The sequence below is a fragment of the Chenopodium album genome, chromosome 20, assembly GCF_948465745.1.
Source record: "Chenopodium album chromosome 20, dcCheAlbu1.1, whole genome shotgun sequence".
Taxonomy (NCBI): Eukaryota; Viridiplantae; Streptophyta; class Magnoliopsida; order Caryophyllales; family Amaranthaceae; genus Chenopodium; species Chenopodium album.
The window spans coordinates 26,720,637-26,792,725 of record NC_137853.1 but is presented as its reverse complement, the minus strand read 5'-3'; the positions used below and the strand labels follow the sequence as shown (position 1 = coordinate 26,792,725).

General features: G+C 36.1%; 2 protein-coding genes across 4 annotated transcripts; both read left to right on the top strand.

The window, feature by feature from the left end:
• Positions 1 to 34,828: 34,828 nt before the first annotated feature.
• Positions 34,829 to 36,117, top strand: LOC145596940 (uncharacterized). Its single transcript, XM_081653132.1, has 3 exons — positions 34,829 to 35,101; positions 35,190 to 35,413; positions 35,598 to 36,117. Exons 1-3 carry the CDS (start codon positions 34,829 to 34,831, stop codon positions 36,115 to 36,117), a joined length of 1,017 nt encoding a protein of 338 aa, XP_081509258.1.
• Positions 36,118 to 45,035: 8,918 nt separating this feature from the next.
• Positions 45,036 to 55,262, top strand: LOC145599247 (uncharacterized). Of its 3 annotated transcripts, XR_014103715.1 has the most exons (5): positions 45,036 to 45,253; positions 47,451 to 47,657; positions 47,756 to 47,880; positions 53,857 to 54,182; positions 54,730 to 55,262. XR_014103715.1 is itself a non-coding variant. In XM_081655647.1 (4 exons), exons 1-3 carry the CDS (start codon positions 45,157 to 45,159, stop codon positions 54,146 to 54,148), a joined length of 819 nt encoding a protein of 272 aa, XP_081511773.1. In that variant the 5' UTR covers positions 45,036 to 45,156; the 3' UTR covers positions 54,149 to 54,182; positions 54,730 to 55,262. The 3 variants fall into 3 exon arrangements, 2 of the variants coding, with proteins under 2 accessions (XP_081511773.1, XP_081511774.1); XM_081655647.1 differs by having other exon boundaries at positions 47,451 to 47,880; XM_081655648.1 differs by lacking the exons at positions 53,857 to 54,182; positions 54,730 to 55,262 and having other exon boundaries at positions 47,756 to 48,238.
• The last annotated feature ends 16,827 nt before the right edge of the window (positions 55,263 to 72,089 follow it).

Genomic DNA, 72,089 nt, shown 5'->3' with positions numbered 1-72,089 from the left:
TGCCGAGGTTCATTTTCCTTGTCGATAAGAACCTGCGACTAAACAAGAAGTGTGTATTCTTATATAGGTCGTGTTGGAAGCAAGAGAATTATTACGTGAAGCCATGGAGGTTATAAAAGACCGCAACAAGTTACTCAAGAATAGACCTCCACCAAGGGAGAAGAAACCCTTCTCCTTCCAAGTGATTGACACCCCCAAAAGGAGCAATAGGCCATACACTCCAATTGGGAGATCTTATGCAAACATGTTCAAAATGCTCTCCGAGAATGGTAAAATCCAACCTATCAAACCGAGACCATTTGAGTCACTTAAAAGGACAGATAGGTTTTACTGTTCATATCATCAATCAGGGGGACATACAGTTGAAAATTGTTTTAAGTTCAAGAATTGGTCCAACGACTGATTGATGACAAGAAGCTAATCCAACTCCCGCGAGAGGCTACATTTAATGGAGTGTGGGACAGTGATGATGAGGATGTCTACCTCAAAGATGTCGAAGAAACTCCACTTTCAATGATAAATCTAGTAGGTGACATTTAGGACGAAGAAGATTCTCACAAGGTTCGGGAGAATGCAACGTCCCATCACAACACAACCTATACCTACTATTCATCAAGTTCCCATACCTATTATAGAGGACAACAATGTCGTCAAGCAGTTAAAAAAAAGACTAAGGTCGAAATGAATATATAATGGAAACTTCTAGCTACATCCCGAGAGCATAGAGTTGCGGTCATGGATGCTTTAGCTAATGTAGGGATAGATTCGGACACCACTCCTGAGGGGTTGGCTAACTTCCTTACGAGTGATCTCCCAAGTCCCATCAATTTGATCACTTTTTCCGACAAAGATCTACCGCCGGAAGGTGACAAACATAACAAGGCTCTTAACCTCACAGTAATCTGGAAGAGGATGAACGTCCGTAGATAACGAATCGGCAATTAATGTTTACCCACTTAGAACTGCGAGGATGTTATGAATAAGAGATGAGGATTTATCCCCATTAACACAAGGAATAAGAGCCTACGATAACTCATGTCGCCAAGCATTAGGTACGATTACCATGAATATAACGGCAGGAGCAATCGAACATGCTACTTCCAAATGGTAGACATCAAGGCATCATTCAATTTACTATTGGGACGCCCTTGGCTTCATGACCTAAAGGCCGTCCTTTCATCTCTCCATCAATAAGTAAAAGCCATAGTTGGAGGAATACCGATTACGATTGACGCTTCACCTATGAGAATCAAAACAGTTTAAAATCCACTAATTAATTTGGAACATGATGAGAACGATGAAGATTTATGGGGCTTTAATGAAGAGGTCTCCTTGATAGAGGAAGACGAAAGGACCCCTCTTCACTATGACCTCCACTTAAACATGGTGACCAACGCTATTTTAAGAAAACAAGGACACTTCCCTACTGGAATGACTCTAGGAAAGAAGAAAGAGATAGCCAAGCATATGGGACTACCTGGCCTCCCTAAGTTAGACACTTTCGGACTTGGTTTTGAACCAACTCTCAAAGATCTTAAGCGAGCCCAGGAAAAATTAAAGGCACGTAGGAACGCTCGCACACAAAAGAAAGTGATACCAATGGATCAATATCCTCTTACCTTAAATGGACAGTTCATAAGAGAGGGAGAGGATTATCCATGTTATGAATTTCCTGAACTCTTCGTTGTAAATGGCATAAGACAACCTGTGTTTGAAATATTTTTGGATTGTTACTTTCTAGATGAGATCCCAACTCCTAGCTATAAGGAGAAGGCACCCTCTTGCTTTGACTTTAATGTCATGGGTCTCCTCTTTGGGCGAGAAAAGAATGAGCCAAGATATGTAGAAGATAATTATTCACTCATTCAAACGGTCCTAAAAAGTGAGAACTTTGACCCTTCAAAGCTCATTACTTCAGTAGAAGATTTGGTGCGAGGATGGCGCAGACAGTAAAGGTGACTAATGCGAATGGAAAGAAGATCTCTATAACCACAGGACAAGGCCAATGTTCGAAGAATCGTATGAGTCAGAGTCCGAGTTAGAGTCTTCCCCTATCGAGTCCTCTAAGTCTTTAGTTGTAGGACGTCCATCTAATTCTTCTATTTCTGCATCTACTCCTAGGATAGTTAGTAATCAAGTCCCAACGGACATCTCTTTATTTGATGTAATGATTTCATAATTCAATAGTAGGTCAATAGTTCGATCATGCATCATTCATGCATATCCAAGTGATTGACCGAGCATCACAATGCCCCTATAGCCCATGAAACTGCGCTATCCAATCAATCTTACATGCTAGTCCATTTATTGAAATCATTTATGTCCACTTTAATGATTTCGAACTAGGAACTTAAATAATATATGAATTTTGTTCACCTGTGGGGTTTCAATTCACTAGGTCATCAACTTGATGAGCCCATCAATTCATAATTATTTTGGAAATTTTATTTAATTTCGAAAACCATAATTAAATAAGAGAAAAAATAAGTTCTGTTTTAAACATAATTCTGTAAATTGATGTATTTCTCATGTAATATGTTTTTTCAAACATACACAACTTAAAATACATAATTTGCTTCAATCTAGAGCTTTAGTATGACTCTCATACCATAGTCTATGGAAGGGGTTTAGTGAGTTCTCACTCATAATGAAACTTTGTATAATGTGACCTCCCGCTGGTCAATGATCTCATAACTTAGGCGATATCTCATATCTATTTATTTGGATTTGTGACGTGACCCTGGCTCATTTGTTCATGGGCAAAGGTCGCCCTTTAGTCGCATGACATTTTAATTCGAACTTCCTTTAAAACTATCTGATTATAGCTTAATACACATATTCTAACATTGAGTATGCAACAGTGTTCTGCTTTAAAATCTTCAAGGTCACTGTACTTCTCCATACTGACACAAATATGCATCAAGATCAACTTCTAGAATCATCTTGCCTGTTTGGAAAAACTTGCATCCGTAAAACCTTTTTACAACTTGTTTAGCTTTGACACCATAATCTAGAAAAATTCTTTTAGTTCTTCACAAGTACTCAAGGATTTATTCTTTGTAACTTTCAGCGTGCTTATTCTGAATTTTCTTGAAACCTGTTACATATGCACAAGTCATTTGTAGCATCTTTCTTTGTACATTTCATGGCACATGTAATGGACCCTTTTGCAAAAGCATAAGGTACATTACCTTTATAACTCAACTCTACTAGCTTTTGAAGGCACTGAGTTTTACTGAGTGTGATACCATGAGATTTGGGAAGAGATCCTCTCTTAGAATCTTGCATCTTGAACTTGTCAAGAACCTTATCAACATAAGTCTCTTGATTAGGTCCAGTCATCCTTCAAGATTCACTTTGTGGATTTTGATTCCCAATATGCAAGAGACTAACTGATACCACTGTAGGAATTTATAGGTACTACGCAGCGAAAATAACATGAATCATATTCATAAAGCACCTAATCCCAAGAATCACATGCATAACACAAAAGACACATAATCATACCTTTGAAGCGTGAATTCCACGAACCTATTCGACAGGAAAATTAGGGAGAGAATAGAGCCCCAAGTGTTTCTCCTCTACTTAGTCCACGAGAGACGAACTAGTCGTCCACCAATACTAGATTGGTCGAGTGATTGAGGAAAACCGCGATCACCACCTTTTCGGAAAACCGACGACCGCACGAACCACCACCACCACGAGACACCACCGGCGCCAAGAAGGAGCAGAGAGCCGTGAGAGAGAGAGGACTTTGAGATAGGTTGGGTTTCGTGTTTGCTAATTCGGGTTTGATCAAAAGATTAGTAAACTGGTAACTGAAAACCTAGGCACCTAGTCTGTTTATAGTCCCATTATAATTAGACTAGGGCACGAAGCTCAAAAGCCTCTTAAAGCCCCTACATGGCCGACCACCTAGAGTGATGAGGCCCATGATGGGCCTTGTTCTCTAATGTTCGATCTAGCCCCTTTGTGTGACCTTATAGGATTTGTCCAATTAAGCTTTGGCCTATTTTACTAGTCCAAAGATCGTAAGTACCTCTAGCTATGACAAAACGATGACCCAAATGTCCGGACTTAATTATTTCCATAATTAGATCCATTTATATATCTAATAATTACACACGACAAAGACATAACTCCTTCAGTTACTCCCATAAATTTTTTCCCGCCTAAATGCAAGAATGTTTTTTTTATAAACCTTTTTTTTTCTTTTGTGTATGTGGAGCTACCATATTTAACAATTTAAAAATTTGAATATTAAAAGCTTCTACAATACAAGTATAACATATCAATTTATCTGTAAAAAATAAAATTATTGTAAATAGCACACTAATAAATGGACACCTATAATAAAATACTTCATCCGTTCTATTAATTTAATATTGCAACAATGAACTTTTTGCACTATTCATCACTCTTGTTTGACCCTATAATATCATGTGGGATCTTGTTGGATTCGTCTCATAAAATACTTTCACAATATCAAATTTTTATAATATTTACTCTTACACAATTATAGATATTTAGCATATAAATGTGCTTTGGGATGCGTAATTTCATCCTTGTTGCAATATCAAAAGAACGGAGGAAGTATATATTAAGCGATGTTTTTCTTCTTCACTTATTTCTTTGAGATTTATGATGGTATAATGATTCCCAAAGGCTTGGATGAAAATTTTGACATTATGATTGTACAAATTGCATAATTCTTATTTATATATATCCATTTTTTTAAATGTAAAAATTATAGAAATAGATTTTATATAAACAGTGCATTTAATAATTATCAATCTTTTTCAAAAAGTATAATATTCTAATATATTTTTCTCTTTTTGAAATTTATTTTCATAAAAATTCATTCTAGATTCATTTTTTAAAGTTCAAAATTCAAGTTTAAAATTTGCCCCCAAGCTTATCTTTTGCTCGTCCTTAAGCAAAACAAACCCAATGGGATAGAAAATGATAAGCTTATTGAAACAAACAAAAGAACAGAGGAGACTAGAATATACACTAACTCACTTTTGTAGGAATCACGGTCAATTTTAGTAACTAAAGACAAGCCATTTAAACCCCTTGATTGTCCTAAAGGACGAGTGATGCTCTTGTAAAGGTTTCTTAAGAGATTAACCCATAACTCTCATAATAATACAAACAAGGGAAAAACATAAAACAAAAACCAAAATACAAGAACAGAAAATAAATGTTCATGAAAGGACTTTTTCAAATGTACAAGCACAAATGAATGCAATTCTTTCTATGCAAATAAGGGAGTGCATGTTCAAAGATATCCGAGGTTGATTGAAACATAAATATGCTAAGCATAGAGAACTAGTAAACGCAATTCACCTTCATCCCAAATGATCTTACCGCGTTCTCCCTACTAGTCTCAAATCTTCCCCTAGTGAGAATCTCAATGTTCCTCGAAGGAACCGGAAAAGAAAATATTTTAAGCTACTCGACGTCTTGACTATGCATTTCCTCTCTATAGGCTATGAACTCATAATTCTCTCCCTCGATATATGACTCAACCTCTAGGTCAAAAGGGCTTTCTTAGGTTGTAACGTTAGGGTAAAATGGGTGAGGGTAGGCTACAATATAAATTTGGTGGTTTCCCAGAGTGAAGCAAAAATTGGCCAAATCTTAACACCAAAACCAAGTAATCACCAAACAAAAACACCAACACCCTCAAGCTTATTCAAAGCCAAGAATCACAAACATATACAAAAAAAGCGTAAGAACTCTTCCCCCACGCTTAAATGGAGCATTGTCCTCAATGCTATAAGTAGGGAGAAGTAACTTACATCAAAATATTTTTGCATTTTTCATTTTTCACTTTTTTTTTTCTTTTTTTTAATTAGTGCTTTGTCCTCGCCTCTTTTAACTTTGGACGACTTTCAACTTTGCACTTGCTTTGTCCTTGCCTTTTTTTAACTTTGGACAGCTTTTGAACATATTCACTTGCCATTATTCACACAAATATCACAACACAAACTTGTTTTCATCATGAGAACCAAATATCCAAACTCATCCACCACAAACTCCAACAATAATGATCAATTGCTTCACAAAAACCAAGAATGGAAACAAAAGGCTCAAGATCTAAAGATGTGGCTTGAAAAGAAGGTTTATGGCTCAAATGGTTTACAAGTAGGCGAATGTAAACACAAAAATCAAAAGATGAAACTATCCTAGCAAAAGAAAAATCACTATTCCGAAAAGATGCCTTTGTCCTCCATAAATTGTTTGGTCTCGGTCTTGGGAATTATGAGTCAAGATTCTAGATAAGGTCCGTAATAGTCAAGGATCCATGCCGCTCATGCAATTATATGTTGAAGGCTTGAAAAATAATGAATCGCACATGTATATAGCAAAAACTCACTATTAGTGTCAAATCGACTACAAAAAGTGACTACCAACATGCCACAAACAAGTAGAATCTGGTTTCACGGTCCCACTAGTTCTAGAGACGCTACCTTAGCATGATTTATCCTAGAATCAACCAAACATACTCCCAAACAGTGCAAACCGTTACCATTTAAGAAGAATAGCATTCAATTATACATGCCCAAATGTTATAATGTCCAAAGCAAGAACAAAACAAAATAACTTGCAAATTTGTCTTGAGAGCAACGAAAATCTTTTTGGAGTATTTTTTCAAAATATAAGAACATGGAAAAGCATATACAAATGTGCATGCATATATTAGTAGATTCCTTTGACATGAGTTGAACATTGATCTCATTCAATGGATGTTATGGCTGTGGTGCACTCAAACGTCTACCTGTAACTAGAGATTATAAAGGTGTTTCCCGGTTATTTCTGAAGTTGAGTGGGAGCTTTGGTTGCCACAAGATTGGATAGAGTCTACCTATATAATTAGGAATGTGTCTTGGCCCCTTGAAGAGGGATAATTTAGGAAATGCATGGCAGTGCTCAAATGGATTACATAGTGACCATTTGTTTTGTAATTCTAACTCAGTTTTTCAAGAATAGATTTGTAGATTAATATGATCACGACATGAGCTGCAATCATATCATCAAATCGACATAAATTGACTTAAGGAATTTGAATGTTGCGCACTTGTCTTAGATAAGTGGGAGATTGAAGGAGTTGTGTCTTCGATAAGTGCAATTACTAGATATATCAAGGATCACTATTATGAAGATAATAAGTTCATTGTCTTGGGGCGTCATCATCTGTTCCTAGACTATAAGAGATGATCTTTGAACTAGTCAAATAGTCCAAAGCCCGCTAGAATGGATCCTATGAGGTCACACACAAGGGTATTGGGTTAAGCAAGTTAGAGGCCCATTAATGGGCTTCATGAGCAATTAACTAATCATGAAATTGATTAGGCTAACATAGTTAGATTGGAATTAGGTTTTGGCTGTTGACATGGGCTCTTATTTAGAGATGAGATCTATAAATAAGATCCATGCCTAAGGTTACATGCAAGCAGTCACAATCAACTTACAGTAGATTTTGACATCAAGGCAACCAATCCCAAAACCCTAATCCTCTCTCTAACTCACGGCTCTCTCTCCCCCTTTCATTCGTATGGCCGTCCATCCTTAGGTGGCGCGTGTGGTGGTTCATGGTGGTTCATGATTGGTTCATTGTTCATTCTTCTCCGTAGAAGGTCAATTGAAGGGTTAAATTACAACTAACTAGCATTAGTGGAGGTCTTAATTTGTGCCCGTGAACTAATGAATTATATGTTATTTATGTGTTATGCAATGATCCTTGGTTTAGGTACTTGATTGAATATGATTCATGTTATTTCCGATGCGTAGTACATAACAAACTCCTACATTAACATCCCTCCAAACATGATAGAATACCCTCCCTCAAGCTTGAATGAGACAATACACTCAAACATAAATCAAATAATCCATGGGAGAGGAAAATAAGGAGATCAATCCAACAAACAAACACATGTCCAACAAGTCATTATCCACTAGAAAAAGAGCAAGGAAGGATATTACCGGATTTTAGGTGGGTGTAAATACCAGCAAATGACCCAATTAAACCTTTCAAAGCCACTTCCCTCTAAAATTGAATCTTGTTTTTCATATGCTAGCAAAAATAGGTATCAAACTTCCTTGATTCTTGATCCAAATCGAAGCACCACTACTACTAAAAACCCATATTGAGTCGCATGTAAATGACCTAACGAGTCACTTTAAAGGCTACTCCACAGCCACCGACACAATAGCTTCCAACTTTAGGAGTCGCCTCTGAGGCGACTCGATAGCTTTTATATAAGTCGCCTATTAGTTGTTAGGCGACTCTATTTGTTAAGCTATTTTGTCGCTTGTGTTGAAAGAGGCGACTCCATAGGTTCATCATATCAACATTTTTTTCCAAATATTTTTATTAGCTCATATAATGTCAGTGTTTATGACACTCAGCATGCTTGATCTCTGGTTCTTTGCTTGGAAGGTTAAAGTTCTTGCCATTATGCCAAACTCACCTATTGAGTCGCCTAATATGTATAAGGCGGCTCAACAGGTTTTCGAGTTGCACTTTATGTGTAGGTGACTTTGAAAATCTAATTTTAACCAGCAAATAAGTCGGATTATAGAGTCGCATGCATATATGGGGCAACTTGTTAACTTATCGAGGCACCTCATATATATTAGGCGACTCTTTAGGTGCTTTGTTAATTTTATCCCCAACTTAACAAGTCACCTAATAAGTATGAGGCGACTCGATAGGTTTATAAGTCGCACCCTATGTACAGGTGACTGTAAAAGTCTGACTTATTAGGGGTTTTTTGTAGTACTGCACCAAGGTAAATCAATTCATGTACCTAGCAAAGAGGCATACTAACATTTCCATGAGAGAAAATCTATTCTAAAAACAAAAGAAAATCTAATCTAAAGCACGGGTTACTTCCCGAGAAAGGCTTGCTTAAGGTCCAAGCTTGACCACTTTAAGAAAATCGTATTGCAACGAACGTAAGAGCTTGTCAAATGCACTACTAATCATTTCATAAGATAAACGATAGGCAAATGATGGGATAAGAACTTGCAACAAGATTGTTGCACGAAAGTGAGAAGGGAGATGCCAAAAGAAAGAACAAGTGGGATAAAAAGGAAATACAAGAAAATAGGAAGATGAAAAAGAGGGAAAATAAGAAGGGAAAGGAAAGGAAAAAGACAAATCCTCCTCACATAATTTTTGGTTGGCATATTTCCTCTCTTCCTCAACAATGATGGAATGAGGGACATGAAAATCATCCATAGAAAGCGGCTCCCCAATAGGCTCTTTAAGGTAGGAAGGGAGAAAAATAGGGCAAGAAAGGATGTGGGCAAACCTTTGAGAAAAAGGGGTATGAGAAACAGGGAAAGGGGTAGCTACTCCCTCACCACATGGTCTCACATCACTAAAGAGGGCATGAAAATCAATCATAGAGTCCTCAAATGAAGAACTCTCACAATTTATACCTCCCTCAAGCTTAAAAACTCCATTAGAATCAACCTCAACCTCCTTTCCACTACAATAAACACCCTTTCATCTCAAAAACCAAGTCCTCAAAACCGTGCATGAATGGAGGTAGAGTCATCTCAAACTCATATAAGTCCCAAGAAGCGTTCTCGATGAACTCATCCAAAAATCAATAAGTCCTCATATGACTCTCAAAAATCAAATGGGACATAACCTCAAAAAACTTTATATGCTCATAGATAGAAGGGTCACAAACATACACCTGAGACTCATCAAGATGGGAAGGAGGGTTAGGATATTCAAATTCAACACTCTCTTGGTTCTCAACTCCATCACCATCACTGAAATGCTCATCAATGGGATCCTCACACTCTCTTGGTTGCTCAAAATTATCATCACCATCCTCAACACACACATTGGATTTGAAATTTTCACACACAAGAATCAAATATGACAATTGGCTATCTAGCACTCCACATCTCCTTCTTCTCTCCTCAAGACACTCCTCATTCTTTTTCATCATCTCCAAATGATCTATCATAGAATTAAGAATCGACTCCTTATTAGGCCCAAGATCATCACTAAGATCAATATGCTTTATTTGAGTTTCTAAAGTAGCAATAAGAGATTCACAAGGTGTAGAAGGTTGAGGCTCAACAAGAGAAGAAGAATTACAACCAAGAGTGGAAGAATTAACATTAAGATCATGAGCATATACATCACATTGGGGAGTGGGGGCACAATCAAGCATATGAGATTCGTCATTGAGGGAATGAAGTACATCACAAGAAGACATGGTGAATAATGCAGAAAATTGAAACACACCATTAGAATCAACTTAAGCATGCACCTCATCATCATGACCAGTACAATAGGGAAAATAGAATTGAAAGCATTTGTTCTAGGTTCAGTAATGATATCATCTGGCAAATCATGGAAAATCACGCTAACATTAGAAGAATCTAGACACAGCACATCAACATTAGAAATCCCAAGCATCTTCAATTGACAATGCTCTAAATTCACCATTTTACATGCTTTCAACTACATTCCTAGTTTGCTCATTCAAACCAAAATAACAAATCACACAAGCCTCCCAAATATTACAACAATTATGGTTCAAAAACCCTATAAGTTTATGGAAGTAGGCATTAAAGGACTCACCATCATATTGAGGAAAATAAAAACGTGCCATTTTTTACAAAGCAAACAAAAATCAAATAAAAGAAAAGTATATACAAAGACCTAGACTCAAGCAATCAAAAACACTCAAACATAGACACTATTCTCTAGCAACAGCGCCATTTTGACGAGGAGAATGACTAGGTCGTTGACTAATCCCCCTAGGCCAAACAAAATTTAAAATCACTTAACAAACCTAAATACAAGTATAGAGGTAAGTCAAGGGTCGAACCACTAGGAACAGTTATGTTCAAGTGCTCTCAATCAATGCCTAAGCTAGGTCGAAATTTAGGGTAAAGAAGGCAACACTAACCAACTAACAAAATGAAGAATCAAACAAAAAAAGCACTAGGGAATAAGGATCAACAAGTAATCAGGACAATTGTAGCAACTCGGGAACCCATGTAAATCAATGGTTGCGAATACTAATGGTAAGAACAATCAAAAGAGCTCGACAAGCTATCTCCTAGAGGTCTAGCTAGCGTCAACTACGAGAGACTCTAACTAGGAACGTCACTAACCAAGCTCAACCGACAATCGCAAATGCTAAATCAATGGTCCGTATTATTAGAAACTACAATACAATCTAGCATAATTCTCAAGGCCTATCGAATTACACACATGCACAATTTCCATTAATCACTTTAATCTCAACAATTAATCAACATAATCCCCAAATTAAGCACAATCAATCAATCATACAAGTTTCACCCAATCCCTAGCCAAGCAATTACTCTAACATCATTATCTAATCAACTAACAACTAAGGAAATCAAGAATCAACAATATATGAAAAACAATTACACTAACCAAACATCAACATCAAAACAAACAAACATGAATATTAAACAAAGCAATAAAATGAGATAGATTTAGAAATGCTCATTGATAATAGAGAAGATCTTCAACACAATTGTCACCATTGAATCTTCAATCTCTCAATCACCATTGAAATTCCTCACTTTCTCTCTCTAAATATACTCCTAAACTAACCCTAAACTAGAGAGAGAAACTCTCAACTAAGCTAAAATTATGATAAAAAAATATAAATTAAACTTCTTCTAATTACTTTCAAAAATCAGGTACAAGTAGATTTATATATAGTAGGCGCGAAACAAAGCAAATCAAAGTTGGGACCCAAAGGGGCGTGCTCGCACTGGCTGGTAGCGCGCCCGCGCGGAGGGGTTGCGTACTCGCGCGGAGGGGCTGCGTGCCCGCGCGGCTGGGCAGCGCGCCCGTGGGTTGTGCGCCCACACTTTTCTAGGTTTCTTTAGCTCTTCTCGAGGCTTCGTGCGTTCGCTAAGGGGCTTCGAATGAGCGCACTAAATGATGATGATGGACACTAAGATGGCTAATTCAAAGGAACTTGATGGTAGGTTCAACACTACATCTTCATGAGAGCACGGCTTGAGAGCGCAAGAGCTAGAACTTGGAGAATCCACTTCCTTGTACCTTGAGCTTCCCTAATGCTATAAGCTTGCTCCAAATGCATCTTCCACCTTAGTAAACCACCAATATCAAGACCAAAACCTCGTACAATACCTACAACCATGAAAAGAGAGCAAATAAAAGAGAAAATACTAGAAAAACCATTAAAATGCACAAAACCACAAAATAAGAGAGAAAAGGTAAAACAAAGAGGAAAAGCATAAAACTAAACATTTATTAAGAAGGAAAGCTATCACTACTAAAATTCGGTCAAATTGCGACCGATTTTTTACGACCGCCACAAAAACGGTCGCAAAATATAAAATCTGCGACCGGTTATCAGACGGTCGCAGATTTGCGACCGTTTTTTGGATATAAAACGGTCGCAAGAGTAATTAATCAATTTTTTAAATAAAATTTATATGAAAAATAATTCAAAATTAAATTAATTGCGACCGTTTCAGAAACGGTCGCAATTTGCAACTAATTGCGACTGGTAAAACGGTCGCAAATGTGTTATTATTTTTTATTAAAAAAATAGATGTATATAAGTGTGCATCCTAACCCTAATTACTGAACAGCCGCTCCTCTCCTCTTTTCCTCTCTTTCTCTCTCTTCTCATGCTTCGTTCTCCTATTCTCCTCTCTTCTCTTTCCTTTCTCTCTCCTCTTCTCACGCCACAATTTTCACCTCTCATGTCCAAACTTTAACCTCTTCGATCTCCTTCTATTTCCTCTATTGGCGAGTCAACTTCTTCCTCAGGGTCCGTTAACTCTTGCTTGGTTCGATTCGTAGAAGGTGGTATAACAAGTTAATGGTTTTAAGGTGGAATTCGACTATGAAAACTCTAGATCTAGAGTTTTCATGGTCGAATTTGGCCTTATGAAACCAAATTTGAGGCGAATTTTGAAGTCAAATCGGGGTTTGAGGTACTTTTTCTTGTTTATAAGGTATTTGTTCGAATTTAATTTGATTTTTTTTGTCGAATTCTGTTTGGGTTTATGTTCGAATTTTCTTGTTCAAGCATGATTTTTTATGTTTGATTTTTGTTTAATTTAGATTTGACTGTCGTTATTTTTTTTTTTGTTAATTTTGTTCTGGGTTTGATTTTTTGTTACATTTTTTCTGATCTTTTTGTTATTGTTTTTGTTTTTTTTTTAATTTCGTTTTTCTTGTTTCTGTTTTTTTTTCTTTTTTTTTTTTTGTTAATTTTTTCTGGTTATAAATTTTTTTTTAGATTTGATTTTTTGTTAATTTTTTTATCTGGTATCTTTTTGTTTTCTATTAATGGTTTTTTAATTGGTTTAATATTCGGTTGATATATTTTTTGATTTTGTGCGTTTTTGTTTTTGATCTTTGTTCAATGTGGGTTTTGTTTGATTTTTGTTTTGGATTTTTGTTGTCAGACTTTGTGGGTTAATTTAGTGTGGTGGTGGGGGATTAAGGTTGTTAAGGGTGAGATGCCGGCGGTGGTAAAAGTTTCTGGTGGGGTGTATAGCAGTGGGATGGGCTGGGTAGGGTAGTACATTCAGTTTTTTTTTTTTTTTTAATAATTTTTACGAACGCCAAGACAGTCGCAATCTGATTTTCTGCGACCGCCAAGACAGTCGCAATCTGTTTTTTTTGCGACCGACCAGAAAACAGTCGCAATAAATAAAAATTGCGACCGTTTTTCAACCGGTCGTTGAAAATAAGGAAAACGGTCGCTAAAAAATTTGCGACCGTCAACCAGTCGCAATTTTTAATTTTTGCGACCATGAAAATTACGACCGTCTTGTTGCGACCGTCAACGGTCGCAAATACTGTTAGCGACCGTTTTTCCTATATTTTGCGACCGTTTGAGACGGTTGCAAAAACCTTCATTTTTAGTAGTGTATGAAAATAAGGTTCAAACAAACAACATACTCATCGAATGGGTGCCATTTATGACACCCATCAAAATTTCAGTTATTAAAATATATTATTTCATTTTAAAAAAAATTCTCTACAAAAAGTCGTTCGTGTTATAAAATAGATGAAAGAAGAATAAAATAAAGGAAGATGTAGAAAGTAATTTTAGTTATCTTTTTTAGGAAATATTTATTGGTGAATCTAGAAAATAAAATAGTAAGTTATTTTCATGTAAAAAGTAATCTTAGTTAAACCCTATGAAAATATTCATTAGTTCATGTTATATAACCTCATGAAAATAACTTACTGTGAAAAACCCTATAGAATAAAAATCTAGTGAAGGAGAAAGAGTACATCGTTCTTCATAATACGATTGAGATGGTACCTCATTAAAAACCTTACTAGGTAAAGGTAGTCGAACAAAACCATAGTTAAGGAAAAAGAGTGTAGCGCGTATTTTCTCACCCCGAAATTCCTGAATTTTACATAACTTTAGAATTTTGCAATAAGTTGAATATTAACACAAACAATATCTTCTGTATGACAGCAAAATCTTTATGGACAATTGATTTTCCAAAATTTAACTTGAATTTTCAAATCATCACTTGAATTGTTAATATGTCTTCATCGCATCTAACTTATGAGAATAATATATGTAGAATAATGTAACGATGTATATATCTCTTTCTTAAGAGCTAATGTTTTTTTCCAAATGTGAAATACGTAACCTCATTTTAAATTAGCATATTCTCTCATATAAAAGATAGATTATGGTTTTGATCTATATAGATTTGATTTAATTTGTACCTTCTTCTGGAGGTTAATAATTAAAATTCATCAAAATTTGTTGAGACTCTTAAATCATATAAATATTATCATTAATTTCATTGTCGTCAGATCAAAATCAATAATATATAGCATCTTATTGCATCGCTATTGGTTCTACGGGGCCATGATGTAACTATTCATACAAATAAGTATGTGTAGGGAATATTTCAAGCATTATGATAACCCCAAACTTGAAACCCACTATGATCATACACTAAAGTACGGTGGCGTTCCAAAGGGAAAGACAAAGAGCAAAAAGAGTCGCCAACAAGTTTTAGGAACTTGTAAACCCAAAAGACAATCCAAAAGGACCATCAACTACTCCATAAGGTCTTGAACCAAACAGGGTCCGGGGATGAGGGTACGAATCCAATCTACAAAAGAAAGGACCCTCCCTATAAAATAGGCCTCTACTTTGTTCTGCTCGTATTCATGTGCGCTTTTCGAATAACATACAAACATTATGTTAATCCTACCCTATTTATCTATGTTGGTTGAATATTAATGCACAAATAAAACTATTATTGGCGATCACTTGAGTTAAAATCACATTAGCCTAAACCAAATTATTAATTATCTTATTAAGCGTGATTTCAAATACAAATTCCCTTTAAACCTGCATAAAAGACGTGATCAAGCAATAACAAAATATATCAAGCAACATAATAACAACCAACAAATAATAACGATAATAGCATAATAAGGCGTAATAAAGCTTGATAATAATAGCAAGATCCTAGGCATGATACTAATAAGATTAATAACAAATCCCTAGCATGTCACTAAGCAATAAAGATCAAAGCTTTAAACCTAACATGGTACCAACATGATACTAGGAGTAATAAAAGCATCCTAAACATAATACTAGAAAGCATTAAATAACATCCTAACATGATACTAGAAAGCATTAAAAGCATCCTAACATGATACTAGGAATTAAACATTAATAACCATGCTTTCTACATTGAAAGAGAGTAATAAGATTACATACTTTGAAGCCTCGTACCTCTTTCTAATAACAAAATACACAAGTTAGTAAACTTCAATGAAAATAATAAAGAATTAAAGGAATTAAATTAAATCAAATTAAATAAAGTTTTGACTAGTTTTGGACCAAACCCTCAGAAATTATCAAACCTTGCACATGTAGGGCGAAGGCAACTTCGAACTTGGCTAAGTGTTTCTAAATCTTGTGAATGCGGAATATTGTGTGTAAAAAAGCTTGCTTAGAAAGAGAGGGAGAAAGAAAGCATATATTGCTCAAGAGAGAAAAGAGAGAATTAAAGAAGAGTTAATGAGAATTGATGATCCTGAAAACAAGGATTCGGACCCTATTTATAATGAAAATAGTCTGGAAAAATCATAGAATTTAATAAGGAATAAAACTACACGTTGTCGCCAGGAATCAACTCTGTTGCGACGCGACAATGTCTGTCGCGACGCGACAATGTCTGTCGCGAGGCGACAGGGTCTGTCGCGCGGCGACAGACTTGTCGTTTGGCGACAACCTGTATTAGCGCGTTTTCTTCACGTGGAATCCGATCTTTAATCAACTTGATCTACGGAATCCGTACAGAAGATAAAATATGTATTTTTAAGATAATAAAACGATATTTTACTCCAAATAAAAGTCTATTTTTAAAATAATTAATTATTAAATCTAATAATATTAGAATTAAAAAGAACTTTCTAGAAACTTCTAGAAAACTATAATTAATCCTAATTATTATAGGAATAATAATTAATATTGTGCCCTCCTCTAGATCATTCGGCCGTACTTAAATAATTAACCAGGCCCAGTTTAGTATTTTGGCCATAACTTCCTCAATATTCATCGGAATTGGGCTTATAATATATCCGTTGGAAAGGTCTTTTCGAGCCCCATCCAACTACACTATTATTGGACCTGGGCCAAACTAAACTGGTTCGGCTATTTAAACTGGTTCAAAAACAGAGAGAAGAGATCTTTAATTAAAACTAAACAGCAACACTTGACTTTCAACCACTTTCACCTAATTCGATAACAGTACAACGTGAAAGGCATTCATCACTGGGTTTGGTTTTGGGGAGACACAAATGGGTGTCTACAGTATGCCATTGCAATTATGTACACATTTTGTATTGAATATAAAATTGGTCTTGCAAATTAAAATAATAAGACTTTTCACGCCAACTTAGCTATGCTCATAATTCAGGCTGAGACGTCATTTATTTAGTTAAAAATAATCCAAAAGCACTACAAGGAAACATCGAAATTGCGACAGAAAATCTCCGTTGCAAACTATGCAAAATTCGTCGGAAAACAAATTTCTGACAAAATTCCGTCAAAAACTGTTGTCATAATACCAATTGTCAAAAATTAGGAAACTTCCGATGAAAATTTCGTTGGAATTTCATATTACGACGGACATTACGACGGAAACAGTTTTGACAGAATTCAGTTTGACCCAAACTGAAGTTTTGTCGCAATTTTCCAACGAACAGATTCCGTCGAAAATTAATTATTACAACGGGAAAATTCTGTCGGAACAAGTAATGTACGAAGGATTTATCCGTCAAAATTATAAAATTTCGATTTTTTTATAGAAAGTTCCGTCGGAAAATACCAAAAAAAATCTGACCAAAAATTTTTTTCTCGTGATTTTGCGAGGGGTTATTCCATCGCTATTGTGTGACAAATTTATTTTCCGTCGGAACTGTATACATATTGCGACGGATTATTTCCGTCGGAAGCGGGTGTTAATCTGTCGGAAATAGTTGTTTAATACAATATCAGATTTTTTTTTTTTAATAAATTGATGTAGCACCTGAACACCTGCAGCTTTATTTTGTTAAAAATAAATTGATATAATTAACGACCTAATAAATTGATATATATATATATATATATATATATATATATATATATATATATATATATATATATATATATATATATATATATATATATATATATATATATATATATATATATCTGTGTGTGTGTGTGCATATATATATGATATATATACATACATATATACATATACTCCCTTCGTATTTTTTTAAGTGATACATTTCCTTTTTTGGCAAAACAATACATTAAAATATTATTATCTCTCTCCACCCAAACCCACTACTACTTTTTTATTATATCTTTCCTCTCACATATATTACTTTTCAATAAACTATTAACCCCACTATCTTTCTTTAACAATTTTTTAATACTCCACTACCCCACTTACCTCTTATTTTATTTAAGTCAATCAAATTGCCTTAAACTATGTGCCGGTCAACATGTATCACTTAAAAAAAAACACGGAGGGAGTATATCGATACTAAACAAAAGCTATGCTAGAGTGAAGCTACGCTAAACAATTGTCGGGGTACCCTGGCCTGCTTCGCCATTACCCGGGTCATCACTAGGGTCTCGATGCTGAGGACGAATGGTGGAACATGTGTCGTTGTTAGTGAAACGACTAATCATCTCATCCATACTCTCCTAGAATCTCTTCTCCATTTCGGTCGTTTTGGCTTCAATTTGGCTATGCATCTCAACTTCCATTTGAGTTTGGAGAGCTTACACCCTATGCTCCATCTGATCTTGCATCTGAGAAACGATGGACAGCATATATTTCTGATAAGAACTGGAAAGTCGACCAATCCGCTTGCAATAGTACAGCTCTGTACTTTGGCCAAGTCCCTTCACAAGACCCTTGTTATTGCGGCCACCCACCGTATCCTAGTACAACTCATTCGTACTGTTCCGAATCCCTTGACTCCTTGCTTCTCCGAGCTTCTTCTGGTAGGTCTCCTACAAAATATACATGATAAAACAAATTGTTACAATAAACTACCAACAACGACGTAAGGTAATGGTTCTTATTCTTGAACATTCAAGCAAATATAGCCAACAATGTTTCTACCTTTCCCATTTTCTTTGTTTTTAATCAACTGACATTATTCTTTCTTCTAATATGCCAATAATACATAGTTTTAAGTTTCTATGGCTTGAAATCAAATGAAATGAGCACTTAACACTTTTTAGGAACCATAGACATCCAAATTCAACCAATTATGGCCTATATGGCTTCTACCTTGCCCATTTTCTATGTTTTTTTTAATCAAATTACCTTATTCTTTCTTCTAACATGCCAATAATACATAATTTTAAATGCCTATGGCTTGAAATCAAATGAAATGAGCACTTAAAACATTTTAGGAACCTTAGTCATCAAAATTCAACCAATTTTCGCATATATGGTTTCTACCTTGCCCATTATATATATTTTTAATCAAATGACCTCATTCTTTCTTCTAAAATGCCAATAATACATAATTTTAGGAAATTTTAGGCGTAACCATCATGAAACGGCAGCTATTTAACCCACTCACACAAAACCTTTCTCTAAGCCTTGTCAAGAGCGAACGGAGCCTTTGGCATTAATTCTTTTCCTCTATCATCCTCTTGAAGATGAAGCTGCGGCCGTTTAAAATATTTGGTAATGTCATTCCGAGCTAATGGCGTGTCACAAGACAGCTTTTTCACATCCATTATAGTGTGAATCAACTGAGCAAAGAAGTTCTTTTCAACATGCATGAAATCTAAGTTGTGATGAATGACCAAATGTTTCCAATATGGAAAGCTCCCAGATAGTGCTTTGCTTGAACCACCCTTTTTTGGCCTTTTTGAGACGTTTAAGCACCTCAGGGCCATATGTTTCCTTCGGAAGGTCTTTCACAAAAAAAAAAAATAAAAAAAAAAAATCATCTCCTGACATGATGTGAGGTGGTTAACCTTTTTCAACTTTGTTTATACAAAATGAAATTTTACTATTTCGAAAAGGGTGATTTGTCAAAAGGAATTTGGCGATGGCAATCAAACCAAAAAGACTTTACCACCGTGTTTGAGCCAAAATGCTTTGCATTTCTCCATGCAATATAAACAAGCCTTCTTACCATCTGTGGTCCAACCAGACAACATACCATAAGCCGAGAAGTCACTAACTGTCCATATAATGGCTGCTCAAAGATCAAAATTTTGTATTCTCGAAATATCGTAAGTATTTGCACCAACTTCCCACAACTGTTTCAACTCGTCTATGAGATGTTTCATGTAAAAATCCAAGTTGCCCTTAGGGTATTTAGGACCAGGAACGAGCAACGAAAGGAACATGAATTGTATTTTCATACACATTGAGGGGGGAAGTTCTAAGGGGTCAAAATAACAAGTCAACAAGAATATTGTCCCCCAAACTGACCATGTGGAGCAAAGCCATATGTACATAGTGTCTGGTTTTGATGAGTTCGACTCACCGCGGAAATAAAACCCAAGCCAAGAACAAACTAACAATAAATATAATCAAAAAGACATAATTAACAAGAATAAGGAAAGACAGAATTACCCTTGTAGCGTGCTTCGCTCGTCCACCGAGCTCTTACTTGAGAAAGCTTAAGTCTCGCAACGGGCGATAACCTCCGACGGTATTCACCCGCACACGACTTCGACTAGGTCTACTACTTGGAGGTTAGCCAAATCAGACCAATAAGACTTCCCGAGTAATTAAGAGTTTAAAGGTTTTCTCTCAAGTGGAGATGCCTTTTCTAACTCTTACTCAAGTGAGTTTTCCCATACCCCAAGTTGGGTATTTATGGGGAAACTTATTAGTGAAATCCTCTCTCCCATCAATTTGGGAGAGTTGGTAAAATCTATATTTCTCCTTTATTTTTAAATAAAAAACAAAAGAAAATAGCCAAAAACTAATTAATCAATAAGTGGCACACTAATAGGGGGGCTTAGATAAGGACCACAAGGGAAGGGGGGGGACCAAAACTTGATCCCCAAGGCTTCCCCATAAACTAGCCATATACTCCCACTTGCCCCTATCAACTGATGCCAAGTAGCAGGCCAAGCCAAGCCACCCAAGCAGCCCAGCTGGCGCTTGGTGTGCTGCTGGCCTCCTCCTATGCATGCTAGGCATAGCACCATACGCGCTACGCTGCTGCTGCTTGCGGTTGGCGATAGAGCCATGCGTGCTGGCCTGCTGCTAGTATGTTGCGGCATGTGATGCTGGCTGGCGCACCATGCGAATATTGCTTCTAGCTTGCTGCGGCTGCCACGCACATGCTAGCATGGCTTGCTAGCCATGTGTTAACAGCCTTGCTAGCGATGGTGCACTCACGCTCCAGCCAGCCTTGGCTCGGCTTGGTGCGCATGCTAGCTAGCCACCTTGCTGGACCATATGCCCTTAAAACTTGGTTTGCTTGGGTTATTTCGATACTAGGGGTATTTTGGTAATCTTGTTGATTAATTATTGATTTTACCGTCGCGTCTTTTGTTATTTCAAATCAACTTCCGACGCTCGGTTTCGAAGCTCCTAGCTAGCTCAATTTCCGATGTCAAAATATTTATTACTCGAGCAATCTCATTAATTCCTTCCGAATTAATTTGTTGTGTAATTAGTTTCTTGGTTGTGACCAGAGGGTTCAGTCAAGATTAATATTTAATATTATTGTTCGGAAGCGGCCTCTACCTAGGAATTCCGATCACTTGACCTCATTGAATAATTAGTTTTCTAATAATTCCGGACCCTCTATCAGAATAATACACTTGTTCGAAAGACATCATTTCTTTCACATAGGCCAAGACGAACATTATGAGGTTCGGAGGCAAACTTAGGAAAGCAACTGTCAAGGTGTTTTCAAGCTTCACTATTGCTAGGGTGTACCATAATGCCTTGAACTCGAGGATTTTTCACATGCCATGTCATTTCCTCTGAAATGTTTTCAGTTGCAAAAAGCCTTTGCAACCAGGGTGTGATAGGTAAATAAAATAGAACATTCAAAGGCACTAAGCTACCTTTAGAAGTCTTCTTGTATAGGATGCTTCCACACACACTACATGTAGATAATTGAGCATTATCCTTCCAAAACAACATACATCCTTTCGTGCATGCATGAATCTTTTCATGGGGCAGCTCTAACCCCTTAATAATTTTTTTCACCTCATAGAATGTCTCGGCCATATGGTTGTTGAATTGTTAGGAATCGTTTCATTAACCGAAGTAGCAAACCTATGAACACATCTATGCGACAAATTATACTCGCACTTTAAGCTAGTAATTCTAGAACCCATTTCTAACACAGACAATGAACTCCTTTTGCATAATGGTTGTTCAGAAGCCCTAAACAAATTAAGAAAATGCTTAGCTTGTGAATTAGGCTCCTCCTCTAATGAAACACTAGCCTTTTCGGAATGCCCATGATCTTAAGACTAACTAAATGCATCGAAAACCATCTCACGATATTCATTTGATTTCCCTTTAAGAGTTTTTGGAAACCCTTCCCCATGACACATCCACTCTTAGTAATTAGGTACAAAACCCTTGCGATACAAATGAAGTTTAACCGTTTTTTCATCCCAAAGCTGTTTGTTCTTACATTTAAAACATGTACACCTAACTTCATTTGAGTTGCTACTTTTGGGATGGTCTTTGACATATTTAAGGAATTCTTTTACCCCATTCACAAACTATAGATTAATAGAAGTCCCAAACTTACTTACATACATCAAGCTACGTTCTCTTTGTTTCATGAGTACAAACTCTGCACAACTCACGCATATGTATAATGATAGTATACACAAAGCACACTATATATTAGTTATATATCAATATGTTATGAAAATGCAAATCAGATTTAAAATGATTTCCAAGGGTCCTCAAATTATCACTCCAACCTAACCCATCCTTGGACGTTTAATCTCACTATTCAATTCTATGGATAATCCGGCAGCATTTCCTTACCGTTCTCCAAGTACACGATGAAGGCGATTAGATACACCTATATATGTACCTAGAGAACATTGTATAGAAACAAAAAGGAAGGATATTCCTTAGAATCAAAAAAAGGGAATAAAATCACCACCTAATTGAGAATAAACGTACAAGGACCGTCCCAACCGGGGACTATTCAAGACATACTCCTAATGTGTATGCCTTGAACGGATATCTAGTCATATGATTATGCAAATCATTTATTTAAATATATATAAACTAATTAAACTAACATATGTAATATTAAACAAATATATCATAATTAAACTAAACAAAAGTAACATATCATAACACCATAATATTAATATAAACCAAATCTAACCAAACCAAAGTAAACTAACATATCATATTAAACTAAACCAAACCAAACTAATGTTTCATTATATTAAACTAAACTAACATACTTATAAAAAAAAACTAAACTAAATTAAACTACATTATATTAAAATAAACTAAACTAAAACGCATTATATTAAGATTAACTAAACTAAATTACATTATGTTAAACAAAACCAAACCAAACTAACATACATACATTATATAAGGGTTTGTAATGTGACTAACCTTTACATCTGCACTTCTTTTTGACAATTAAACCACCTAATTGTACAAATCCTATAAAAAATTTTAAAAATAAAATGAATAAGGGTTTATTATTAGACAAAAATAAATTGAAAAAAGGGGGGGGGGGGGAATAGGACGACTTACCTGAATTTTCATCCGGTTGCAATGGAGGTGCTTCAGTCACGGCGAAGGAAGGAAGGAGGCTAGAGGCTGCGTTGTGGTGGTTAGGGGTTCGTCGGTCAGATTTGAAATTTTTTTTTTAAAACAAAAAAATGGTTGTGCAACATTGACCTAGACGCGGCAGGTGCGTCGCCGGCAACAACCGCTACTGTCAAGGGAGGCTTGAAGGTGGCACCCGCGAAATCTTTCTTTTCCTCCTTCTCTTTCTCCTTCTCTATCTTTCTTTCACCTTTCTTTCTCTCTTTCGTTCTCACCGGCAGGTGTGCGTCGCCAGCGTCAGGGGAGGCTCGACGACGGTGGTCGGGGTTTCTTTCTCTTTCTCCTTCTCTTCCTGTTTCGCTCTCTCCCTTTCTTTCTCCCCTCTTTCTCTCTTTCTTTCCCGGTGACGTCGGGGGAGATTGTCGGCAGCGGCTTCTTTCTCTCTCTCCTTCTCTTTCTCTTTGTTGGTGGTTGTTCAACAATTCATTGTTCATTTATCATATGAGCAAACCATTCTTTGTTCATTCATCAAATGAGCAAACAATTCTTTGTTCATTCATCAAATTAGAAACAATTCTTTATTTGTTCATTTTGTCAAAAGGAGCAAATAATTCTTTGTTCATTTATCAAACGAGCAAACAATTCTTTTTTCATTTATCAAATGAGCAAACAATATTTTGCTCATTTGATTAATGAGCAACAATTCTTTAATTTGTTTATTTTGTCAAATGAGTAAAAATTCATTGTCCACATACAAATTGAGCAAACAATTCTTAGTGAATTTACCAGACGAGCAAATAAGTAAACAATTCTTTGTTCATTTTATCAAATGAGCAAACAATTCTTTGTTAATTTATCAAATAAGCTGATTAAAAATTTATAACTTAGAAAATAATTTAAAACATATTATAAAACCTATTAGCTCAATTGGTAGAGCACTATGCAAATGCATATGCAAATGCATAAGGGATGTAGGTTCAATTTCTACATAGGTCTCTATAAACAAAATTAATTAAAAAAAAAAAACAAATTCGTACTAAATTATATGAGCAAAAAATGGTTTGAAATGATTTGTAACTATATAAACTTTGTAACAATTAAACTCTCATACAAAATTGTGTCTGCACATTACATAATTGAACCTACGTGGGATTCAAACCCACATCTATTGTGCATTTGCACAATGCTCTAACCTTGAGCTAGTAGACTAATGTATTTAAAACATTCAAACACACTCACTAATGAGCATTAATTTTTGACAAAATGAGCAAGAATCATTTGCCCATTTGACAAATGAGCATTAAATAGTTTGCTCATTTTATAAAGGAGCATTGAATTATTTTGCTCATTTGTCAAATGAGCAAAAACTTAGTTGCTCATTTGTCAAATGAGCAAAAACTTAGTTGCTCATTTGTCAAATGAGCAAAAACATAGTTGCTAATTTAACAAATGAGCAAATAGTTAATTGCTCATTTGTCAAATGAGCTAACATTTATTTAGTCATTCATTAAATCAACAAGTATTCCTTTGCTCATTTGTGAAATAAGGAACCTTTAATTTTCTCATTTTTCAAATAAGCAAATAAATAGTTACTCATTTGTAAAATAAGCTAACATTTTTTAATCATTTGGAAAATGAACAATCAATTTTTTTTTTCATCATTTGTCAAATGAACAAATACTTAGTTGCTCATCATTTGTCAAATAAGCAAATACTTAGTTGCTCATTTGTCAAAAGAGCAAATTGTTACTTGCTCATTTTTTAAATGCGAAAACATTTCATTAATTATTAACTAAATCAACAAGTATTTCTTTGCTCATTTGTGAAATGAGCAATCAATTATTTGCTCACTTGACAAATGAGCAAATATTTCTTTACTCATTTGTCAAATGAGCAAATAGTTCGTTGCTCATTTTATATTTCAAAAATAAAAGGAAGATATAAAAAAATAAATTAAAAAAAAAGTCACCATAGTATAGCCACCACAAAAGTCACTATAATCAAAGTCACCACAAAAGATCCAATTTCGATTCAAATATAACCACCATTTTTACATCGTTTAAAGACTAACAAAGATCTAATTTCATTTCAAACTAAGTATCTTATTTTGATTCAAATCAACACTGTTAAATTACTTATAGGTTGATAAAATCATTCTTTCTTTATTTCCCTAAACCAAGAAAGCCAAATCAACAACACCAAGTATCTAAATCAACACCAACAAGATTCAAATCAACACTATCAATTTTTTGCTCATTTAGCAATTGAGCAAATAGTTAGTTGCTCATTTGTCTAATGAGAAAATACTTAGTTGCTAATTTAACAAATGAGCAAAAACTTAGATGCTCATTTGACAAATGAGCAACTAACTGTCAGATGAGCAAACATTTCTTTAATCATTCATTAAATCATCAAATACTTCTATGCATTGATGGTAATCTCTTATTATTAGTGATATAGCCGAAAATGATTCTTGATACAGAGGTCTCCTTATAAGGCAAACTATGCAATATGAAGTTGCTATTTGACAAAACAAAAATTTGAATGAAAGTTATTGTTAGCCAATATTCTAAAGAACAAAACAGTGCTTCGAATTTAAGTGTCATTTGAGCATATAAGCATGTAACCTTTCAATCCATCATCACTTAATATCTTTGTTTTCAATTAGAATAAGTTTACTACTCTATATACATGAGTTTGAGGCAATTACAAGCATAAATCAATATGACACAATTCTTAGTAAACTCAAATGAGGCTGATCGATGGTGAAATGGTAGGTCGTTGGACTACCCTCCCCAACCGGTCAAACAAAATTTATAACACTTAACCAACCCTTATACAAGTATAGTGGTAAGTCAAGGGTCGAACCCAAAGGAATGGTGAGTAATGGTCTATTGTTTATGGTTAAGCTATCCCGAAATCAATACCTAGGGTTGTAATGCTAGGACTAGAATGAACACAACAAATAAACTTGAAGAAATCAAATATGATAAACACTAGGGCTAGGATCCACATGCATTCATAATGAAATCAATCAATTTCGGAAGTCAACCAATTAAGTCAAGCAATGTGAGGGAAAATCGAAATTGCAACCAATAGAGCATATCAAGCTATTCTCCTAGAGGTCTAACTAGCGCCAACTACGATAAACTCTAGCTAGGAAACGTTACAAGACACCTTAATCGTGTAAATGCAAGCCACAAATCAATGGTCCTCATCAATGTGAACTTACAATGCAATCTAGTGCGAATAACTAGGGTGATCAAGCCTAAATCAAACACACACATGCACAAAATTGATCAACCAATTTAATCACATCATCAACTCAATCAATTTCCCCAAATTAACTTCAATTCATTACTAACACATGCTTCACCATTACCCTAGCAATCAAACTACTCACAATCCATTAAGAAAATCAAAATCAAAGCTAAACTAATCAACAAATTTATATTCATCAATTGAAATCAAACTAAATCAACCAAACTATCAACAATATTAATCAATCAACAAAACAATTGAAATCAAACAAAAGATTGAATTAAAGAGTAAAGAATTCTTACAACCTTGATAGAAATAAAACCAAATGTAGCAATCTTCAATCATCAAACCCAAAGTTTCTCTCTCTAAAAATCTAAGAACAAGTGTTTTCTCTCTCTACCCAAAAATTCAATCTAAAACTAATTCTCATCTATTCTAATTCTTCTCCCTCTAAAACTAAAAGGAAAAGCTATATATAGTAAAACTAACTAGAGAGAAGTTAGTTAGATCGTCCAAAAAGAGACCCAGGAAGGTGCGGCCGCACAAGGGAGAAGAGAGGGCGCACGGAGAAGGGTACGGGCAGAGACCCAGGTGGGTGCGCCCGCACACGCACCTGGTGCGCGGCCGCACTTGCCCTGGGCGCGCCCGCACCATGCTGAAGAAGCCTCCCCTTCTTTGTCCATGCTCATCCTCGTGCGCTCATCTATGTGATGGTGCTGAACATCAAAGTATTCAGTCTTGAAATGAATATTTTGGTGGGTTTGTGGCAAAGATGATGCCCCCACCGCATACGTGCACCGGTCTCCAGACTTGCCCCTTGAGTTCCTCCAAGCTTGAAGCTACAAAAGCTAACACAAGGCATCCAACTTGATGAGAGATGTAAGAGAAAGGCTCGGGAATCCTTAGAAACTTGACCATAACCTAGAAACAAACAAAAACAAACAAATAAAAGGGAAAAAGAACGAATAAACAAAGAAATGTACAAAACAAAGATACTTGATGTGTGTCATAAATGGCACACATTTGATGAGCATTTAGGTCCTTTCTATTCTCTTTTCATGGCTTTCATGCTTAATAAATGCTTAGTTTTATGCTTTGTTGCTTAGTTTCACCTTTCCTCTCTTATTTTGTAGCTTTTGTGCATTTCGTTGGTTTTCTAGCCTTTTCTTCTTTATTTGCTCTATTTTCGTGGTTGTAGGTAGTGAACGAGGTTCGGGTCTTGATTTTTGTGATCCACTATGGTGGAGGAAGCTTTTGGATCAAGTTCATGGCATTCGGGAAGCTAAATATGCAAAGAAGTGGAAGTTCCAAGTCTTGGCTCTTCTATTGTGCTCGCTTGCGGTGCTCCCTTGAAAGGGAGTGTGTGCCTACCAATATTAATCCTTAGCTAATGCCACTCCTAGTGTTCATCACCATCATAAATCATGTGTGCACCCCTTGTGCTTGAAGAGTTGAAGAATCGAAGAAACCCAGCTAGGTAATTAGGCCGCACGCGCGGATGGTGCGGCCACACAAGAGGGATGTGCGGCCGCACACCATGGTGGTGCGGGCGCACATCTCTTGTTGTGCGGCCACACCGGCGTGGGTATTTTTCGATCGGATTTTGACGATTTTCTCTCTCTTTATATACCTTTTGGAACCTAATTTTTGTAAGCAAGTTTCATATTAGAATTAGATCATATTCTTAGCTTAGTTGAGAGCTTCTATCTCTAGATCTAGGGGTTAATTTTAGGAGTAGATTTTAGAGAGAGAAAGTGAAGAATTTCAATGATGATTGAGAGATTGAAGATTCAATGGTGACAATTGTATTGGAGATCTACTCTATTATCAATGAGCATTTCTAAACTCTATCTCATTTATTGTTTTGTTTAGTATTCATGTTTGGATTGTTTGATTTTGATTGGATTTTGATGATTTGATGATTGATGTTTGATTAGAGTAATTGTTCTTCTTTGATTGTTGATTCTTTAATTGTTGATTTTTGATTACTTTAGTTGTTTGTTGAATTGATGATGTTGCTAGAGTAGTTGTTTGGTTAGGGATTTGGTAAGTATTATGTAATGGATTGATGTAGATTGGGGATTTTGATGGAGTTGATGATGTGATTAAATTGGTTAATTGATTATGTGCATGTGTGTGTTTGATTTAGGCTTGATCACCCTAGTTATTCACACTAGATTGCATTGTATGTTCACATTGATACGAACCATTGATTTGTGGCTTACATTTACGCGATTGAGGTGTCTTGTGATGTTTCCTAGCTAGAGTTTATCGTAGTTGACTCTAGTTACACCTCTAGGAGAATAGCTTGATATGCTCTTTTGGTTGCATAATTGATCTTCCCTCACATTGCTTGACTTAGTCAATTTCCTAAACCAATTTGCATTATTCATTGCTATTATAAGTGAATCCTAATCCCTAGCATTTTATTTGTTTGGTTTCTTTGTCTTAGTAGTTGTTAGTGTCCTCTTTTACCCTTCGTCTTCGACCTAGCTTAGGCACATAATTGGAAGCACTTAGACATTACTGTTCCTTTGGGTTCGACCCTTGACTTACCTCTATACTTGTATTTAGGTTAGTTGAGTGATTACAAATTTTGTTTTGCTTAGGAAGATTAGTCCAACGACCTAATTTTCCCACGTCAAAATGGCGCCGTTGCCGGGGAACGGTGTCTATGTTTAAGTGTTTTTGATTGCTTGAGTCTAGGTCTTTGTTTATACTTTTCTTTTATTTAATTTCTTTTGTTTGCTTTATATAAAATGGCATGTCTATCTTTTCCTCAATATGGTAATGAGCCTTTTTGTGAATACTTTTATAGACTAGCGAGATTTCTAGACTATCATTGTTGTAGTCTTCGGGAGGCTTGTGAGATTTGTTATTTCGGTTTGAATGAACAAACTAGGAATGAAATAGAATGCATGCATAATGGTAGATTTAGAGCATTGTCAATTAATGATGCTTGGGATTTCTATGTTTGGTTTTCTATTTCCCCTACTGTTCATGATAATAAGGTGCATGCTCAAGTTGACAAATCTCATATGTTTGATTGTGCCCCCACCCCCCAATGTGATGTACATGCTCATGATTTCAATGTTGATTCTTCCAACCTTGGTTGTACTTCTTCTTCTTTTGTTGAGCCTCAATCTTCTACACCTTTTGAATCTCTTATTGCTACCTTGGAAACTCAAATTAGGCATGTTGAGCTTAGTGATGATCTTGGGCCTAAAATGGAGTCTACTCTTAATTATTTGAGAAATCAATTGGAGATGATGAAATAGAGTGAGGAACGTCTTGAGGAGGGAAGAAGGAGAAATGAAGAGCTAGAAACCCGATTGTCATCTTTGATGGTTGTGTGTGAAAATAACAAATCTAATGTGTGTGTTGAGGATGATGATGGTGATTTCGAGCAACCAAGAGAGTGTGAGGATACCATTGGTGAGCATATAGGTGATGGTGAAGGAGTTGAGAGCGAAGAGAGTGTTGAATTTGAAAATCCCAACCTACCCACCCATTGTAATGAGTCTCAAGTGTATGAATGTGACTCTTCTATCCATGAGTATTTGGACTCGTTTGAGGTTATGTCAAATGTGTTTATTGAGTGCATAAGGAATAGCCATACCCTTTTAAGCAAGTTCATTGCTGATGCTTCGTGGGAGAGAGATGATTTTGAGTTGTATTTGCATCCATTCATGCACGGTTTTGAGGACTTAGGTTTTGAGTTAGTGGAAGGAAAGGTTGTTTATTGTGGTGCAAAGGAGGATTAGGTTGATTCTTTTGGAGTTTTTGAGCTTGAGGGAGATGTAGATTGTGAGAGAACTTCATTTGAGGACTCTATGATTGATTTTCATGCCCTCATTGGCAATGTGAGACCTTGTGTTGAGGGAGTCGCGAACCCTTTGCCTATTTCTCATACCCCTTTTTCTCAAAAGTTTGACCACATCCCTTATTGCCCTATTTTTCTCCTTTCCTATCTCAAAGAGCCTATTGGGGACCTTCTAGTCTATGATGATTTGTATGAGGCTAATTTGTCTCCAAGTGGGGAAGAGGGTGATGTAGCCACCCAAAAATATTCTAGTGAGGAGGATTTGCCTTTTCTTTTTCTTTTCCCCCTTCTTCCTCTTATTTTCTTGTTTTTCCTTTTGATCCTTCTTCTTCTTTCTTTTGGCACCTCCCTTCTCACTTGCGTGCAATGATCTTGTTGCACGTTTTTCTTCCGTCATTTGCCTACATTCTCTCTTATGAAATGTGTAGTAGTGCATTTGACAAGCTCTTGCGATCGTTGGAATATTAGTTTACTAGAGCGGTCAAGCTTGGACCTTAAGCAAGTCTTTCTCGAGAAGTAACCCGTGTTTTAGATTAGATTTTCTTTTGTTTTTAGAATTGATTTTCTCTCATGGAAATGTTTGTGTGCCTTTTGTTAGATGCATGACTTGATATACTTCGGTGCTTCAATTTGGATCAAGAATCAAGGAAGGTTGACTCCCATTTTTGCTAGCACATGGAAATAAGGTTCAACTCTTGGGAAATTAGCTATGAAAGGTTTAATTGGGTCATTTGTGGGTATTTACACCCACCTAATGTCCGGTTATATCCTTCCTTGCTCTTTCTCTAGTGGATGATGACTTGTTGGACATATGTTGGTTTGTTGGATTAATCCCCTTGTTTCCCCTCCCATGGATTATATGATTTATTTTTGAGTGTATTGTCTCATTCAAGCTTGGGGGAGGGTATTCTATCATGTTTGGTGGGATGTTTATCCTTATGTGTTATGCACCTTTGTATATGTTTTTCCATGTTTCTTACGTTTTGAAAAACTCCAAAAAGATTTTTGTTTCTAACAAGGCAAATTTGCAATGTGTTTTGTTTTGTTCTTGCTTTGGACATAATAACATTTGGACTTGTATAATTGAATGCTTTTCTACTTAAATGGTAATGGTGTGCACGGTTTGAGAGTATGCTTGGTTGATTCTAGGATAAAGCATGCTAAGGTAGTTGGTTAGAACTAGTGGGAGAATGAAGTCGGATTCTACTTGTTTGTGGCATGTTTGGTAGTTGCTTCCTATAGTCGATTTGACGCCAACAGTGAGTTTTTGCTACATCCGTGTGAGTTCTTTGTTTTTCAAGCCTTCTACCTTATTTGTATGAGCGGCATGGATCCTTGACTTCTTACAATCCTAATCTTGAAAATTGACTCATAGATCTTGAATTCGAGACTGAACCATTTAGGGAGGACAAAGGCATATTTTCGGGGTGGTATTTTTCATTTTTAGGACAGTTTGTTTCATCTTTATTTTTCGGTTTACATTTGCCTTCTTGCAACCATTTGAGCCTTATACCTTCGTTTCAAGCCACATCTTTAGATCTTTGGCCTTTTGTTTCATTTTCTTTCTTTTCTTGGTTTTTGTGAAGCAATTGATCATACTTGATGGAGTTTGTGGTGGAGAATTTGAAATGTTCGGTTCTTATGAAAGCAAGATTGTGTTATATCTTCTTTGTGAATATTGGCAAATGAGTATGAGTAAAAGCCGTCCTACATTATAAAAGGCATGGACAAATAAGTGCAAAATCGAAAAAGTCGTCCAAAGTTAAAAGAGGCGAGGACAAAGCATTATTGAAAATAAAAAAAAAATATAGAAAAGGTGAAAAATGAAAAAATTCAAAAAAAATTTTGATGTGAGTTTTCTCCCTTTTTGAGCATTGAGGACAATGCTCCATTTAAGCTTGGGGGGAAGCGTTCTCACGCTTTTTGTGTATATGTTTGTGATTTATAGCTTTAAATAAGCTTGGGGGTGTTAGTTTGTTTTTGTTTGGTGACTTCTTGATTGTGATTCTAAGAAAGGGCCCGTTCTTTGCTTCACTATTAGGAAAATCACCAAATTTTAAATTTTAGCCTACCTTCACCCTTTTGCCTTAAACGTTACAACCTTGGGGAAAGACCTTTTGACCTAAGTGGTTGAGTCATTCATCGGAGGAGAGGAATGTGAGTTTTAGAAATAGGGAGAGGGGATGCAAAAGTCAAGATGTCGAGTAGCCTAAAAATTCTCTTTTTCCGGTTCCTTCGTGGAATCATTGGGATGCAGATTTGAGGTCGATTTGAAGCTATTAGGAAGAACGCGGTAAGATCGTTTGGGATGAAAGCGGATTGTGAAAGCTAGTTCCTATGCTTAGCATATTTATGTTTCAATCAACCTTGGGTATCTTGGAACGTGCACTCCCTTACTTGTTTAGAAGAATTTGCATCCACTTGTGCTTCTACATTTGCAAAAGTCCTTTCATGAACATTTGTTTGCTTTTCTTGTATTTTGTTTTCTTTTTCATGCTTTGCCTTGTTGTATTATTATGAGAGTTATGGGTAAACTCTTAGGACACCCTTACGAGAGCATCACTCGTCCTCTAGGGCGATCTAGGGGTTTAAATGGCTTGTCATTAGTTGCTAAAATTGACCGTGATTCTTACGAAAGTGAGTTAGTGTATATTCTCATCTCGTCTCTTGTTTAGTTTGTTTTAATAAGCTCGTCATTTCCACTCCCTTGGTTTTGTTTTACTCGAGGACGAGCAAAAGGTAAGCTTGGGAGTATTTGAAGTGTGTTATAAATGGCACACATTTGATGAGCATTTAGGTCCTTTCTATTCTCTTTTCTTGTCTTTCATGCTTAACAAATGCTTAGATTTATGCTTTATTGCTTAGTTTCACCTTTCCTCTCTTATTTTGTAGCTTCTGTGCATTTCGTTGGTTTTTTAGCCTCTTCTTCTTTATTTGCTCTATTTTCGTGGTTGTAGGTAGTGAACGAGGTTCGGGTCTTGATTTTGGTGATCCACTATGGTTGAGGAAGCTTTTGGATCAAGTTCATGGCATTTGGGAAGCTAAAGATGCAAAGAAGTGGAAGTTTCAAGTCTTGGCTCTTCTCTTGTACTCGCTTACGGTGCTCCCTTCAAAGGCCGTGTGTGCCCAATAATATTAAGCCTTAGCTGCTGCCACTCCTAGTGCTCATCACCATCATAAATCATGTGTGCACCCCTTGTGCTTGAAGAGTTGAAGAATCGAAGAAACCCAGCTAGGTGCGGCCGCACGCGCGGATGGTGCGGCCGCACAAGAGGGTTGTGCGGCCGCACACCATGCGTGTGCGGGCGCACACCATGGTGGTGCGGGCGCACATCTCTTGTTGTGCGGCCGCACCAGCGTGGGTCTTTTCCGATCGGATTTTGAGGATTTTCTCTCTCTTTATATACCTTTTGGAACCCAATTTTTGTAAGCAAGTTTCATATTAGAATTAGATCATATTCTTAGCTTAGTTGAGAGCTTCTCTCTCTAGATCTAGGGGTTAGTTTTAGGAGTAGATTTTAGAGAGAGAAAGTGAAGAATTTCAATGATGATTGAGAGATTGAAGATTCAATGGTGACAATTGTATTGGAGATCTACTCTATTATCAATGAGCATTTCTAAACTCTATCTCATTTATTGTTTTGTTTAGTATTCATGTTTGGATTGTTTGATTTTGATTGGATTTTGATGATTTGATGATTTTGTTTAGTATGATTGTTTGGATTGTATTGGAGATCAAATGAGCTAAGTGCCATAAATGACACTCATCAGAGACAATACTAGGAATAAATGGATGATAATTCAGATTAATAGCAACTAGTTTATCTATATTTGGCCATCACTATGAAGATGTTACATGTTCTGTGTCTGTATCACTCATACAATTGAAAGATCAACTAGTGATGTGGAAACACTGAGAAAAGCTTTGAGGCAGCATGCAATTGAAAATATTGCAGAAGGATATGCAAGTGTGTGTACAACAAGAAAACTTGTTGGTTAGTGCAGTGTACATGTGCTAAAGGTGTTAGGTGTAGGTTCAAGTTTTATGCAACTAGGCTTGAGAAATGAGATGCTTGGCAAATTAAGACACTAAGGCTGAAGCATAGGTGTATTAGGACTAAAATGAACAACAAAGTGAGAGTAGAGTTCCCGGCTGACAGATACTTGGAGGAGTTTAGGAGCAACCCCAGCTGGAAGATCAGAAAGATTTAGGACAAGGCCTTGAATGACTTGGGGATCAAAATTACATACTCCAAGGCTTGGTTGACTAGAAGCAGGGAAAAGCTAATAATATATAGGTCTTCACCAGAACAGTGTTCAGGGGTATGAGATTATGGGAAGGCCATTCTGAAATGGAACTGAAGGAGTGAGTGTAATGTGGTGGTAGATGATATTGGTTAAATTGAGAGGCCAATTTTTATGAGGATGTTTGTATGCTTAGCTGGACTTAGGGATGGGTTCATTTCTGGTTGTAGACAAATCATTAGTGTGGATGGGTGCCATCTAAAAGGGGCATACCCTGGGCAGATCTTGGTTGTAGTTGGAACATATGGCAATAATGTCATTTTCCTAATTGCTTGGGCTACTGTAGAGATTTTAAACAAAGACTCATGGTGCTGGTTTCTAGAGAGTTTTCTGAAGGCACTTTGTGTGTTTAAGCAAGGATTTGGCTTGACTTTTATGTGTGACAGACAAAAAGTAAGTGAACAATATTAAAGTTTTTCTCACTTTGCTTTATTTTCAACTTTGAGGACACTAACTTGTAGCTTTTATGCCTTGTGTGTAGGATCTGTTAGAAGCATTTGAAGTTGTGGCCCCCAAATCTAAGCTCATATTTTGCGTGAGACATATTTGGTCAAATTTCAAATTAAAATTTCATGGTGCCACTTTCAATGAACTGTTATGGGCTGCAGCTAGCGCAAGCACTCTGGTGAGCTTCTATTCTGATTCAGCTTGTCTGTTTTATAGTGAGATGGAATGTATTTTAGGTGATCTTGTGTTTGGTTGGATGTAGTTGTTTGGTTTTTGACCAAATAGTTGTGAATTTGGCCATTTGTCTCGATTTTGTGCTGATGAATGTCATGTGTTTCTACTTTGATTTAAATGATAAGCATGTATTTCTATTTAGTGTTTAATGTATGCCATGTGTTTATATGTTGTGTTGAATGAGTGTCATGTGTGTGGCTTGTATTAGTTTGAGTTTGAGGTTGCTATGGAAAGCATCAATTTCTAGGATGAAGAAGCATATTAGTGGCTGTCTAACATTGCACCCCCAGCACTGGTTAAGGCATGCATTCTCTACAAACTGCAAGTCTAACATGTTGTTAAACAACATGTGTGAGAAATTTAATGCAGTGATAAGAGATGCCAAGGACAAGCCTATTCTAACTCAAATGGAATGGCTAAGAAGATATATGATGAAGAGGAGTAATGACAAGTGGGAGGCAACAAAGTCTTGGGAAGGTTTACTAACCCCATTTGTCAACAAGGTTTTTGATGGATTGGAAAAGTATGCCAGAGCATGTGAGGTTCAAGCTTCAAGGGATGAGACATATGAAGTGAAATACAAGAATGATCAGTGCATTGTGGATCTGCTGGAGAGAACATGCACTTGTTTTAGATGGGAATTGACAGGAATACCCAATGTCCATGCATTTGCATGCATATTGGACAAAAGGGATGATCTTGATATGTATGTGCACACATTACTATAGGGTGACATACTGGGCTGCTATTGAAAACCCCATCCAGTCAATGCCTAGCCCTAGGCATTGGGAAAAGGTCAGGGTAAAACAGCCTTTGCCACCTGTGCTGAAAGTGCAATCTAGAAGACCTAAGGCCAAAAAAAGAAAGTCTAGCCTTACTTGACCCAGCCTCTGCTACATTGACTCTTCCTGTCTGAACTAAGAGCTTTGCATTTCATCTTCAAGCTGTCAACCTCATTGAGCAAGCACCTCCTCCGTCCACTAACATCATCAACTTCCCTCTTCATGTCATTAATCTCACCCTTTATTAGTTTCTTGTCCAGCAGTAAGTTGTTAAACACCTTTGTTTGCCAAGGTGTTCCATCTGATTGATCAACCCACTCAAAAGCTTTACACCCCCTTGTCTCTGTCACGAGACCATAGAATTTGCAGGACCTAAACTTGCGTCCAAGATTCTCCCTAGTCCAAGCTGTGAGACTAGCCATTGGAAATCAACATTGGCATTTTTTCTCCTTCGAAGCTGATATGCTAAAAGAAGACATTCCCTTCTAAAATTCTATTACAAAAGGAATGAAATTAATTGTATTTGAACACAATCACCATAATCTAACCCTAATTTTACTACCCAATTGAAATATCAAAAACCCCCAAAACAATTAAAACTTACCTGAACCATAATTATATTAAATGAAATTGGGGTTGAATTGATAGCACAAAAATTGCAATTTGAATTACTCTTATCAATTGCAACATAATCAAGCAAAGAATTGCAAAAAAATTCCAACAGAATTCACGAAAATTGCTTACCTTTTTTTATGTTTGTTGTCGAACAGTTCAACTGATTCAAGGCCAAGTTCAAACTTCAATTATTTGATAATTTGAGGATTTGGGATTCTTTAGGATCACCCAAATTAAGGTTTTGTGAAGAAAATCGCAAAAAAAAAAAAAAAAAAAAAATAAATAAATAAATAAAACTTCAATCTTCAAGAATTAGGTGTAGAAATGAAGAACTAGGTTTAGATAGAAGGGAAATCGAGAGAAATTAGGGATAATTTCAAAAACTAGTCGTTATGGTTGGCCCCACAAGCGTTTTCCATCACCGGAGTTCAGATTAGTTGGTAAAACTGATGTTTAATTTTTTTATGAGGTGGTAAAGTAAATATTTTTTTTTTTTTTTTTTTTGGGAGGTTGTAAATTCGACAAAGTCGTTATTTGAAAGTGGTAAAAATCAAAATTTCCTATATATAATGTATGAATTTCAATATACTTATCCTACACCTAAGTTTATACTACCTCCGCTTCTTATTACTCGCAACAAATTCCTTTTTTGGAAGGTTCACATTACTCGCAACAACTTACTTTCTTTCCTTTTATGGTAGGTTTTTTCTTATAAATTGACAATTTTACCCTTACTTATTTTATAACTCACAACATTACTACTCCTAATCCCCACTAAAAAAGATTCCCTCCCTCACTTTCTCTCTCCTTCACATGGACCACTTTTCTTTCCCTCCCTTTTAACTCCCCTAATACTTTACCCCTCCCCTTAATTAATCCCCCTTCAATCTTTTGCCTCGGCCTCCGCAATCTTGTACTTTGTTGCGAGTAATAAGAAGCGGAGGTAGTATATAAAATGTAGATTTGACTACGATCAACTTGATAACCATACATCCATATCCCACAAAATTTTATTTTAATTTTACGTCATTCTCTTTTTGTTTTCTTAATTGCTTCTAGATAAGCCTTCAAAGAATCAAAGGTGTTTGCGCGACATGAATGAGTCTTTTTAAGGCAGATATACGTTATTTTTATTGTTAAACGATATCTTTAAAGGCAGATTTAACTAGTTTAATTTTATGGTAACATTTAATTTGTCATTGGTTTGAATTTTATTTTAATGTGTAGTCTCTTATAGATTCATAATTACATGACATATAAGGCAATATAATTATCTAGTACATTACAAAATTTTTACAAGATACAATCTATGTTTTATTTTTTATCAATCAATCCATCATAATCATAATCTATAACATTATACTAAAGGCGAAACCAGGAATGACACATGTCATCTCCTGGTTAAAAATTTTCCCTCCAAAAACTTTTTTTTTTTTTTTTGCCAAAGCTTCTTAGAGAAGTTTTTAATACAAACTATTCAATAATATTTCACTTCCTATTTTATAAATATATTCCATTTGTACACAATCAAACAAAGATATAATTTTTTTTATACAATATTATGCAATAATTGTTTTCTATCTATAACTTTATGATGTAATCCACAGTTATTTTTATTAGTCGTATATATATATATATATATATATATATATATATATATATATATATATATATATATATATATATATATATATAGCTCTAACCACTTGAGCTATCCCTCACTCAAATTCTCTCTGTTTTCTTTAGTGTGATCAATTTTTTAAAATTTTTTTGTAATTACAGAAATTTTATCCTATTTTGCAATTAGGTTTAATTTTTTATAATTAAATAATAATGCTAAACTAATGATAAGTATTAAGTTTTGAAAATTACCGTGCATGGCACGTGATTTAACCTAGTATATACTAAAAGACACATCAAAAATGACACGTGTCAATTTCTGGTGTGTCCTTAGTATTTAGTTTTTTTTAATAGAAAACTTTATTTAAGGAAATTATGAAAAAAAAAAAATCTTTTTGTCAACAAAATATACAAGCAATAATGTTTACCTTTCTTAGGTTGTTACACAATTAAGTACGTAGTAATAATAAGGAAATAAATAATTTTTTTAAGAAGATGTAATTCTGGTGGAATAAAATTGATTCTACAAATATATTAACTTTATATTTTGTGTGCTGTAAAATAATTTATCAAAAGAAAATATGGAGCAATTAAAATAACTGTACATGGCACGGGACCTAACCTAGTATATTAAAAGGAGTTTTATAAATTTCTGTAAGTGCCACGTGTATCATTTCTCACACAAATACTACGCCACATCATCATTCAAAAACCTTTAATATCGTGCCACATCATCATACAATGATCTAAATTAAAAATGCATACAAAGGGATTCAAACCCAAAACCTCATTGAATAAAACACATGTAGAACCATCTTAGCTAGAATTATATCTAGGAATAAATCATGTTCTATTAATTCACATTTATATATAGTACAAGTATTATAATGTAGAATAAAAACAAAATAAATTAAAATAAGCTATTTTTGTCATTGTACCCACAAAATAAAAGTTAAGCGTGTAATATAAAAATAAAATTATTCAAATTATCATCGGGAGCGTTTTATTGGTTATGTTTGAGGCGATCCCGATGAATCTTCGAACCGTTTTATTGGAGGAGTTGCGCGGTGTGGCTACTCCGAGATTGGTTCGGGAGAATCTAGAGTAGTTTTTTCTTGCTCTCTAGTTAGTAGTAGTAGTTTTATTTCTTGTTTTTTCCTTTCTAGTTTGTTTTAAGGTTTTGTGTTTCTTTTTTGGGGCTTGCCCCTCGTCCTCACCAATAAAAAAAAAAAAAAAAAAAAAAAAAATTTATCATCGGGAGTGAAGCCCAGTTTACACACTATTTTATCATTAAAAAAATAATACTTTTAAAACAACTTTAAGTCTTTAACATGTCTTAAAGGATGTTAATTATATTAAGTTAAATGAAATATAATTAACATGTGTTAGATAATTATAATTTTACAAGATTAAATCTAAATTTTATATATTAGAAAGATAATACTTTTATATATTAAGTTACTCTTTAACAAGAGTAATAAATTAATTGTACACGTATGTTTTTGGAAGTTATGAATTTATGATTGCATGTCAATGTACTGGACTACTGGGGGATGTATATCTTTAACTTATCACATGGACGTTACGCGGTTTGTAAAAATAGAGGAAAGAGGGGTGGGAAACGAATCAAACGATGCTTGAAATAGAGAGAATAGGGTTAGCAGGAAAATGACAAAAATAATAAAAATAAAACCATGACATATCTTGTCAAAAAAAAAAAAAAAACCATGACAAAGGTTTTTAACCGTCATAAGCTACCCGGGTTATAAAACTGTAGTAATTTATTTTTATCACGTCAAAGCTTACCGTGTATTTGGATAAAGAAAGATGAAGGAAAAGAAGGGGAGGGAAGAAAGATGAATTTTCCTTTCAAATTTATCCGTTGTTGGAGAGATTAATTTCTTCATATTATTCCCTCCATTTCTTCCCCCTTCCAATTGAATTCTTCCCTCATTTGTTATCCAAATGAAAGATTATTCATCCCTTCATTTCTCTTCCCTTCCTTTCCATCTAATTCCTTCCATCCAAACAAAGTGTTAAAGTCGATATAAGTAAAGCTGCCGTGATTATTTTTTTTTGTTTTTACTTGAAGGGTTTTTAGCCGTCGTGGTACTTTCAATTTATTTCCATTTATTTTTGAAAGATTACAATGGTTTTCTTGGCAAGAAAAATTGTTGTAGATTTTCAACAAACCGTATGGTTTTACTTATTGACTGTCGTAGAAAAACTATTGTTATTTGACCGTTTAGGCCCTGTTCTCTTCACCTTAAAAAAATAATATTAAGTAAAAATAATTTCAGTTCAGTAAAAATAAGTTCAGTTCAGTAAAAATAAATTCAGTTCAATAAAAATAATTTCAGTTCAATAAGAATAAGTTCAGTTCAGTAAAATTCAGTTTTCTTAAGGAAAAATTATAATAGAGAATCAGTAGAAATAATTTCACTTCAGCAAAAATAATTTCAATGTAGTAAAATTAATTTAAGTTCAGTAAAAATAATTTAAGTTCAGCAAAAATAATTTCAGTTCAGCAAAATTATGGTGAAGAGAACGGGGCCCTATTAGTGAATATTCAGTAAAAATAACCTTTTTTTGTGACGAGTAAAAATAACCTTTTTAATTCAATAATTATAAGCTTAATTTAGCAAAAACAATATAAATTCAACAAAAATAAAAATCATTTTAGCCAAAAACCTAATTATTATCCGTGCGTTGTACGGTGATGATAAATATTTAACCTAATTTAAATTATATGAGATTAATCATTATTATCATCATACATTTTTCATTTAGTGGGATTTTAAAGTTTACTTGCTCTTTTCTTCTTTTAATGTATTTATTTCATAATCAAATGAGTATGTTGCAGTAATCATAATACAGACGTTTTGAAAAAAGAGAATTAATATAGTTTTGTATGTGACTTAAGAATTTATTTTCAATATATTATTAATACCTTTTCATCACGAAATTTATACCATCTCAATGCTATTATAGTCATTTGGATTATCAAAGCTTGGTGGTTTCCATAAGAGTATTATTTGTATCTTAATTATTATATTTACCTTCATTGGAGTTATGTTTTCAATGAACTCATATTGTTGTGCAGACATTTTCATTATCCTGCATGATTAGAAAAGTTACTATCGAATAATCATAATAATTGACATCAATATGAGTAAAACTAAATTGCAAATTGAAATATGGAAGAATTTTTTTTTTTTTTGACACAAACCGGAAGCCTAGCTTTATTAAGTCATCAACTTTGCAAAATCAATACAAGTTGCCTCTTGTATTTCATAAGGGTACTCTTCTAACCAAACACTGACATTCATTGAACTTACAACTCAAATTTGCTAAATTATGAGCAACACCATTGCCCACCCTTCTAATGAAAGAAAATTTGCTAAACTTGAGGTTTTTTTTTTGAAAAATTTTTACAAAAAAAATTGATGACATCATACAACAAAATGACGGGAATTTTTTTAATGTGGAAGCGACACTTTCTTTATAGGGAGTGAGATTAATATCTTTATAGCATGTGTGTGCTCATAAGACCCCTCGGGAAGTTGTTGTGGGCAGAGAACATGAGGTCGACGAGGGGGAGGATGCCCAGGCAGGCTGCTCCGCGACCAGCCCGCGGTCAGAGGCAGGCAGCCTGCGGAGTATGCTGCCAGCAGCAACCCAGCTTCTGGACAGCACGCTGGGTTGCCTGCGGGCGCTGGTGTGAGTATGCCAGCAGCAGGGCAGCAGGCACGGGCTGCTGTGGCCGTGAATGAGCAGCAGGCAGAGGCCATTTTGGCTGTGAATGAGCAGCAAGTAGAGGATGTTTTGAGGGTGAACGAGCAACTACAGAATATGGGGAAAGGGATGAGAGAAAAGAAGGCATCGGTGAAGCTTCGTGACTTCGTTACTCACACCATACGGAATAAAAGTGCATCATCACCCGTGACATCGACTTCCTTAGGTACTGAATTTACATAAACACATTCTGTTAGTCCTCATTGTTTTTCTGTACAACATAGAAAATATGTAGCTGCTGATACAGGAGGCAATGAACCGAGAAATTTTAAAGAGGCAATGAAGCATGAGGGCTGGCGCAAAGCCATGGCTGATGAAATTCGGGCTCTAGAAGAACAAGGTACTTGGACTCTAGAGAAGTTGCCACCCGGGAAGAAAGCACTTGGGAGTAAATGGGTCTACAAAGAAAAATATGATGAACACGGAAATTTGCTGAGATTGAAGGCGAGGCTTGTCATATTTGGTAATCATCAAGTAGAGGGTCTAGACTACAATGAGACTTTCGCCCCGATAGCAAAGATGACAACAGTACGAACTTTTCTTGCTGTTGCTGCTGTGAAAAATTGGGAGGTTCATCAAATGGATGTCCACAATGCTTTTTTCATGGTGATCTGGAGGAAGAGGTATACATGAAAATCCCTCCTGGTTTTGCAAATGATAACTCTGACAAAGTTTGCAGGATGAATAAGTCTTTATATGGCTTGAAACAGGCTCCTCGGTGTTGGTTTGCGAAACTAACCACCGCATTGAAAAATTATGGCTTTACACAGTCATACTCTGATTATTCGTTATTTACTTTGACGAAAGGGAATTTACAGGTGAATGTGTTAGTGTATGTTGATGATTTGATCATTGCAAGCAATGACAAAGCTGCTTTGATTAATTTTAAAGCATACTTAGGGAACTGTTTCAAGATGAAAGACTTGGGAAATTTAAAATATTTTTTGGGGCTAGAGGTAGCCCGAAACAAGCAGGGATTTTTTATTTGTCAGAAAAAGTATGCCATGGATATTATTACAGAGTCACTATTTTCTGATGCGAAGCCCGCAGACTTTCCTATGGAGCAACATCACAGGTTGGCTCTAGCAACGGCTGAATTATTACAGGATGTTGAGAAATATCGCAGACTTGTAGGTCGTTTGATATATTTGTCTGTGACAAGACCTGATTTGACTTACTCTGTTCATATTTTAGCTCAATTTATGCAAAATCCTAGAATAGGGCATTGGTATGCAGGTCTGCGGGTTGTGCGGTATTTGAAGAAAAATCCAGGTCAAGGTATTCTTTTGAGGTCCGACAGTGCTTTACAGTTGGAGGGTTGGTGTGATTCGGATTGGGCGAGTTGTCCTTTGTCTCGACGATCCTTAACTGGTTGGCTAGTCTTGCTTGGTTTCTCTTCGGTGTCATGGAAGACCAAGAAGCAACCCACGGTTGCTAAAAGCTCGTCGGAAGCGGAATATCGTTCGATGAACGGTGTTTATTGTGAATTAAAGTGGTTGAAATAACTACTTCGTGACTTGGGCGTACGTCATGAGAGTGGGATGCGCCTATTTTGTGATAGTCAATCTGCTTTGTACATTGCTCAGAATCCGGTGTTCCATGAGCGCACAAAGCATATTGAGGCAGATTGTCATTTTATACGAGATGCGATAGTGGATGGTACTATATCTCCTTCTTATGTTCCTACAACACTACAGTTGGCGGATATATTCACCAAGGCCTTGGGAAAGGTAAAATTTGAGTTTCTTCTTAAGTTGGGCATTGGAGATTTGGGTGCTCCAACTTGAGGGGGGGTATTGGGATATATTTTAGGAAATAGGATATTTGTGAATATTGTGTAAATATTTCCTAGAATATTTTGTGCTTATCTTAGGATACTTGGCCTTGCCCTCCAAGTATACCTAGCTATATATATTGTAGCGGCCGTATTATTGTGAATGAGAATTACAGAGAACAAATTACATACAAACGTTTAATAGTAATAGTTCATAGATTATCATTTCAACAATAATAAGGTATATAAAATAAATAAATTAATAATGTACGCATATTTTCATATCAATTACATTATACTAAAAGCGAAACTTAGAGGTACACTTGGCAACATAATGTAAAAAATTTTCCCTCCAAAATTACTTACTTAAAAAAACCATTTTCACATTAAAATAAGGTTTGTATCTAAATTATAATTTATACTTCAATTACATTATACTAAAAGCGAAACTTAGAGGTACACTTGGCAACATAATGTAAAAAATTTTCCCTCCAAAATTACTTACTAAAAAAAACTATTTTTACATTAAAATAAGTTTTGTATCTAAATTATAATTTATACTTTGTACAAAATCTAAAATAAACATCCTTAAATATCAAATTGCCTATTATAATTAACCTATTACATCATATTTAATTATTTTCTTTTTTATATTTTTATTTTATACCTTTTTTGGTAGAATTTAGGGTCTGTTCACATTTACTTAATTTCAATTCAGTTCAACTCCAATCAGTTCAGTTCAGTTCAATTCAGCTCTTAAGTTCCCTCTCAGATAGAATATTCATTTCAGCTCAATTCAGTTCAGTTCAGTTCCAATCAGTTCAGTTCAGTTCAGCTTCAATCAGTTCAGTTCAGCTTCAATCAGTTCAGTTCAGCTCAGTTCAGTAAATATGAACAGACCCTTAGTGTAATATAATTATTTATTAACCGTGCATTGCACGGGGTTTTAAGCTAGTTATAAATAAAGTTAGAAACTTCCAAGCATCTTCTTTAGAAACTTCGAGGCAGCTTCACTTATATCAAAACAGATCTTTACTAAAAAAGAAGAAGAAGTAAAAAGCTCACTCCCTTTCAAAAAAAAAAAAAAAAAAAAAGGTAAAAAGCTCACTAGTAGTATAAATGTATAATCTTTGTATTGCTAACCTTCGCATATCCTAGCAGCAAACCCAAAAATTCTTAAAATGAATGCCTTAGGTAAGCAATCATGGTCCGAAGAATCTGGAAAACCTAGCGGGATAGGTTCTGTTGATCGCGGTGATCTTGTGCCTGTTATTATTGGTAAGTTTGATCGATGAATATGATAGATTTGTTAATATCCCACTTGTAATACTTGTAGTTTTTTCTCTGCATTATTTAATTTAGTTCCTTTATATTATCAAACAAAAATTCTCCCTTGTTATTTATCCCACCTATTCATATACTAACATTATATGCTAAATTTAACTATAATTATAATTTTATTATTGATAACAACTAATTATTATTTTCAATTTGATTAAATAAAATAACTCTCCTAACTAAAAAGCTCTCTTCTCTCTCCTAATATTAAAACCCTCCCGTAAACCTAGAAGGCTCGCAGGAGATCCGGCGCCGCAGCCGTTTCTCCGACGAGTGTCCTCCTTTTTCACTTCTTTTTCTCTGTGAGGATCGCCGCCGAAGAGTTTCAGTGCTCCTCCTCTTCTCTTCTCTTCTCCTATCTTCTTTCCCCTTCTTGATCTGTTGTTCTTTTAGGCGTCTCCAAACTCCGATCGACGCCCTCATCCCTTCTCTTAAAAACATATTAATCTCAGTTTAGGAGGTGTTTTTGTAACCCTTCTCCCGGCTAAGAAGATTTAGAGAAGCCCATGTATTACCCACCTTAGAGAGGAAGGTTCGAGTTCAAAGGATTTCGTCGGCGAAATAAGAGGTCTAAGGACTAAGCCTAACGCCGTCGTCATAAAGGTCATTGGTATTTTGACCGTGAAGGAAACGGTGAAGTTAGGGTTAGGGTTTCAGGGGTCCTTGCGCTAGAGGGCTAAGCCTAACGCCGCCGTCAGGACTGGTTCGTGACGGAAACAGTGAAGTTAGGATTAGAGTTTTGAGGTTCTTTGCTGTTATGGTTTCGGATTGTGGGTCCGAAAGGGGCTCTCTGATTTGGTCGGCTTACCTAAGTATGTACTTTCTTCTTGTTATTCAGAGTTTGCTTTATTTTTTAAAGTTACGTATGGTTTATTCTAGCGTTTCTTGGTTGTTGTCCTGTATTTCTGGTTATATTAGCTATAATTTATTGAATGGTTGTGTGCGGAGGGAGTTTGGATCCCTTGTTAAGGGATTGGGTTTTGTTGTTGTGTTGAGAAAGTTAGCATGGGTTGCCATTGTTTGGAGGACGAACAAGAAGTAGTTGACCATGGCTAGGGTGAAGTGTGTGTTATGGTGGAATGATTATGGTTGCCATTCTGCTCCCTTCTTTATAGTGATCATTATGATCATTACTCTTGAAATTTTCTATCCAAAGCAGGCGCCCAAACTTTGTTTTGGGGTTTCTCGAGCCTCGACGTTGTAAAAGTTTTGCCAACAAGAACAGCTTTTGAAGGAAAGGTCACATGTCCATGTGATCGGTTTGAAGGCCTTACTTGGTGATAAGTTACTCTTTGCTCTCTTTGTGTTTTGAAGTAGGTATCTGCTCTTTGGCCTATAAAAAGACCCTAATCCGCAATATGTCCGGCCAACCCCAGATATGTAATATGGTTTTTAATGTCGAAAGATGTAAAGGCTTAAATGATAAAAGCCATGTAGTAGTAAGTTTTAGTTTTTATTTCGTATGTTGTAAACTCTGACTTTATTAATATAATTTGTTATTGTCAAAAAAAAAAAAAAAAAAAAGAAAAATAGTTTCGGTAGAAAAAATTGAAATTAAAATTTTTTTTGTGAAAATGTATAATATGGATATTGATATTCGTGTTTAAAAAAAAAATATTCCAATCTTTCACAAAGTAAATTTTTATTGCATTTTAATGAAAAAACATTATAATAAATATTATTTTTTTTTTCAAGAATATAAACAATACTATTGCTCATAATATGATCTACATCTAAATGTCAATATCCATATTTTTTTTTTTACAAGAATATCAATATCCATGTTAATACATTTTCACATAAAAATGTAGATCAGCCATTTGCATTATATTATTAAAGCTTACAGGTCTATTCTATATTCTTCCTTAAAACTTTATATGTCCTACCGTTGTGATTATTATGGGAAAAGGGAGTACTGATTAAGCCATGTGGCAGCCTACCATTTGGCTTTGCGCTACAGCCCGCTGCAGAAAAAAACTTTATGCATTTGCTCCTACATCAAAACCACGGGAAGAAGCCAAAACATTAGTACTAGACTACTAGCTGGCTAGCCAATGTGTGTGGGTCCCACTTCCACTGGAAAGTTACTTCATTGTTATATTTATTTTACTTTAATTTTATTTTTTTGAGCTTGCAGACGCGTCAGAAAAGCAGCATGAGGAGGAGGATCAATTAAGCGGAACAAAAACAACCCAAAAAATCAAGGACGGAGGGAACGAGCAAATGTTGATGTTGAGCAAAATTTTGATTGCAGTTTCTATTTCCACCATTATCTCAATGGGGGAAGAAGTTGGGAGTCTCAATGTTGTGATATTATTTGAAGGGTTGGCAATAATTCTAATGGGTATTGGAATGCTTTTCAAAGTTGGATTACCAATGTTCTCTAGATTTATACAGAGACTTGGTCATATTAGCTGTTTGGTGGGTATTATGTTTATGCAGGCGCCGATGCTCCAGTTACCCTCTAGCTGCGCTTGGATCCCACCTTTTGCCGTCGCTGCTATTCTTGCCACAGCTGAATATATGACTGCCGAATACTTTTCAGACCATTCCCAATTTCATAAAAGGTACGGAGTGTAGTAATTCTTTTGCTCCAAATCAGGCTAGATAGTGCGTCACATCTGGGGCAGATGGAGGACTGACAGTCCCTCCACTCCTCAATATATAGAGCTCTGTTATTGTTGTTTAAATCATACGATTATTTATGGCGTTTTACGTTTATAGATATTGTACTTTTGTGTTACAGTATTAAACTAGTATAGTACCCATGCAATTGTATGGTTTTAAAATCATTAATAAGTATCAAATATTCAAATCTCACAAAATCAACTTAAGTAGCTTAGTGCATAATAGTGAAATACTTTACATTAATTTGTTATTCATCACAATAATTGTACATAATTTTATCACAATATTCCATGTCTTAAATATAATTCAATACTGAAGAAAAAAAGTTTAGAAATAAATATACAAAAAAATTTATGACATTAATAAATTTAATATACAGTCAATAATATCTTTTGCTACAATGTAATACTTGTATAAACTTGATTAAAATAAGTAGGATATAAGTTAATTGATATATTTATGGGTAAAAATTAAGTGACAAATTTTTTTAATCACATAGTAACAAATTAATTAAATGTTTAAGTGTAGCTTGAGTACCCTATATATGTTTTAATATAAATAATAGAATTAGTAGTAGCTCAATACATACTAAATAGATAATCACATAAAATCATTGAAAATAGAAGTAACGCCAAAATCTTACTATTTTAGTAATGTAGTAATTTTTTTTTTTCTTGAAAGAAGTAATGTAGTAATTTTATTTTATTTTTAATAATTTAGGAATTTTAAATTATTACATAATGGCAAAAAAAAAAATATATGATTTTGACAACTTCATACTTCAAATTATTTTAGTATTATATATATGGTTTAAATACAAGTATTATATTATATATGATTATATATTGTTGTCAAATATGATCGTAATTTATTTAGGTAAATATCATTTCTTAAATCAAAAAAATATATTCCTAAGATTTGATAGGAAATAAAAAGATGTAAGATACATATACTGTTATACTATTAAAATTGCTTTATTTAGGATTGCAAAAATGAGCGGGAAAATGTTCAATGATATAGCGACATGTGTCAAGTTTGATTCTACTACCCTCTGTTTTAGTATATACTAGTATAGTACCCGCGCGTTGCACGGTTGTGATAAATATTTTTTCCATATTTCTTTTATATATTTGTTGTTGATATCATTTTAATATTAAAAAACATGTATATAGTCCTTTTGTTTGTGAAGGGTTATTATTTAATGTTGCATTATAATAATTATTGCTTTTTTTTTTAAATGATAGTTAGACAAAATATTTTTAATAGTTTGTTATCTATTGAGCTTATATGTTTAGAGTGGAAGCTTAAAAGATGTATTTAAATAGCCATCAATATCTAATATTGTTGTATATTGGAAAGATTCAAAAGTAGTATAGAGTGTACAACAACATTGATGCCAAATTCAAGTTTCGTAGTTAAATTAAATATTACCTTTGGTACAAATCACTCGCAACTTTGGGTATTATTTGTGAGATATAAAATATATATTCCAAATTAAAGTTGTGAATAATTTGGACTGAAGGTAGTTTTAGTTTTAAACCTACTTAATCCTAAAATTTAGCAAGTAAAAGGAAGGAGAAAAAATAATTAAATAAATTTATGACATCATATAAGTAAATTTGTAAGGAAAATTTTTAATAAGAGCTTGACGCGTAAGACACTTTAAGGGATCAATGACATCAATACGTTTTGTTTTAGTAATATTTAATAGATATAGATTTAAGCTTGCTTTTCGATGAAGTCACCCTGATCTGAAGAGAAAGAATGAGAATTCTAGAAGAGGGCTAAGGAATTTAAATTACTCGTAATAAATAAAGAAATAATCAATCTAAATGGGTAAAAGTTATGAAGTACTTCCTATGATTTCGTTGAGTTTAAGATATACCTTTTTTGTTTGAAAACCCGAGTTTAAGGTATACCTGATTATGCTAATAAGATAAATAATTAAAGTGACGGTGGCATGCCTTGACCTTTTATCTCTCTCTGTAAATTGACTCATGTGTCCTTTATCCAATCATAAGACCTACTCCGTGTTACTTAGTATATTACAGTACGAGTATGATTAATGACTTAGGGCGTGTTCACATTTACTTAATTTCAGTTCAGTTCAGCTTCAATCAGTTCAGTTCACTTCAATTCAGTTCAGTTCAGCTCAGCTCTTAATTTCCCTCTCACATAAAATATTCATTTCAACTCAATTCAGTTCAGTTCAGTTCCAATCAGTTCAGTTCAACTCCATTCAGTTCAGTTCAGTAAATATGAACAGACCCTTAATGGGTATTAAATATTCTCTTCAAAGTTTTTAAAAGTATAGTAACTCACAAACTATTCTTGAGTAAACTCATACTCCGTATTTCTTAAAATGGGATTAGTTCCAATATGTTCCTTTCTTTGAACCTTTTGCATGCAATTGGTATGTATTGTCCCATAACTATAAGAAACTCAATTACCCACGGCTACTAGTGTCTGACTTATCCAAAAGGGATTTTGATATTTCTTTAGACTGCGTTGAGGGAAATCCACCAAAGTCAGGTAGATAAACTCCTTTCCCGCTGTTCAACTAAACAGGCATATAATTAAGCTTGATATCTTTTTTTTTTTTTTTACACAAAGCTTGATATCATACTAATGTAAAAATTTAACCACTAAAATGTAATATAAACATTAATGAATATTTAAGATTCTAAACTTTTTATCACTCCCTCCATTTTATAATGTTAATTCCATATGCAATCAATCACATAAAATAAGAAAAGAAAAATATTTGGAATCTGACATCAAATTACAAAATAATTCATAATTAGTTTACCTTATTTAAGTTTTTTTTTTAATTCTTTTAGAAGTCATAATTGCATAATTAAAGAAAAATTTGACAATTACCACATTCTGTTATGTCCATTTCAGCAATTACCACCTTCTATTTTTTTTTTTTTTTTGAAAATTACCACCTTCTATTTTCAAAAACATCAAAAGTTACCACCTTCTTACCCCTCAACTACCACGTGAAGTCATTTTGGGCTCATTCTTTCCTTTTCCTCCCTATTTCCCCTCACATTTCTCATTCCTAACTCAATTCTCATCCCCCGGCCCCTTTCACTTCTTTTTCCCCCAAACAATAAAAAACACTTTAATTCACTCCTCCAAATCAAAATTGACGAAAAATTATTGGTGGTTTGGGGAAAAAAAATGAAAGGGGAGATGAGAATCCAAATAGGAATGAGAAATGTGAGGGAAATAGGGAGAAAAGAGAAAGAATGGGCCCAAAATGACGTCACGTGGTAGTTGGGGGGCAAGAAGGTGGTAACTTTTGATATTTTTGAAAATAGAAGATGGTAATTTTCAAAAAAAAGAAAAAAAAAATAGAAGGTACTAATTGCTAAAATGGATATAACAGAAGGTGGTAATTGTCAAAATTTCCCTAATTAAATGATAGAATTGAAATACAAGTATATTATGGTTGTAAATTAAACTAATTAACCTAACCTTATTAACCTTTATTTAAATTTTATATTTTCAAACTAAACTTATTTAACCTGAAACAAGGGATAAGATGGACACAAGCCTTAATAATCAATTGTAATTGTCTCTCTTTAATATATTAGTATTTGTAGTCCACTTTACGGACAATTTTTCAATGGCTACAATATTTTTCTAGCCATTGTAATTATTGAATCTAAACCGTACATTTGTCATTATAAATTGACTTAGATAAAACTGTGGGTTTCTCTTTCTCTAAACCTAACAATTGCATCATGAATCCCCTTCCTCTCCAGACTCTCTAATCATCATGATAATACTCCAAAATAAAAACTTGTTACCAAAATTCCATCAATCACCATCTCCTCTGCACCTTACTTTATTTATTTATTTATTTTCCATCAAAACCACTGATGAAAGTGTTAAGGGTGTAATTATTGGCAGGTTACAGAGTATATGTCAATAGAGAATCAGTTTTTTTTTTTTTTTTCCTCATGCATGCTAAAGGAGGAAGCCCCAGTTTCTCACCGTGAGAAACGAATTCGTTTCTCATGGGGGCATTTCTGTGAATAAATCAACAACTTTTTCAACTTTATTCAACTGTGGGTCCACAATATTGAAAAAGTTGTTGATTTATTCACGAAAATGCCATCATGAGAAACAAATTTTGTTTCTCACCATGAGAAACAGGGAATTTCCCATGCTAAAGGGTGTAGATATATCAAAAGTAATGTAGTAGCCGCAATTTTCATGTAGCCATTGAATAGTCTTCCTACTTTGGGGGTAAGGGCTTTTCAATAAACTAAGTAAAGATGGAAGACCAAATTCAAGACAATAATTGAGTAGCAATAAAGAAGTTCAAAAATATATAAAATATTAGTCAACCGCTAATTATAATGTTGTTTGATCTTCACCTGAGCAATAGTAGAGGATGACATGATTCTGATGATTGGGTATAAACACACTACCTCTTAACCTGAGTAGCAGTATGGAAAGCTTTTGAGACAAACAGCTCTAACTTGAATCATCTTAATTTGTTGAGTAGATGTGGATATATGATTATTTGAAGTTGACCTATGTGCAAAAGTTCCAAACTTTTTCTAACTATTTGTTTTCCTTCGAGGTACACCACATATGTAGCTTTTGTACGTTTTGCTTCTGAATGTTATGAAGATCTCCAAAGCTTCATATAAATAATAGAAAGTTATAAAGTCCCAAAAATATAATAAACGAAGCTAAAACACGTTAGAGAAAAACGTACATATATATTGTTTGCATGCGCTGATATATTGTTTCATATACGTAGTATATTGTTCACTTTTCTGATGTTTGATGATTACATTCATGTTTAATAAAAGAGCTTAAAGAAGCAAAAAGAAACTTGCGCTGAATCAACTTAATTGATCCATAAGGAGTATATTCGGATGATGATTTAATTAACTGCATTATTATAAGTTGCTAGTTTAATTCGGGGATTGTATAAAGAGAAAATTATTAAAAAGGACCTTTTTAAGTGAAAATTTGTGAAAAATGACCTTTTAAATTGTATTTTGTTTGTATGGGGTACTTGGGTGAGCTTGTATGGGTGGTCTACGCCGGAGCTTCGGGCTTGACTATCACATACTAGTCACGTGACTAACATGTGATTGTCAACGCTATAGCTCCAGCGTTGACCACCTCGCAAGCTCACCCAAGTACCTCATACAAACAAAATACAACTTAAAAGGTCTTTTTTCACAAGTTTTCACTTAAAAGGTCATTTTTTAAAAAGTCGACCATTTAAAAGGTCCTTTCTCACAATTTTCTCTTGTATAAAAAAAATATATATATACGGAAGCTGCAATTTTTTTACCTATAGATGTTTTATGTTTTGTAATAATTTATTTGTCTATGTCCAGCTACATTAGCTAGGTGTTTCGTGATGTTTGATTTATTACACTCTACCAATCTTTGATCAGTCCTAGTGCATGGAAAACCTTCGTTGTTGAGGAACTTTGCCGGGCATAACATAACACGCTGCATGCCTTAATTTATTATGTGGGACCCTGGGGGTATTGGAAGGGAAGAAGGTCTGATGGTTGCAGGGCAGTAAGTCAGTAAGTCAGTAAGTGGAGAACCAAAATAATTTTAGTAGTTGGTCATGGTAAATTGGTAATTGGTTACATTAAAAACTCCATACATTCACTCACACTAGCACTTTCATAATTCCCAATTCTCTTGATTATTATTTCACAGTAATGGAGTAATGGACTATGTCTATGATTGAACTCGGGGTTAAGGTTGAATTATAACCACTCAGTGATTTGACATACATGTAGACTAGACCCCCTTTACATTATTATCTATGCTCTATACTTTCTTGTTCCATCAACTACAATTTTTGTCCTGCCTAATCTGAGAAATCACAAACAATAAAACTTAGCTTACTCTGAATATAGTGCTGGACAAATCTGCAAGCAAGGATGGGGCAGATTTGTGCAGGCAGGGACGGGGCAGGTGTGCATGCAGGGGCAAGGCAGGGGAGGAGGGCAGTGGTGCGCAGGCAGGGAGGTGGGCATTAGTGTTCAATCGCAGGGGAGGTGGGGCACTGGCTTGCAATGGCAAGGGAGGAGGCAGTGGCATGGAAGAACGGAAGGGGGGAGCGATTTGCAGGCAGGGGAAGCTTGCGAAGACAGCAGCAAGGAGGGTGGCTTAGTGACATGCATGGAACGATCTCTTTATCTCTCATGATTTTATAGAGGAAAGGTTCTTAAAAATTCAGCAGGTATGACTTAAACTTCCCTACACGACCTAATCCCATTTTCATACCAGTATGGCTTTATTCATAGATTTAGGCTTAGTTACACGATATGTTGTTAGAGATTTAAGATATTATCAAAAACATATGTGCGATATATTTTCCGTATTAACAATATTAGCAGGATAATATACTTAGGATTATTTATAGTAAATTTTGTCTAGAACTACCCTAAAGATATGGTCATTTGTAAACAATTATCCATTTTTTTTATTTGTTAATAACTACCCAGAATTTAAGAGAAGTTTGGGTAGCACTACCTATTAACGTTTTCCGTCCAAAAAAACCGTTGATGGGGCCCACTTTTTCACTTTTTTCACTCAATTAACTCCTCTAATTACCTTCTCTCTCCACCCAAATTAACTTCCCTAATGATAGGTCCTAATTTGTACATATTTTAGGTGCTAATATACACTCAATTGTTTATGGATTTAGAAGTCTAAGTTGTATTTTTACATTATTTGCTTAGGTTATGCTCTATTACTCTCCGCTTGTGTGTTTTGATGAATTTCAGGTGATTTTGATGCAAATGGATTATGGTTAGCTAATCTTGAGTATAATAATGATGAAGTATGAAGCTACGTTGCTCTAGGATCTCATATCATGTCTTCGAGATGAAATAAGGATAGAAAGAAGCAAGGGTGTTGATGAAAGACTTGGCAAATATGAGTCCCGCCCACTAATTTGATGATAACTTTTGATCTACAAATGATATTGGAGTGATTCAAATTTCATTGGAAAGTAGACTTCAAGAGCTTTCCATCGATATATTACACGCCTCAAACAAAGATCTGGAGCTCAAGTTATGACCGTTTTAAGAAGAGCTACGCGTGCAGCAGCGAGATACACGAACGTGCCCTATGCTTACTCGCCCGTGTGTGGACAATTCCTGGACAATTAAGCCCGAATTAGTTTCCTAATTCTATCCTAATTCCTATATTTATTATAAATACTCCTTGGCTTTATTATCCCATAACCCCCATTAGTTTAGAACCCTAGTTTTCTCTCTAGTTTTATTTTATTAATTCAAGTATTATATTTTCTTCATCTCTTTCATTTATTTTATTTCTTTTATTATGTCAGAGTAGATTATTATTCTAGGGTTTGGTTTAACCCTAGCCATGATTGATACTTGATTTATTCTTTGAAATTCTCAATTAATTGTTATATTGTTCATGCTTAATTAATTGTGCTTATGCCAATACTAGATTAGAGATAATTGGTATTGAGATTATTCCTTTGTTTTAATCGACGAAAGTTGGGTTTTATCGGAATCGAATAGATTAATTAAGGGTTTAGAGTTCATCATGAAAATAGTTGAATGGATGATTAGGAAGTTAGAGTATTGTGCTTAATGTCTCTAATTTGCATGATTCCATGAAAATAGGCTTGATTGTGATTAGAGAAGCCATTGATAACTCGAAAGAGACCTTTGGTATTATATCTAGGGATTACTTTTCCTTGTGAACATATAATTAATTGGTTGGGGTAAGAATTTGTCTTGCATTGATTATGCTAGTGGTGATACTTGATTCTAGATGTTTTTATTATTTGATTTTCTTGTTTTAGTAGTATAATATTTTCAACCCTATTTTGATTGACTCGACTAATTTTAATTCATAGTAACCAATATTGATACTACCTTCTCTGTGGGATCGACCCTAACTTACTCTACTACATAATTAGGAGGTTTAGTTAGGTATTATTTTTGTTAGGTGTGCGACCGCCTATCACCTAAACCCTAGAAATCAAAAACCCCCCAAATTTAGACATCCTACCAATTAAAATGGTGAATTAGACATCCTACAAATCCTACCAATTACAATGGCCAATTAGTAATTAAAATGCAATTGAAATTATTCTCAAATTCAAAATAACCCCCTAAAACTCAATTGAACCAAACCCCCAATTTTTTTGAACCCTTAAACCCTAATCCAAATCACTAATTTACACCCAAGTTATGTTAATTGCGTTCAATTAAAACTTGTATACAAATACAATAAACAATAAATTAAAAGGAAAGTGTGAAACATTACGAATAATTGAAAATTTGTGTTCAATTGATTAAATATGTTCTCTTGGATTTTTTGAGTGAGAATTGAGGGGAATGTAATTAGGGAGGAGAGAGAAGGTAATTAGGGAAGTTAGTCAAGTGGGAAAAGTGAAAAAGTGGGCCCAATTACATCTTAATTGGACGGAAAACGTTAATGGGTAGTGTTACCCAAACGTTTTGTAACTTTCGGTAGTTTTAAACAAATAGAAAAAAATAGGTAGTTGTTCACAAATAACCCTATCTTTACAGTAATTCTAGACAAAATTTCCTTATTTATATTATTATATAATGAATATATCTTTAGAATTTATAGTTATAATATATCTTTTAGTAAAAGTCTTATTATTTATATAGCTATCTAGGCAAAGATGAAATGTCTCCAAGTTTGTCTGGAATGAAGTTAATGGAGGGGTAAACATTAACAACTCAGGGCTTGTTCTGATTGACTGGACTAAACTGAGCTGAACTGAACTAAATATTTTATGAGAGGAGGATATTAGGATGTGAACTGAACTGAATCGAATTGAAAATAATCTGAACAGAACAGGCCTTGAAATTTTTTTAGATATGTTGGGTGGGTACAACATATAGATAACTAAGTGGGGTAATCTGCTATAAAAAAGTTACAAAGAGGTCACATATAGCCGAATTGTCGAATACTAGTATACTACCCCCATTCGAGTTACACAAACTTTCATATGCGGCTGGCCATACCGTGTGGCCAGCCATAATTTTTTATTTTATTTTTTTTTTGAAAAAAAATTCTACAGTAAACCACGTTTCTTCTTCTCCAGATAGCAATTGGATTTTCTCTCTCCTCCTTTTTTCTACACCACAAATATGGGTTTTCAATTAGGCGAAGATCGATGATGCTCCTTATCAGATTGTTGCAATTAATGTATAAACTATAAAGAGAGAGATAAAAGATAAAAATTTGACTAATCTGATTACATTTTACACACTAAAATTGGAGATACTCTAACCTCATATAAATAGATTTACAACTCTAAAAACTAACAAATCTATAAAGTAGAAACTAATAAACAAGTGGGTAACATTAAGTTTGTGAAACGAAAAAAACCCTAGCCTCCTTTTCTCTCTTTTCTCTCCTAAACCTAGTCTCCATTGTCAATTTTCAAGGGGCTTCCATCGGATTTCACCGGTGGAAAGCCCCAATCTTTATTTTCTTTTAAGCTTTTTGTTTTGCGTTACAATAATGTCTCCCTCGAAAGAAAGGGTTTATATCCTTCGAAAGACAAGGTTTTTTCGATCTCCTTCGAAAGACAAGGTTTTTCGTACTCCTTCGAAAGACAAGGTTTTATTGGTGCTTAATTTGGTCTCTGGTTGTGCGGAGCTACTATTGATTAGGGCTCGGATTCGGGTTTCGGAATCAGCACAAGAATTAACTATCTTACAAAACTGTGAAGCGACGACGGATCTGAAAGGAATGGTGTCCTTCGAACAAGTGTACTATTCCGTTAGCGGGTTCAGAATTATTAGAAAGCTAATATATTCAGTAAGGTCAAGTGATCGGAATGCCTGGGTGGAGGCCGCTTCCGATCAGTAATATTAATGGATAATTAATGTTACAGCTTAATCTTGACTGAACCCTTCGGGTCACACCCAAGCATTCAACAAACCGAATCGACGAATTAATCCGGAAGGAATTAATGAGTCAACCGAGTAATATTTATTTAGACGTCGGAAATTCGAGCTTGGAGCGTCGAAACCGAGCGTCGGAAGTCGAGTCGAAAAATAGTGAAAGACGAGACGAGAAATAGTAATAAATCAACAAAAGACCAAAATACCCCTAGCATCGGAATGCCCTAGCAAACCGAGTGCTAAGGGCATATGGCCGAGCATGGTGGCTAGCATGCGCACCAAGCCGAGCCTAGGCTGGCTGGTGCGTGCTAGCGCACCCATGCTAGCATGCTAGGCGCGCCAGCCCGCAACTGCTAGCAGCAGCACGGCTGGCTGCCTAGTGTTGCTAGCCAAGGCACAAGGCCAGCAGCAAGCCCGCACAAGCATGCGGGGCATGCTGGCCAGCAGCAGCAGCAGCCCGCATGCAAGTGCGGGGCTTGCTGGGCCTGCTGTGCGTAGGCTGCCACGGACAGCACCACATGGCAGCCCACCTTGGCTGCCTTGGTGCCCAAGGGTGGGTGCCATGTGGCTTGAGGTGCATGTGTGTGTGTTGAGTGTGTTGGCCGGATATGGGAGAGGGAGTGGGGAGCAAGTTTGGTCCCCCCCTTCTCCAAATGGTCCTCACCTAACCACTCACATGAGCTTGCCACTTGTTGATTTATTACTAGCTTGATTATTAATTTTATTTTAGCTTTAAAATAAAATGGAAAAATCAAAGTATCCCACATTGATGGGAGAGCAAATGATACTCCCATCATTTCCTATAAATACCCATGTATGGGCATTGGGAATGATGCTTGAGTAAGAGTTGAAAAAGGCATCACAATTAGTGAAAACCTTTGAACTCAATATTATTACTCGGGTTTTATTGGTCGGGTCTTGCTAACCCCAAGACATTGGACCTAGTCGGTTTTGTTGGTGCGGGTGGACTTCGTTGGAGGTCTCCGTGCGAGCGGGACTTGAAGCTTTCAAGTAAGAGCTCACTTGGAGCGAAGCACGCGTCAAAGGTAATTAGCTTAACTTAATCTTGTGATTAATTTAATTATGTTCATGGTTTTATTTATTGCGAGTGCGTTCTTGGTTTTGGGTTTATTTCCGCGGTGAGTCGGACTCACCAAACCCCAACAGCGGTATCGGAGCCTCGCTCGTTTATTTTTAAAATCATGATATTTTCAAGGTGTTATTATGGCTTATTTTTTTCTGGTTTTAAGTTGCTAATTATATTAGTAACTCGTTTTTGTAATTTTAACCTCGTATTTGAGCTATCTTCAGCCCCGAACTCAGATTTCGACCCAAAAATAGTGAATTTTGGGTGGAAAAGGTGTTCTGGAAATGGTTTTACCCTTACAGGGCTCGGGTTTTAGCCAAAAAACGACCAGAAATGCATTTTTCGAGGGATTTTTCGTTTTGACGAAAAATTTTAAGTCTTTCTAACCTTGAAAATTGATTGCATATTTATGGTGGTTATGTATATGGTTCTTTCCTTATTTTATATGCAATTTTAGACCACTTTAAGCATGATTACTTGGTAGTAATTGGTGCTTGAAAGTTTGGTTTTATTTTTTCACATAATTGCAAATTAATTGCATTGAGTGTGAAATAGTTGTTATTTGATGCTTCCAAAGTATTAAAGATTCAATCTTTACTTATGATAAGTGATTGAAACTTTGAGTTACTAAATTCCATGAATTTTGGTTAAACTTTGTTGATTTAATCATTTTTTAGTTGATTGGAATCATAAAGTTTAAAACTTGTGATAAAAAAAAATTAGTTTATCTTCATATTGGAAGATATAATTTTTTCATGAAGTCACAAGTATTAAAGTTGGAGTCTTTATTGAACTCATGTTCATTTTTCCAACTCCCTTTTTGAAAGGAATGGTGTCCTTCGAACAAGTGTACTATTCCGTTAGCGGGTTCAGAATTATTAGAAAGCTAATATATTCAGTAAGGTCAAGTGATCGGAATGCCTGGGTGGAGGCCGCTTCCGATCAGTAATATTAATGGATAATTAATGTTACAGCTTAATCTTGACTGAACCCTTCGGGTCACACCCAAGCATTCAACAAACCGAATCGACGAATTAATCCGAAAGGAATTAATGAGTCAACCGAGTAATATTTATTTAGACGTCGGAAATTCGAGCTTAGAGCGTCGAAACCGAACGTCGGAAGTCGAGTCGAAAAATAGTGAAAGACGAGACGAGAAATAGTAATAAATAAACAAAAGACCAAAATGCCCCTAGCATCGGAATGCCCTAGCAAAGCGAGTGCTAAGGGCATATGGCCTAGCATGGTGGCCAGCATGCGCACCAAGCCGAGGCTAGGCTGGCTGGTGCGTGCTAGCGCACCCATGCTAGCATGCTAGGCGCGCCAGCCCGCAACTGCTAGCAGCAGCACGGCTGGCTGCCTAGCGTTGCTATCCAAGGCACAAGGCCAGCAGCAAGCCCGCACAAGCATGCGGGGCATGCTGGCCAGCAGCAGCAGCAGCCCGCATGCAAGTGCGGGGCTTGCTGGGCCTGCTGTGCGTAGGCTGCCACGGCAAGCACCACATGGCAGCCCACCTTGGCTGCCTTGGTGCCCAAGGGTGGGTGCCATGTGGCTTGAGGTGCATGTGTGTGTGTTGAGTGTGTTGGCCGAATATGGGAGAGGGAGTGGGGAGCAAGTTTGGTCCCCCCCTTCTCCAAGTGGTCCACACCTAACCACTCACATGAGCTTGCCACTTGTTGATTTATTACTAGCTTGATTATTAATTTTATTTTAGCTTTAAAATAAAATGGAAAAATCAAAGTATCCCACATTGATGGGAGAGCAAATGATACTCCCATCATTTCCTATAAATACCCATGTATGGGCATTGGGAATGATGCTTGAGTAAGAGTTGAAAAAGGCATCACAATTAGTGAAAACCTTTGAACTCAATATTATTACTCGGGTTTTATTGGTCGGGTCTTGCTAACCCCAAGACATTGGACCTAGTCGGTTTTGTTGGTGCGGGTGGACTTCGTTGGAGGTCTCCGTGCGAGCGGGACTTGAAGCTTTCAAGTAAGAGCTCATTTGGAGCGAAGCACGCGTCAAAGGTAATTAGCTTAACTTAATCTTGTGATTAATTTAATTATGTTCATAGTTTTATTTATTGCGAGTGCGTTCTTGGTTTTGGGTTTATTTCCGCGGTGAGTCGGACTCACCAAACCCCAACAGCGGTATCGGAGCCTCGCTCGTTTATTTTTAAAATCATGATATTTTCAAGGTGTTATTATGGCTTATTTTTTCTGGTTTTAAGTTGCTAATTATATTAGTAACTCGGTTTTTCTATTTTTACCTCGTATTTGAGCTATCTTCAGCCCCGAACTCAGATTTCGACCCAAAAATAGTGAATTTTGGGTGGAAAACGTGTTCTGGAAATGGTTTTACCCTTTCTGGGCTCGGTTTTTAGCCAAAAAACGACCAGAAATGCATTTTTCGAGGGATTTTTCGTTTTGACGAAAAATTTTAAGTCTTTCTAACCTTGAAAATTGATTGCATATTTATGGTGGTTATGTATATGGTTCTTTCCTTATTTTATATGCAATTTTAGACCACTTTAAGCATGATTACTTGGTAGTAATTGGTGCTTGAAAGTTTGGTTTTATTTTTCACAGAATTGCAAATTAATTGCATTGAGTGTGAAATAGTTGTTATTTGATGCTTCCAAGTACTAAAGATTCAATCTTTACTTATGATAAGTGATTGAAACTTTGAGTTACTAAATTCCATGAATTTTGGTTAAACTTTGTTGATTTAATCATTTTTTAGTTGATTGGAATCATAAAGTTTAAAACTTGTGATAAAAAATTAGTTTATCTTCATATTGGAAGATATAATTTTTCATGAAGTCACAAGTATTAAAGTTGGAGTCTTTATTGAACTTAAGTTCATTTTTCCAACTCCCTTTTATTTTGTCAAAATCTCAAGATTAATTTAAAGTGATTAAATTAATAGTGAGAAATGCCCTATTTATTTTTGTTACACCAAGTTAGACCAATTTTATTAAAGAATGATTCTTGGTAATAAATTTGGTTAATTGCTTTGGATGAATTATTTAAGTTGGACTTGTTATTTTTCATTTTTCCTCAAAAATTGATTCTAAAATTAATTTAGAATTAATTTATAATGTCACACGCAAAATTCGATAATTTTCGAAGCATTAGCACGCAACACGAGGCCTAAGAGCCCCGAGCTAGCTCTCAGCCAGCTGGGCTGCTCACGCAACCCATATGTGGCTGCCGAGGCTGCTGGGTGCCTCGTGCCTTGGTGCGTGGTGCTGTGTGTGCGAGGATTGGCGTGGGCTGCTGCTCGCTGCCAGCCACACCCCGCACCAGCCAGCAACGAGCAGCAGCATGGCGCAGCAGCAGCCTTGTGCTGTGCGCGCTGTGCTTGCTGCCACGCTTGGCTTGGCTGGGCGTGGCGTGTGCGAGCACAAGCAGCCCATGGGCATGCTTGGTGTTGCGGGGTGCCGATGGTTATGCTACGAGCTTGTTGTACGGTATGTACGATTCAATAATTAGCATAATAACCCCGGGTTATTAAGTCGATGCTATTTTAAGTTAATTTTAGCAATGCTTAATATGTAAACAAGGGTAATTTTGGGTTCCAAGTCTTAGTGCTAGGCACTTAGACATTATGGAATACGTAATTTTGCTTAACTTGTCGTTTTATTTTAATTAATTTGTTTATTTAATTAAAATTTTGGAGGCTAGGCCTCGGGTGTATGAGCGACATTTGCAAAATTAATTTTGACAAATATTTGGGTTCACCGACTTAATTAATTGGATTAATTAAGTTTAGATGCGGAATTTAGTGGGAGCGTATCTTAGTCATTACCTTAACCGGATAAAACAACTTTGACTAGTTTAATTAGGCGTGTTAATTGAATTAACCACCTAGATTAATTACTAGTTCGCGCGCGGTTTTATGAATTGTTACTTGTTTGATCGTTGTAAAATGCATGGGCCATTCACAGATAGTGAATGGATGAATGGAATGTAAAATTCTCTCACAGGTTTTATTAAATGGCAACTAGTGGGGCCCGATTAGGATAGAAAATACGGACTGTGATCCGTGATGTATTTTTGTAAATCTAAATACGGTCTGCGAACCGTTGAGTATTTTTGTACCTTAATATTTAGATTAGTCCTAATCGTAGACACTAGCAATTATATTTTTTGGTCAAGTCTTGAAGACGGGGTTCTTAGAAGACGAAGCCATTATATTGCAAAAGAAGACCTTTTGAAGACTTGAAGATCTCAAGGGGTCATGCTAGTTGCCAAATGCATCTCTATTTATGTTTTCGATATATATTTATGTTTATATATATGAATTATATGTTAGATGCATGGTTAGGATTTCAAATGTTGAGATGATTAATTAAGTTCACTTAAATCAACCAACATAGAAACCCTAGGTCCCTTAAAATTGAGTAAAACTTGCCATTCCAAAACACACTTACCAACCGAACGAGGGTAGTGGTGGGCTACGCCAAAGCGAGGCATCACTACTTCTCCAAGGAACGTAAGGCATACTAGGTATGCAAGTGGTTTTGGTTATACTCAACGATATGAGTGATGGAGTCCTAACATGTCGTGGCAAAGTGAATAAATTGTTTAGAGAGCATGGGATGCGACGATTTATTCAACCAAGAGTGGCTTGGAGCCATTAGCAAAGCGTTGCTTACCTTAGGAGATTGAGTGTTAAGACAAGCCAAAGCATGCTTAACCACTCTTTGTTTCTTTGGATCTTGGAATCGACTTATTCTCACCAATATTGGGGACAATCTTTAATGTGTGAATAAGACGTTTTAAATAAGTTTGATTAAAATGCATGATTTCAATCTTATTTAAGTATAATGAATGGTTTTAAATTCTTTCAATTGTAGAATCATGTCTTCAAATAACTCGAACAACTTACGCTCAATTCTCGACAAGGAGAAATTGAGTGGGCCAAATTTTCTTGATTGGCAAAGGAATTTGCAAATTGTTCTCATGCAAGAGCAAAAGGAATATGTCCTTGATGAGGAAATGCCCGAGACTCCCAATGAGGAGGTGACTCAAGCTGCCCTAAATCGATGGCAAAGTGCCAATCGAGATGTCAAATGTATTATGCTGGCCACAATGTCTCCTGAGCTTCAAAAGACATTTTTTGAAAAGGAGACGGCTTTTGAGATCATTTCTGAATTGCAGAATATGTTCCAAGAGCAGGCCCGAACTGAAAGGTTTGAAACCCACAGGCAGATCCTTGAGAGCAAGCTCAAGAAAGGAGAGCCAGTCAGCCCACATGTACTCAAAATGATTGGATTGTTTGAAAACATGGGAAGGCTTGATGCGGGGTATTCAACCGAGATGGCAATTGACATCATTCTCCACTCGCTGCACAAAGGCTATGATCAGTTCAAGATGAACTATAATATGCACAGCATGGAGAAAACCCTCACCGAGCTTCATGGTATGTTGAAGCAAGCTGAGCAAACGCTCAAGGATGAGGGAAAGCATGACATGCTCATGATTAAAAAGGGCAAGCCGTTCAAATTTTTGGGCAAGAAGAAGAAAGGCTTTAAGGGGAAAGGTAAGAAGAAAACTTTTTCGCCTAAGTCTAAAGCTACCAAGGATAAGAAGGTAGCGTCTTCTAAATCTGATTCCGAATGTTTCTACTGTAAGAAGAAGGGACATTGGAAGAGAGATTGCCTCAAGTTCAAGGAGGATAAGAAGAACGGAACCGTTGCTTTTGAATCAGGTATATTCGTTATAGACTTTAACTTCACTAGCTTAACATCATGGGTATTAGATACCGGATGTGGCTCACACCTTTGTTCCAATTCTCAGGGACTAAGGAACGCTAGAAGGCTAGAGAAGGGAGAGATTGAACTCCGGGTCGGCAATGGAGCCAGAATTGGTGCCGTATCCGTAGGAACTCTCAGTTTGTCTTTGCCCACCGGGCTAGTTTTGGAACTCGATAATGTTTATTATGTTCCCAACATTACCAAAAACATTATTTCAATTTCGGCGTTGGACGCCAAAGGTTTTGAATTTCGAGTAAAGGACAAAGAATGTTCATTTTATCTCGATAATGTTTTATATGGTATTGCACATTCTGAAAATGGTCTTTATGTGCTTTCATTAGACAAACAAGTTTATAATGTGAATAATGATACCAAAAGAGCTAAGACCATGGAGTCAAATCAGACTTACTTGTGGCATTGTCGTCTTGGCCACATTAACATCAAACGCATCAAGAAACTTCTACAAGAAGGTGTTCTTGACTCTTTCGATTTAGAATCGTTTGAGAATTGCGAAGGATGTTTATTAGGCAAGATGATTAAACAGCCATTCTCCAAGTTGGGAGAAAGGGCAAGTGACTTATTGGGTCTTATACATACCGATGTATGTGGACCAATGAGCTCAACCAAAAGAAATGGACATCGATATTTCATCACTTTCACAGACGACTATAGTAGATATGGCTATGTCTACCTCATGTCGCACAAATCTGAATCATTTGAAAAGTTCAAAGAATTTCAGAGTGAAGTTGAAAATCAGCTTGGCAAGAAAATCAAAGCCCTTCGATCGGATCGAGGTGGTGAATACTTGATCCAAGAATTCGATGACCATCTGAAAGAAAAAGGTATACTTTCAGAATTGACACCTCCAGGAACTCCACAATGGAACGGAGTATCCGAAAGGAGAAATCGGACCTTGTTAGACATGGTACGATCAACAATGGGTCTTAGTGATCTTCCTATCTCTTTCTGGGGACACGCACTTCTAACTGCGGCACTAACACTGAACCGTGCTCCATCAAAAGCTGTAGAAAAGACTCCATATGGATTATGGACGAAGAAACCTCCTAGGTTATCTTTTCTAAAGATATGGGGATGCGAAGCATATGTCAAGAAATTGATCTCTGACAAACTTCATCCCAAATCTGACAAGGTTTACTTTGTGGGCTACCCAAAAGAAACCAAAGGGTATTATTTCTACAACAAATCGGAGAACAAAGTGTTTGTTGCTCGCGATGGTGTCTTTTTGGAGAAGGAGCACCTTTCCAAAATGACAAGTGGGAGGAAAATCGAACTCGACGAAGTTCGTGAGGATGAGCAACAAAATCATAATGACAGTCAAAGTGCTCAAACAGCATCTGTTGACGAAGGTCAAAATGTGCAAAGTCGAACCGACAATGCAAATGCTCAATCCATTACCCTACGTAGGTCTCTGAGGCCGAGATCTCAACCTGATAGATATCTTGGTTTAGTATTAACCGAGAATCAGGACATCCTGATTATGGATGGAGATGAACCGGCAACCTACAAGCAAGCGATGGCAAGCACCGACTCTGCTAAATGGCAAGAGGCCATGAGATCTGAAATGGATTCCATGTTTGAAAATCAAGTCTGGGACTTGGTTGACTTACCCGAAGGTTATATACCGATCGGATGTAAGTGGATTTTCAAGTTGAAAACCGACAAAGATGGAAATGTATTCATTTACAAAGCTAGATTGGTGGCAAAAGGTTACAGACAAGTTCATGGTATTGATTACGATGAAACCTTTTCACCAGTTGCAATGCTTAAATCCGTTCGGATCCTCCTAGCGATTGCTGCATATTACGACTATGAAATATGGCAGATGGACGTTAAAACCGCCTTCCTTAATGGTTATTTGGAAGAAACTGTGTATATGACACAGCCTGAAGGTTTTGTCGACCAAAACAATGCTGGGAAAGTATGTAAGCTTAAGAAGTCCATTTATGGATTAAAGCAAGCAAGCAGAAGTTGGAATCTGCGTTTCGATGAAGCCATCAGTAAGTTTGGTTTTATCAAGAATCCAGATGAATCTTGTGTTTACAAGAAGGTCAGTGGGAGTAACATCGCCTTCCTAGTCTTATATGTCGATGACATATTGCTCATTGGAAACAGCATTCCGTTGTTAGAGTCTGTAAAGGCCTGGCTTGGAAAGTGCTTCTCAATGAAAGACTTGGGAGAGGCTCAGTACATACTAGGCATCAAGATCTATAGGGATAGATCGAAAAGGATGATTGGATTGAGTCAAAGTACTTATATTGATAAGGTACTTGCTCGATTTGGCATGGAGGAGGCCAAGAGAGGTCACCTGCCAATGTCACATGGCATAACCCTAAGCAAGAAGCAGTGTCCACAGACACCTGATGAGCGGGAAAGAATGAATCAGATCCCATATGCTTCGCTTATTGGATCTATCATGTATGCCATGATATGTACTAGGCCAGATGTGTCGTATGCCTTGAGTGCTACGAGCCGTTACCAATCAGACCCAGGAGAGGCGCATTGGACTGCGGCCAAAAATATCCTAAAGTACCTGAAAAGGAACAAGGATAAATTCCTGGTGTATGGTGGCACAAAGGATTTGGTTGTGGAAGGTTATACCGACGCAAGCTTCCAGACAGACAGAGACGATTTCAAATCGCAATCTGGATATGTGTTCTGTCTAAATGGAGGGGCGTTTAGTTGGAAGAGCGCAAAGCAGAGTACAACTGCAGATTCTACAACTGAAGCCGAATACTTGGCAGCTGCTGAAGCAGCTAAGGAGGCTGTTTGGATTCGTAAGTTCGTTGGCGAACTTGATGTTGTACCCTCTATAAAGGGTCCAATAGCCCTCTATTGTGACAACAATGGAGCTATTGCTCAGGCCAGAGAACCTAGAGAACATCAGAAGGTCAAACATGTCAAGCGGCGATTTCACATGATTCGAGAATGGAAATCAGAGGGTGAAATCAGAATTTGCAAAGTTGGAACGGATGACAATGTAGCCGATCCACTTACTAAACCTTTGCCTCAAGTGAAGCACAACAAGCACGTTGAGGCAATGGGAATCAAGCATGTTGGAGACTGGCTTTGATTTCCTTGTTTAGTGTTTCAGTTAATTTTGAGAAAAGTTAATGTAAGACACTAAGGAAAACCATTCATGTTTGGGAGTGATATAAAATTTCATGCATCATTTTATTACTCCATTATGCTATTTAATTGTGGTTTAGGATTAAATAATGAGTCCATTCGATTCTGAGAATATTCAAAATAGGGTATCAAGACCAGTCTTGGTAAGGAAACACCTATTAAGTGAACATTGAATATTATAATCGAAAATTATCCCTAATCAAGGTCATTTAAACGATGGACGATTAATGACCATTTGAGATTAGTGTGTAGTCTGATTTATAGCACCGTTTCATGTGCTACGAGGACATGATTGTCATAAATCATTTGCACAGGTATTGGTTTAGAACCATACTGGATCGACCTATGAGAATACTTTAAGAAATTTAAAAATTTTTGTCATAAGTATACTTCTCATTATGGCTATCGGAACCTATTTCCTCAACCATGAGTAGTGGGAGTTCTCTTGTTTGAGTACTAGTTCGCTTTGATGTTGTCAAACGTCTGCCGTAATAGGGGATTATAACGGCAACACTCGGGCGGCTAGGTCCTCTCAGTAAGAGGAGCTACATTACAAGACTGGGAATGTCCCCCTAGTAAGATAGGGAAGATGTCTTTGTTGTATACAAGGCCTCTCGTAGAGCGAGACTGTAAAATGCATGGCCGTGCTCGGATGGATTTTAGAAATCATCTGTTTATTGACAGTCGGACTCGGAATCGGGAAACACTTCTGGACGTAATAAGGATGACAAGATAAATCTTACCTTATAGTTCATGAAGAGACATTAAGCGACATAGGAAAGGGCTGTACACAAAATGAGCACTTGTCCGGAAGGACAAGTGGGAGATTGAAAGGAATGGTGTCCTTCGAACAAGTGTACTATTCCGTTAGCGGGTTCAGAATTATTAGAAAGCTAATATATTCAGTAAGGTCAAGTGATCGGAATGCCTGGGTGGAGGCCGCTTCCGATCAGTAATATTAATGGATAATTAATGTTACAGCTTAATCTTGACTGAACCCTTCGGGTCACACCCAAGCATTCAACAAACCGAATCGACGAATTAATCCGAAAGGAATTAATGAGTCAACCGAGTAATATTTATTTAGACGTCGGAAATTCGAGCTTAGAGCGTCGAAACCGAACGTCGGAAGTCGAGTCGAAAAATAGTGAAAGACGAGACGAGAAATAGTAATAAATCAACAAAAGACCAAAATGCCCCTAGCATCGGAATGCCCTAGCAAACCGAGTGCTAAGGGCATATGGCCTAGCATGGTGGCCAGCATGCGCACCAAGCCGAGGCTAGGCTGGCTGGTGCGTGCTAGCGCACCCATGCTAGCATGCTAGGCGCGCCAGCCTGCAACTGCTAGCAGCAGCACGGCTGGCTGCCTAGCGTTGCTAGCCAAGGCACAAGGCCAGCAGCAAGCCCGCACAAGCATGCGGGGCATGCTGGCCAGCAGCAGCAGCAGCCCGCATGCAAGTGCGGGGCTTGCTGGGCCTGCTGTGCGTAGGCTGCCACGGCAAGCACCACATGGCAGCCCACCTTGGCTGCCTTGGTGCCCAAGGGTGGGTGCCATGTGCTTTGAGGTGCATGTGTGTGTGTTGAGTGTGTTGGCCGAATATGGGAGAGGGAGTGGGGAGCAAGTTTGGTCCCCCCCTTCTCCAAGTGGTCCACTGATGAGTGACATTTATGTCACTCCTAAGGAGTTGTTTTAGAGTCTTTTCCGTATTTATTTTCCCTTATTTTTCCTTTTATTCTTTTGTTTTCTCTTTAATAAAGTTTCTAGTTTATTTTGGTAATTTTGGAGTGTTTTAGTTTATTTTCTTTATTTTATTTAGCTTTAGTTTATTTCCGTATTTTATTTTACTTTATTTGTTTGTTAGTTTTTGTTTTATTTTTATTAGTTTAGTTTTATGTCTCTTTTATATTTTCTATTTTATTTCATTTTATTTTATTTATTCCTATTTTATTTATTTTATTTTATTTGTCTTGGTTTTATTTTTATTTTCGTCGTTTATTTATTTTCATTTTATTTTATTTCCATTTTATTTATTTTATTTTATTTTTCTTTATTTATCCTAATTCCTTCCTTCGGTTTTGTGTGTAGGGGTTCAGGATTCATGTCAAGTGAGTTTGGGGTCCAATTTGAGTCAAACGCCAAATGCCATTTCACAAGCATGTTACCCACCTTATCCATCACCCCACCTTTCCCTTATCCTCCACCACACACACAACCTGCCAAACCCCACAACCCCAACAGCAACTGCAACCACAACAAACACAACAACACCACGCAACACCGCAGCCACCACCAATCCCAACAACACCACGCACCCACCAACAGCGACTTCCCTCAATTCACCTTCTCCCCTGCTCCCTCACCTCACAAACACAAGACCACCGCAACAATCTCTCACCTCCCCTGCTGCTCCAATACACCGAGCTGCTGCGCCCCCTCACAACACCACCCACCAACAACAACCACCAGCACCACCAACCAAATAGCCGCGCCACCACTCTCACTCACCAACCCCACAACCACCAGCAACAGCAACAGAAACGAACATAACACCAAGCTCCCCTGCGCCATACACCCACAGCGCCAGCCCCCTGCAGCCGCACCTAGCAGCGCCACCAAACCACCTCCAATCACCACCATTGAACCACCGAACCACCATCAACAACCTCTAACAGTAGCAGCAAGAAAATCGCAGCAATTCGCCCCCAATTTCGATACCCTTTGGAGCGGGCACTTTGAATTTCGAAGCGGCCGCTCCATTTTAACTCATTTCCACCAATTCGAGGCAGAAGGCATGAGCGGGCGCTCCGAAAGCACCATCGGCCGCTCCATTTCAACGCTAATTTTTGTACGGATTAATGAGCTTCAACGGTTGGGATTAATTCGATTTTATCCAAGGGCCACGATTTGATGATGATTGAGGGTGAAGCTTTACATCCGTTGATGATTGCTGATGATGAATGATGATGAACGGTGAAGATGATGGTTGATGATTGAAATTCAGAGCAGCAAATGAAAACGAAGAAGAAGGGGGTCTGATGGTTTTGGGGGGATTTTGGTGGGTTTATTTTTTTTATTTCTTTTTCTTTTTATTTTACTTTCTTTTCCTTTTCCTTATTTTATTTTCTTTTCTCCTTTTTCTTTTAGTTTTATTTTTGTTTTACTTTCCTTTTCTTATTTCTTTCTTTTATTTTATGTTTCTTTATTTCTTTATTTTTCCTTTTTCCTTTTCCTTTTCTATTTTCCTTTCCTTTTTCTTTTGTTTATTATTTTATTTTATTTTCTATTTTTATTTCTCTTTTCTTTTATTTTCTTAGCTTAGTATTTATACCCATTTTCTAGGGTAATTGAACAACAATTATTATCCATTATTCCACTCTCTAATTTAGTTTTAGGAGAGCTTCTCTCTCTAGGTTTAGATTAGATTAGAGTAGTTTAGAGAGAGAAAGTAAGGGTTTTTCCATTGATGAATTTGGATATTGAAGAAGGAGCTTGATTGAATCTTTGCAAATCTTCATCTTTAATTAATGAGCATTCTCTTACTCTCTTTCTCTATTTTTGTATTTAGTTTTATTTGCTTATCTTGATTTTTCTTCATTGCTTGTTGATCATGTTGATTCTTGATTATTTGTTGATTAATCTTGTTATTATCATGATTAGTGAGTAATTTTCCCCATTGAGGGGATGGTTGTGGTGTAGTTGGATCTTGAGCATGTTCTAGGTTTAGAGTTGATTTATTTGTGATTAAAGTCTTTATATGCTTGATATTCTTTAATCTACTTGCAAAATGCATGTTGTTAGTTGATTAAAGGTGAAACTTTGCTAACAAGGAACGGAAGTTGACTTAGTTAAGGTTCATTAGTATCGATTGTTATTTAATAGTACCTCCTAGTATATGGTTCTAATGTGGAAACATAGAGGCTATGTTAGGAGAAGCCAATTGACCCCGGAAGGCGGCTAGATTGGATCTTTTATTTCGATATTTGAGCATGTTTAGTTCATAATTAATTCAACTTCTATGCTTTTGTTTATGTTCAAGTGAATGCTATACCTAAACCATTTCCCTTAATGTTTTATCTCTAGTTTTAGTTTGTTTAGACCTTTAGTTTACCTTCCCTTTATTCCGGACTAGCTTAATTGTTGATAACATTTGGTGGTGTTTAACCGTTCTCTATGGTTCGACCCCTATGCTTGCCTTATACTCGTATTAGGTTTGTTTAGGT

Bases quoted from the DNA above. Each gene is read 5' to 3' on its own strand.
- LOC145596940 (XM_081653132.1), top strand. From the start codon at position 34,829: ATGTTTGTATGCTTAGCTGGACTTAGGGATGGGTTCATTTCTGGTTGT. The intron at 35,102-35,189 runs GTAAGTGAACAA...CCTTGTGTGTAG, and splicing joins TTATGTGTGACAGACAAAAA to GATCTGTTAGAAGCATTTGA. The intron at 35,414-35,597 runs GTAGTTGTTTGG...GGCTTGTATTAG, and splicing joins GATCTTGTGTTTGGTTGGAT to TTTGAGTTTGAGGTTGCTAT.
- LOC145599247 (XM_081655647.1), top strand. From the start codon at position 45,157: ATGAATGCCTTAGGTAAGCAATCATGGTCCGAAGAATCTGGAAAACCT. The intron at 45,254-47,450 runs GTAAGTTTGATC...TTGAGCTTGCAG, and splicing joins TCTTGTGCCTGTTATTATTG to ACGCGTCAGAAAAGCAGCAT. The intron at 47,881-53,856 runs GTACGGAGTGTA...CTCTGAATATAG, and splicing joins CATTCCCAATTTCATAAAAG to TGCTGGACAAATCTGCAAGC.